The 50,557-nt window shown below is 45.2% G+C and overlaps 2 protein-coding genes across 2 annotated transcripts; both read left to right on the top strand.

Annotated features, from left to right (window-relative positions):
• The first annotated feature begins 4,461 nt into the window (after positions 1 to 4,461).
• Positions 4,462 to 17,144, top strand: LOC120390885 (keratin, type II cytoskeletal 5-like). Its single transcript, XM_039513841.1, has 9 exons — positions 4,462 to 5,034; positions 6,215 to 6,426; positions 7,179 to 7,239; positions 8,436 to 8,531; positions 8,701 to 8,865; positions 12,609 to 12,734; positions 15,538 to 15,758; positions 16,165 to 16,199; positions 16,828 to 17,144. The coding sequence occupies exons 1-9, from the start codon at positions 4,462 to 4,464 to the stop codon at positions 17,142 to 17,144; spliced, it is 1,806 nt and encodes a 601-aa protein (XP_039369775.1).
• Positions 17,145 to 35,002: 17,858 nt separating this feature from the next.
• Positions 35,003 to 43,836, top strand: LOC120390857 (keratin, type II cytoskeletal 4-like). Its single transcript, XM_039513785.1, has 9 exons — positions 35,003 to 35,482; positions 37,163 to 37,377; positions 38,637 to 38,697; positions 39,381 to 39,476; positions 39,982 to 40,146; positions 40,230 to 40,355; positions 42,313 to 42,533; positions 42,828 to 42,856; positions 42,966 to 43,836. The coding sequence occupies exons 1-9, from the start codon at positions 35,003 to 35,005 to the stop codon at positions 43,589 to 43,591; spliced, it is 2,019 nt and encodes a 672-aa protein (XP_039369719.1). The 3' UTR covers positions 43,592 to 43,836.
• Positions 43,837 to 50,557: the final 6,721 nt, after the last annotated feature.

The raw sequence follows: 50,557 nt of genomic DNA, 5'->3' as shown, positions 1-50,557 counted from the left end.
CCCACCAGTGTCCTAGAGGAGGGGAGTGGAGAGGGAGGGACCTGGGTCTGCCCTCTACTCCAGGTCCCAGCCCAGGGGCCCTGAGGATAGTGGTGAACCACTTGAACTGATGGTTCCTTCCCCTGGGCTACTTCCCTCTCCTGCCCTTCAGCTTGTGGGGGGCTTCCTGCCCTCTCTCTGCACAAGCCGGGGGTCTAGGACTTCTTAGCCCACCGCAACACTTCTCCAAACTGTTCTCTGCTCCAACACCAATCCTTTCTGCTCCTACTCCCACACTGCCTGACTGAAGCAGGGGTTTTTATCATGTGACTGACTGCAGGTGCTCTAATTGGCTTCAGGTGCTCTAATTGGCGTCAGGTGCTCTAGTTAATCTATAGCAAACTTTCTTCCCCTTACAGGGAATAAGGCTCCCTTGTAACCCTCTCCTGCTGCCCTCTGGCCATGCTGTATCACAATACATTAATCCCAATGGGCCAAAATTCTGGTGCAGGTCCATTGAAAATGAAGGAATAACTAGGGTTGGGCAAATAATCTATTTTTTGGTTTAGGGGTCATCTCAAAAATTTGGGGAAAAAATGGTTTTGTCTTGAATAAAGTTTAATTTCAATCTGAAACAAAAACATATTCAGTTTTGAGTTGCGTTTTGTTTCGTTTTCATGGGGTTTTCAACATTTTTAAATGTGTTTTTTTTCCAAATTACATTTACGTTAACCACCGAGCAAAACGTCGTTCCGAAACGAAAAGTCGAAACATTTCATTTCAGCAATTCCAATTGTTTTTCTTTCTCAGCTGAAGCTGTTTGCTGAAATTGACCCAAATTCATGAATAGTTTTGATCAACCCAATTTTTCAGCGAAAAAAGGATTCACCTGAAAATTTTCACCCAGCTTTAGGTGTAAGAAAGAGGAGAATTTGGCCCACTCTCTGGCTCAGCAGGGTAACCCCTTGTACTCCTTGGTCTGAGAGAGGTATGAAACATTACCACTAATAAACAAGATGCATTCCTATCTTAGGAACAAATCTTGGGAGTTCCACCTCATCTCTTGGCCTTGATGCCACACAAAAGTTGTACCACTTTAACGTCACTGATATAGTTAGTGGTATAGTGTGGATGCAGTTATACTATTACAAAAAATGGCTTATGCCAATATAGCTTATTCCTGTACTGTCCACATTACGGGTTGTACCAGCATAACTATTTTGGCAAAAACACCCCCCCTAACTGAAATAGTTCTCTTAGTACACAAATCACCTGACACAGTTTTAGCCTCGGACGGCTGGCCGCAGTCATAGTCCCAGTCCCAGGATTTGGATTGTATTAACAGTCATGTCAATGTTAATAGCTTTTAAAAGCCAGAAGGGATCGCTAATAACGTCTAATCTGATCTTGTGTATAACACAAGGCAGAGAATTTCATGCCGCCTTCCTGCCTCCCGTACTAGAAACACTGCTGTACAGAGTTACAACAACCATACACCCATTGTAAGTGGGGCTCTGAAGCAGCTGCACAAGCTCCTGCCAGGTGAACTACAGGGAAAGCAATTCTATTTCTGCCAGCACTGTCCTGGGATTTGAACCCAGGATCTCTAGCAGTCTAAGGAGGGTGGTGAAGCACTGGAATGGGTTCCCTAGGGAGGTGGTGGAAGCTCCTTCCTTAGAGGTTCTTAAGGTCAGGCTTAACAAAGCCCTGGCTGGGATGATTTAGTTGGGGTTGGTCCTGCTTTGAGCAGGGGGTTGGACTAGATACCTCCTGAGGTCCCTTCCAACCCTGAGATTCTATGATTCTATGATTAAACTTTCCCCCTGGGGGCCAGCCTGGCTGAATAAAAATCAGGCTTGTCAATGGGGTGTCTGTAAATTCCACACCGTTATACTCCTGCTGTGGTATGTACTTGGCAACTTGGACTTGATGAGAACCTAATCTGGACAGTTATTCAGGGGTCCATGCTCCATGAACAGGGTGACACATGAATGTCAAGGAACATGCAAGTTGCTACCGGCACCCATCACGCCAGTGCCACACAAGGAATCAAGCAGGCATAAGAAATGCCATGTTGCTGAGCGATATACATAGGGGTACAGTACAGTAGAATGGCAGGTACATTGCCAAGGTTGAGCACGCTGCGAGCATGGAAGATGCTCACACCTGTGGGACAGCTTTCTGAGCCTTGTCGGATAGCCATGCAAAATCTGCTCGTGTCAGTGGCCAGGAGGATGTCCAGCACTAAATGCAACACCTGTTACTGGGTGGCTAGGCTCCAAAAATGCTGTTCTGATGTGTATATAAAATAACCACGTTACCAGTTTTTGCAAACAGCTCGACGCTGCATGTTGCTGGGAAACAGCGTTGTGCAATTCCTATTGCTCTCTTGAGTTTTGAACCAAGCTCTTGCATGAAAGCACAAGTTGGGTCATCCCCCTGCACTCTCCTCGCCATTCCCAGGGTTTGTGCCAAATCCCAACTCTAGTTTAACCACTGGCAAAACTCCCGGTGGTTTCACTCAGGGCTTGGCAGCCAAACATGCATCCATTGGAGTCAGTGGTGAAACTCACGTCAGTTTACACGGGAGTAGAGGCATGCCTTTGGCCTTTTGTAAATGGAAATGTGTGAGCTCTGTAAAGTAACTGTCGGATTCCCCACCACCTTTGCCCCTTGTGCAGTCATTTTCACGTGCACTATATCAAAAAGGGAGCGCTCTGACACGGACTTTACGCTCACTTAGTGTGCACAGGTGAAACTGACGATGCAGAGTGCAAGGCACTGGACAGTTAGGCTTGAATGAATTCACTTGGGTTACTGCAGATTTGCTGTGGGATAATTGAGATCAGAATCAAGCCCTTGTTCCAACCTCACTTTCAAACAGCTCCTCAGCTGGCGTAAATGAGTGTGTCTCCATTTACGTCAGTGAAGCGATGTTGATTTACATCAGTGGGGGCTCTGACCCAGCAAACGCTCGTGCTCTGGGGGAAGAGGGAATGTAATGATGGCTGTGCGATGTATTATAAAGAAACATCAATAACATTCAGCCATACTTAAGAACCTTAATACCCTCTTGCCGTGACATGCTCTCTTGCAAGAAAGAAAATGCTTCATGTAGCTCAACGCTCATCCTTAGTTTCCTAAGTGTAAGACTCCCAGCAAAACACCAGCAGGGGTCCGTCTTTATTTATAGCAGGAAAACGTAATGCTTGTGAAATGTGCCATATTGACTTAGCTGTCCGAAATGCTGATCAGCTGGAGCTCCCGTTGCTTTTGGCTGGAGCTGTGGATGCTCAGTCGTTCTGCAAATTAGACCCCACTCTTTGCAGAAAAAGGCTCAGTGGTTAACCTGTAGCGCAGGCAAAATTACCAGTGAACAGAAATTGGACTTTACCTGTCAGTCAGGAGTGCTGGAATAGGTCCAGAGCTGATAGAACACAGGTCACTAGCAGTGCAGGTTGTTGGCCAGTGTGGTCTTGTTATTTATTTGCATTAGTGTAACACTTACGAGCCCCAGTCATGGGACAGGACCCTACTGTGTTAGGTGCTGTACAAACACTTAACAAAAAGACGGTCCCTGCCCCAAGGAACTTGCAACTGAAGTATAAGACAAGAGACAACAGGTGGATACAGGCAGATGGGGGAGTTTAAAGAAACAGTGAGACAATACTGGTGATAGGGAGCGGTCACAACACAACACCAACTGCTGGTGGGGATGAAATCTCAGTGAAGTGAGAGTGAACCTCAAGGGAGTCATAAAGCCAGATCCAGCAGCTGCACCGATGTCCACTAGCTGAGGGTGACATTTTCAAGAGCACCTATGTGAATTAAGATCCCCTGATTTTCAAAGATACTTAGGCTCCTAAGCACCTATGTCACTTAGAATAGATAGATCGATATACATTACTAATCTTCTTCTTTATATTGTACCCTAAACACCTTTGAGAATCCGGGACTAAGCCCCTTAAAGTTGTAATATAAAACCGACTTCAGTGAGAGCTGAATACGGCCATAAAAACGTCTAGTTGCTAACGGAGAGAAGGAGATGTCCCAACCACGCGGCTTTGAAGTAAGATGTTGCACAGCGTTCACACTCGTAATTAAAACCCTTGTAGATTCCTTTGAATTATTTTGCATTAACGAGTTCTGTGCAGGGAAAAAAAAGACAAAGCGAGGGGGGATGATCATTGAGTAACAGAGATAATTTCCTTCCATGAACGCTGACAAGGGATGTCTGTGTTTTTACCCACTTCAAAGGTGTGTTTAAGGGGGTTGAAAAAGGTGAGTTGCTGCAAGGCAAAACCAAGCCCGTAAACAGTCTTAATGAATTAACTAGCCTCAACCAAGCCCAGCCCTGCAATCGTATATAAGGGGAAGCCACAGCTTCCATCTCAGAGGGGGCTCAGTCTCGTTTCTCTCTCTTTCTCTCTCTTCTCTCATCCTGCATCACACCCTTTGGTTTCTTCTTTCCGACAGGTCACCATGAACAGGAAGTTCAGTTCTAAGTCTGGGAGCGGGGCTAGGGGTTTCAGTGGACGCTCTGCAACCACCACTATCACTTCCAGTGGCAACAGAGCTGGCTTCAGTTCCGCTTCTTTGTCTCGCGTTGGGAGAAGAAGCGGAGGGTACAGTGGTGGTTTTGGCAGCAGGAGCCTCCATAGCCTGGGCGGAAACAAAAGCACTTCCATCCGCATAGGGGGTGGAGGCTTCCGGAGTGTGGGACTTGGATTCGGTGGTGGTGGCAGCTTTGGTGGTGGTGGATTTGGTGGTGCTGGTTATGGTGGTGGTGGTGGATTTGGTGGCAGCAGTGGATTTTCCTCTAGTGGGTATGTCAGTGGAGGATACGGGGTTGGTGGGGGATACGGTGGCGGAGGCTTTGGTGGTGGCAGAGCTGGTCCTGTTTGGTCTCCTGGCGGCATCCAGCAAGTCACCGTGAACCCCAACCTCCTGGCGCCCCTCAACATCGAAATTGACCCGGAGGTCCAGAAAGTGAAAGTGCAGGAAAGGGAGCAGATCAAGACCCTCAACAACAAATTTGCATCGTTCATCGACAAGGTGAGACCAACAATTCAACGTCTCAGGCACGAGGAATCCAACAGCATGGGAGACGTCCATGTTCTGCAGAAGAAGAAGGTGTTAATTAGTCCTTTTGGATGTTGGCCTTGAAGAACACATCTCGAGGCAGCATCCTGGTTAGGAGTTAGTTCCTTATTCCATTTTTACTCATTCCTTACTCATGCAACCTATTACTGATGTCAAGTAAGGACTGACTGAAAAACTAAGTAAGGGTCCTAGGTTTGGGTTGGACATGAATGCATTAAATGATGTGCAATAACTAGGAGTTATTTGCAATGTCTATGCCAAGCACATTTTTTCCCAGATGTTTATAACAGTACAAATAAAACTTAATCTCTTTCTTTCTCTCTCTCTTTTCCATCCCCCCTGCCTCCCATCTGTCTCCCTCTATCTCCATAGTTGTATTTCATACATTTTTGCCTCCACAACACAGCGGCTGGCTTTTATGGATCTGAATCTTAGCTGTAGCGGACTGGATTTGACAAGATACTTAAATGTGGGCGTAATTGCACGATGATGCATCAAGCATGTGAGTCAGCCCGTGGATTTTAATGGGACTTCTCACATGATTAAATTTATATGTGCTCCTAAGTATCTTGCTGAATCAGGTCTAAAGTGACTTCAATGTACTTACTATGTGGTTTAATAAAGTTATCTATCTATCTATCTAATTATTATTATTTTATTTATTATGCAGCTATTTGGGGATAACCAACTTCCTTATTATACTTTATCTTAATTTTTCCTTGAAAATGCCAGAGTGGAATATTCTACCTCTTTGCTTAGCACTTATATAGGGCCAGATCCTTAGCCGTTGTAAATCAGCAGCTATTGTAAACTGACTCCCATTACTAGAGCCAAAGCTTCATCTGGCATTAATTAGTGTATCTCCATGGCCTTCAATGGAGCTAAGTTGATTCACACCAGCTGAGGAGCTGGTCCATCAATGGTCCAATGTGACAGCTTCCCCTCTCTTCTTGATTCCAAAAGAAGAACCAGGAAGGATTTCTGCTTCATCTCTCTTAGTGGGAGTAATTCTATCAACTAACTTCAATGTAGCCGAGCCTGATTTACACCTGTATAACTAACAGCAGAGTCTGGCCCAATGCCATAGGGATATTGTCCAACAATTAACATCCTCTTGCCTGTTGGGTTTCAGGTTCGATTCCTGGAGCAGCAGAATAAGGTGCTGGAGACCAAATGGGACCTCTTGCAGCAGCAGGGCACAGTCACTAAGATCCCCATCGACCCTCTTTTTGATGCATATATCAATAATCTGAGGCGGAAGCTAGATAGCCTAGTGACTGACAGAGGTCAGCTAGATGGAGAGCTGAGGAACATGCAAGATCTCGTGGAAGATTTCAGAAAGAAGTAAGTCAGAAAGACCAGCCTGAGAAATGTAATGGTTTTGTTGCCTTTCCGTGGCATGGATTTCTGGTTGTGGTTCATGCGGGAGCTATTTTCATTCCTACTAAAATACCAAGAGCTTTTAAATCATGTAATTACAGGATAATCAAATCTGCTCTGCTTTCAGGACAATTCTCATGGCTATAATTAACATAATAAGCAATGTTTGCCTTGAACCGTATACAGATTTTATGGTATGCTCATCAACCTTGGAAAAAATTATTTGTATAGCATAGGAAATCTATCTATCCAATGATATATTTATTTTATATCATATTATCTTATCTTACACTTCTAACATGCTCATCACTGTAGTATCTTTTAGTACAATTTGGGTGCCTAACTCCATGTAAACTCTTGGAAATCTCAGTCTTAATCACCAAGATAAACATAATCTTGGCTTGAAGATGATAAAGGGGACACACTCATGATGTAATAGCAAAACTATGGTACTGATCCAAAAAACACAGCAATGCTCCAGGTCCAAACTACTGTTGTATTGAGTTAAGAGTGTAATGTGTTGAATACTATCTCTGGTCCATTGCAACAAAGTATTACATTGGAGGCTTCACAGTTAGCAGTCATCATCCAAATGACGTTGCCAGAGATTAGCATTGTATGTAAGAACCTGGCAGCCACATGCCTTGCACCACGGCTTACGACTTTTTCCTCATAGTTGAGAAGGTAGAATTCAAACATATCTCTTTACCCAACAGATTTGAAGAGGAAGTCCACAGGCGCACATCTGCAGAAAATGAATTTGTGGTGCTCAAAAAGGTGGGCAATGCATCTCTCTCTCTTGCTTTCTGTTATTATTCTATAGCTATCTGAGAATAAGGCAGCAGACTGTTGCAGATGTTTAGAATTGTAGACACTGAACAAGCAATAATGAAAAAGATAATACTGCAAAGAGAAATTCCTCTGTATTATAACTTCTGTTAAAATCCAGGACAAATCCATCCTGTGTCCTGAAGTTGGTAACCACAGTTGTTGCATTAATTTAAGCATCTTATTTATTGCATTGTCATTTCGGGGGCGGGGGGGAAGGGGGAGGGATTGTATTTTTCTTGAAAGAAATGACAAAGAAAAATTGGCCATGCTTAATATTAATGTCTCTTTTAAATATTTATTCGTTAATAATTTTAATAAATAGATTATTGTCGTTTGTTATGGAGTCCAACAGACCAATAGGTTGCTTATAACACCATCAACCAAAGTGCTTATAACCACCAACAATACATGTCTGTAACACACTTATAACATCTGTTAACCATTTATAAACAGAACCTTAGTGGAAAATGCAGCCAAAACATTTAAAAGGCCAAATTCAGCTCTCAGTTACATCAGCGTGAATCTGCAGCAACTGAGACCCCAATCCTCAATGGTCTTTTGGTACCAAACTCAAAGGAAATACAACTCCACTCCTAGGCCTGAGTCATTTGCACAAAGACCCCTTTACACTGCTTTAGCAGGCCAGACTGGTGTAAAACAGCTTTGGGTTGTGCCTTCACTGCAGTGTTAGCTCTAGGTACGACTCGGGTGTTGCCCCAACCCGATTCCTGTCCCCACACACACAAATCTCTAGCTCGAGTTAAGCGGCGTAATGCAGTGGGGACTCAGATACAGGCTACAGCTCTGGGTTGGTTCAGTGTTGCTTCCAGGGTGGCTGCTCTCACTCGAGCTAGTAATTTGAGCAGAGTAACTCGCAGGGCTGCCCAGAGGGGTGGGGCAAGTGGGGCAATTTGCCCTAGGCCCCCACAAGAATATAGTGTTCTATAGTATTGCAACTTTTTTTATAGAAGGGGCCCCCAAAATTGCTTTGCCCCAGGCCCCCTGAATCCTCTGGGTGGCCCTGGTAACTTGAGACAACTTTTGCAGAGAAAACAAACTCCTGAGTGTAAACAGGATCAGACTCATACACAATATCTCTTGCCCTCGGTAGCGTTGTCCCAACATTTAATGCGTTTTTTCAGGAAGTGGATGTTGCCTACATGAAAAAAATGGAACTTCAAGCAAAAGTGGATTCCCTCATCGATGAGATAAACTTCCTGCGAGCTGTCTATGAAGCGGTAAGGCTCCTAATTCAGAGGCTCCTTCCCATATTGCTCTTTTCCCAATGACAATGTTGTAACTGGAAGACCCGTCACATTTTTCTCTGCTTTATGTATGCACGATGCAACTCCTGGAAGGAGTGAGGTCACTAGTGGAATACTATGTCCAGTGCTGTGTTACCTACAGGAACTAGCTCAGATGCAAGGACAGATGAGAGACACCAACGTCATCCTGCAAATGGACAACAGCCGAGATTTGGACCTGAACAGCATCATTGCCGAGGTCAAAGCTCAGTATGAAGACATTGCTAACAGGAGCCGGGCTGAGGCGGAGGCTTGGTACCAAAGTAGGGTGAGTCATCGTGCTGCTATGGAGCATATAAGAGTAGATTGAGAATTCTCCCCATAGGTCGCTGTGACCCAGTGCTTTGAATCCATAGCACGCAAAGCACTTGGCAGAAGAATGTCAGCTTCATTATCGCCATTTCACAGATGGGGAAACTGAGGCAGCAGAGTGGAAAAGTGACCTGCCCAAAGTCAGCCAGGAGATCCGTGTCAGCGCTAGGCATAGAACCCAGTTCTACTGGTTAATTTAACCACAAAATGATCCGTCTTCACCATCGTGAATAATAATAATGCCTAGCGTAGGGAACTGTACCTTTAAGAGTTTAGTCTCCTGAGGGCTGCAGTACCTTGGTCTAATTTCAGTTGTTGGGTTTAATGAATGTTGAGTGTGGCTGGTGGCCTGCGATATATAGGACGTAAGGCTAGATGCTTTTGTGGTCCTTTCTAGTCTTAAACTCTGTGACTCTATAAATCTGAGAGGCTCTGGCAAGACCCAATTGGAACTGGTGTATCACCAGCTAGCTCTTATCCATAGCTTTTCATCCATACATTACATAGGGCTTGATAATAGATGGGGAAACTGAGGCACAGGTAGGTCAAATGCCTTGCCCAAGGTCCCACAGCAAGGCAGTGGCAGAGATGGAAATAGAACCAAGTTCTCAGCCACTCTCTTATGTCCTCAATGACAATAGCTCTGTCAGTCTAGTACACTTAGGGTGACCGGAGAGCAAATGTGAAAAATCAGGATGGGGGTGAGGGGTAATAGGAGCCTATATAAGAAAAAGACCCAAAAATCAGGACTGTCCCTATAAAATCGGGACATCTGGTCACCCTAAGTACACGGTAACTACACGCCAGTTTTTCCAGTGGAGGTTACCCATGGCGCTCCTCAGCATATCAAGCCATCCTAATCCCATCAGCCTCAACTTCCACAGCTGTGCTCTCATTTTCTGGGGTCAAAGTAGGATTCCCTTGGAATGTCCTTACGTGATCCCTGTGGATAAGTGACGGGACCCATATGGATTTTCCATCCCACTTAATTCATATATTAATGTGTCAGTCATAGCACTGCTTAGTAACACCTCAGCTGCAAGCAGAGGACCTCACCCTCCCTGATTGAACTAACCTCGTTATCTCCAGCCAGATTCTTGCCTGCATATTTATACCTGCCTCTGGAAATTTCCATTACATGCTTCTGACGAAGTGGGTATTCACCCACGAAAGCTTATGCTCCAATACATCTGGTAGTCTTAACGGTGCCACAGGACTCTCTGTTGCTTTTTACAGATCCAGACTAACACGGCTCCCCCTCTGATGCTTAGTAACTGTTATTAAAGTATTTGTTCACGTGGGGCCTAAAAGTGTGCTAGATGCATTATGAAACAAACATAAATACTGTTTGGAGAAATTCCAATGGAACCATAGTCCTTTGGACTATTCCATTCAGCCAAAATCAAACCACTTCACAAAATCAGGTCAAGTTCACCCGAATTTCGTTTTGGAAGAAAAGCGAGGGGGGAAAAGTTTGAAGATGGTCAGACTGAAACATTTCAATTATTTTTTCCTGGTGAAAGGGCTTTTCATTTCAATTTTTAAAATGATATGATATATTACAAAAGAAACAGTTGGAAATCAAGATGAAATGTTTGGATTTTTCAGAAACAAATGTTTCAATCATCCCCAAACAATATTTTTTTTGGAATTTGCCTTGATGGAGAATTACAAATTTTGAAACCTCAAATTTTTCATGAAATGGAGCTTCCATCCGCTGCCCAACTGTCATAAAGACAGAGGATACAATTTTCAAAACTTTCAATGATCACTGATAAAGTTTGCGGATGACGCAAACTGGGGGAGTGGTAAATAACGAAGAGGAGAGGTCACTGATTCAGATGGTTGGGTAAACTGAGCGTAAGCAAACAGGTGTTTTAATGTGGCTAAATGTAAATCTATATGTGATGCTGACAGACCTCAGTTGTCAGCGGGCGGGATCGAACCGGGGGTCTCTGGAGTTTAGTGCATGAGCTAAAAGCCATATGGCCAGGGCCGATGCAAGGATGTTTTGCACCCTAGGTGAAACTTCCACCTTGTGCCCTCCCCCCCCATACCCCTGCCCTGAGGCGCCCCCCCCCGCGGCAGCTCTCCACCCCCCTCTGCCCTGAGGCCCCCCCCATCACAGCTCACCCCTGCTCTGTGCACGAGCACCCCGAGCACGCCGTGGCCGCTTCACTTCTCCCGCCTCCCAGGCTTGCGGCACCTAAGCTGATTGGCGCCGCAAGCCTGGGAGGCGGGAGAAGTGAAGCGGCCACGGCGTGCTCGGGGAGGAGTCGGGGCAGGGGTGAGCTGGGGTGGGGAGTTCCCCTGCGTGCCGCCCCCCCCTTACTTGCTGCAGGCAGCCCTCCCTGCGTCCCCCTGCCCCAGCTCCCTCTGCCTAAATGCCAGCAGCGACTGGGGTGGCTGAAGATCCGGCCGCTGCGGTCACTGCTGAAGAAAATGGTGCCCCCCCAAATACTAGCGCCCTAGTCGACCGCCTAGGTCGCCTAAATGGTTGCACCGGCCCTGCATATGGCCCTTAGCTAAGACTGTAGAGGAGACTCATTAACTCTCTCTCTCTCTCTAAGTGGTCTCAATGCCACTAGATGGGACAGAACACCCCACTCAGAAGGTGTGTGGGTTACATATACATCTGGGAATAAAAATGCAGGCCATACTTACAGGCTGGGGGACTCTATCCTGGGAAGCAGTGACTTGGGAAAGGATTTGGGGATTGCGGCGGATAAGCAGCTAAACATGAGCTCCCAGTGCAATGCTGTGGGCAAAAGAGCTAACGTGATCCTGGGATGCATAAAGAAGGGAATCATGAGTAGGAGTAGAGAGTTTATTTTAACTCTGTATTTGGCACTGGCGGGATCACTGCTGGGATACGGTGTCCAGTTCTTGTGCCTGCAATTCAAGAAGGATGCTGATAAATTGGGGAGGGTTCAGAGAAGAGCCACGAGAATGATTGAAGGATTCCATGCCTTATAGGCACTCAATCTATTTAGTTTAACAAAGAGAAGATTACGGGGTGACCTGATCACAGTCGATAAATACCTTCACAGGGAACAAATATTTAACGATGGGCTCTTCAGTCTAGCAGAGGAAGGTATAACATGATCCAATGGCTGGAAGTTGGAGCTAGACAAATTCAGAATAGAAATAAGGCATACATTGTTAACGGTGAGTGTAATTAACTATTAATACAATTTACCAAGGGTGGTGGTGGATTCTCCATCCCTGACAATTTTAAAATCAAGATTGGATGTTTTTTCTGAAAGATCTGCTCTAGGAATTATTTGAGGGGAAGTTCTGTGACCTCTGCTATAGAAGAAGTCAGACTAGATGATCACAGTGGTCCCTACTGGCGGTAGAATCTATGACTCTATGATCTGAACATCTCACACACATTGGTAAACGTTTCCTTTGATATTATGCTGACAGCTGGTTAGAAGAAACTGCATTTTTTTCCCATCTCCCCCTAGTTCCTCTTCCAATTTATTTATTTATTTTAAAGATGAAAAAAATAGAAAAATGTCAAAATTTAGATAATTTTCAACAGCATAAAAAAAATCATCCACTGGTAGAAAAACAGAGGGGAAATTGCATTCAAGTTTTTCCCAATTTGAAATTGGGAAATTGGAAATTTGAAACATGTCTTCAACTCCAGGTATGAAAATCTTTTCTAATGACCTTATGGCTTGTATCTTTCAGTATCAAGAGCTTCAGGTCACGGCCACGACACACGGTGAAGACCTGAAGGTCACCAGGAACGAGATCGCTGAAGTGAGCCGGGTGATCCAGAGGCTGAAAGCTGAAATAGATAGTGTGAAAAAACAGGTGGGAAAGACCTTAATTATGGAATCGACATGATTTGTGGTGTTTATTACATACCATGTTAATGAGCTCTGTAACCTTGTGAGTGATACTTACTCTCTGCGTTGCCAACTCTTGTGACATCTGGTGTTTTTCTTAAAGCCCCGGCTCTCGAAGTCTAGTTATGTCTTGAGAATCTCTACTTCTATTTGTTTATTTACTTATTTTGTTTTTTAACTAAGTTTCTAGCTCTCATGATTGCAGAGTAAAGCTTGGAAATGAGTCTCCATCATGTCATAAAGGTTCAAAAACCTGGACATACAATTTTTTTTTTTGATTTGAAAGCCAGTCTTACGATTTTGGGGGAGCTAACTCTTGATTTTTGAATGCTTGGATTAGAAATACTGGTTTTCTGGTATGTAAAGAACTGCTAAAGTCAAAGGATTCTGTTTAAGCTCTCTGGGCCAAGTCCTCGTCTGATAAAAATTGATGTAGCTAGGTATACTTGGGTCCTGCCTTAGGGCAGAGACCTGGACTAGATGACCTCTTAAGGTTCCTTCCAGCCCTACATTTCTGTGGTTTTTTGACTCATTGAAATCAATCGAGCTGCACTGATTTATACCAGCTGAGGATGTGGCCAATTATATTTAAGTGCAAAACTCTTCTGACATTTCAAGGCATCTTGGAATAGTCACAGGTATCTCAAACAGTGCTGTCTGGCATTCTGGAAGGAATGTGGTATGGAGTAAAATACACTCTCCTCCATGATCCGGATTGGTATATGACACCATTAAAAACCAATAATAAACAGCAGAACTCCTGGAAACTGCATAATTCAGTCAGTTATATATGCAGGATCTGACCCATACAACAGCAAGGAATGTAGGGTAAACCTTTCGAAAGCACCTAAAGGCAAAAATTTCCAAAGTGTCTGAGTAAATTAGAACTTTAAGTCTCATTTTCAAAAGTGGCTTAGGCACTTACAGAGGCATTTTCAAATGAGCCCAGGTGCCTAACCCTTATTGAAATCAATGGAAGTTAGGAGTGTATGTACCTTTTTGGACCTGGGCCTACATCCCTTTTGAAAATGGGACTTAGGTTCCTAAATCAGGTGCTTTTGAGAATTTTATCTATAGTGCTTTCTATCTTAAGGGTATGTCTACACTTACTGTAGATTGGTGCTGTAGCAATCAATCCACTGGGGGTCGATTTAGTGGGTCTAGTGAAGACCCGCTAAATCGACCGCAGATTGCCCTCCCATCAACTCTGGTTCTCCACCAGAAACAGAAAAAAAAAATTGGAGATATACCTATCTCCTAGAACTGGAAGGGACCTTGAAAGGTCATCAAGTCCAGCCCCCTGCCTTCACTAGCAGGACCAAGTATTGATTTTTGCCCCAGATCCCTAAATGGCCCCCTCAAGGATTGAACTCACAACTCTGGATTTAGCAGGCTAATGCTCAAACCACTGAGCTATCCCTTGGCAAGCATAAGGTAAATTGACGGGAGAGTTTCTCCTGTTGACCCAGCACGATGTAGACACTGCAATAAGTCGACCTAAGCTACGTCGACTCCAGCTACATTATTCATCTAGCTGGAGTTTGCATAACTTAGGTTGACTTAACCCCGTAGTGTAGACCTGCCCTAAGAATTTCAATGGAACCACTCCCAGTAGTTAGCCTTCTGTTTGCAGGTGTTTCTCTGTCAGGACTTTGGAGAGGAACAAAAATGGTTAAAGAGTTGGGTGCTCATGTCCGTCCTTCTATACTGTGAAGAGAGAAAGAAATCCAAGGGGCTAGAAATTCACTAACTACATAGCTTGCCCTTTGGGTGACACTGGCTGCTGGACACTCAGGCCTGGTCTACACTAGGATTTTACATCAGTATAACTGCATCTCTCCAGGGTGTGAAAAATCCACCCCCTTGAGAGATGTAGCTATTCTGACCTAACCACCGATGTAGACAGCACTGGATTGATGGAGGAATTCTTTCATCAACCAAGCTACCACCTCTCGGAGAGGTGGATTAACTACCGCGACAGGAGAACCCCTCCCATCGGCACAGGTTGCGTCTACACTGAAGCGCTACAGCGGAACAACTATGCCGCTTTAGGGTTTTAAGTGTAGACATACTCTTAGGTTTATTAATTCAAACCTTTCTTTGACCCAAAAGCATGCCTTATGATTTCAATTATTACTAAAGCAACGAATGACAGATATCCAGAAAAAAGACAATGGCCAGTTGCCTCCTCTTGTGGCGTAGGTGGGTCATGCTGGATTTCTTCTATGTACCTCCGACTACCCCTTACGGTCCACCACATTTTAGACACATCCAAATAACATATCCGTCAGTTCTCTTTCAATCACCATCAAGTACAGTATTACGGGTTTTATGCAACACCTACAATACACCTGCGCAAGCTTCGGTTTGCAGGACGTTTGCTGCCCACGCTGTTTTCATCTGATTATTGCTCTTTTCCAGTTGGTTGGTTACCACTGGTCATGCACACGTGACTACACTCTGATTACACAGGTTACTACACTCTTTACTCGATATCATGGACTTTCTCCTGTTTTCCTCTGACTGCCTCTCGGCAGCAGATATTTTATATCCATGGTGGCCCAATTTAGGCACATCCTATGATCAAAACATCACCTACATAGCAACCTATAAAACATCACTTAAGCAAGGTTATATAATAAACAACTCCAAAGCCAAACAAAGAGTAGGTGAGTCAGCATAAGTATCACCTCCAGACTCATTCCGCAGACACGAATGAGCCTGGTCACAATTCCCAATACTAGACTCTCATGATTTGTCCCTTACAGATTGCTGGGCTGCAAACGGCCATTGCCGATGCTGAGCAACGCGGGGAGCTGGCCCTCAAAGACGCCCGGGGTAAGCTCGCTGATCTTCAGAACGCCCTTCAGACCACCAAGGATGAACTGGCTCGTTTGCTGCGGGAGTACCAGGAGCTGATGAACGTCAAGCTGGCCCTGGATATTGAGATTGCCACCTACAGGAAACTGCTGGAGGGAGAAGAGTGCAGGTAGGTGCAATACACAAATAGTGTATGGTAATTATGGGGCCAGATCCTCAGCTGGAATAAATCAGCAAAGTTTCTGTCTATGAGGCTGAGTTGCTTCCAGATTAACTCCCCACATTCCCTGTTCCACTGGTGTCTTCCCAATGAAAGTCCTGGCAGAGAACATTGGCCCTCTGACTCTAGTTCCAATGATCATGAGCGGCTGGGCTCTTATGAAAATTTTGGGTGTGGAGCCCTTGAAAATCTGCCCCTGAGATCTTTTGCAAATGTTGTCATAATTAGTGTGAATGAGAATCAGACCCCTTGTCCTTTTGGGAAGCATTTAAGCCCTCTACATTTCAAAGTTTAGTAATTGTATTATAGTGATTTATGGGGTGATTTATATGAATTACTTTTCTTTCCCCAACAGGATGTCTGGAGAATATGCTGATCCTGTGAGCATCTGTAAGTATCTCAAGGATTCACCTTCATTTGTCAGAATTAGAGCTGGTCTGAAAATAAAGGGGTGTGCGTATTTTTGATATTTTGGCCAGAATAGCAAAAAACTAAATATTTCAGCCAAAACCTGAAGAAATTCAATTCAGAAATGCCACCATAATGCCTCAGGGGAGTTGTAGTTTGGGTGCCTCAAACATCCATTTTCCTGTATAGGCTGGGTTCCCTGGTTGGACTACATTTCCCATGATGCACCATGGTCTCATCTCTTGGTGAACAGAGGCTGTGCATGAGGAAGTCCTTGGCCATGGTGCATCATGGGAGCTGTAGCCCAGCTATGGAGCTTGGTCCATAGAGGGGAATGGGGATATGAGGCACACGTCCGAATTACAACTCCCATGAGGCATTTCAGCAGCAATTCTGAATTTGAATATTTTGGTTTTCAGGTATATGGTTTTTCAAAGAAAAATGGCAATTTTCCAAGGAGAAAATTTATTTGGTCAAAACCCCAAATTTCCATCAAAAAACAGTGGCAGATAATTTTTAACCAGCTTAACTAGATGTAACACCAGAATTTGTCTCTCTTTGGGAATCACAAGCTGCTCCCTGAATAACCAGAGGGATGTTTTTCTTGCAGCTGTGGTCAGCAGCACCACCAGCGTAGCTGGCAGCGGTGGCGGAGTTGGAAGCGGATATGTCCTTGGTGGAGGAGGTGGAGGTCGTGGAAGTGGCCTCAGTCTTGGTGGCGGTGGAGGTGGTCTCGGGCTTGGAATTGGCAGCGGGAGTGGTTTTGGAATTGGTGGTAAAGGTGGGATCAGTGTCGGTGGAAGTGGGATTGGTTTAGGAGGAAGCAGTTTTGGCTACGGAGGGGGGGTCACCTCTGGAGGGGGAAGCAGCTCTAGCATAAAATATGTCTCGACATCCTCTTCATCAAGCAAAAAATTAATTAGATAAAATGGAAAAACTCAACTCTGAATTAACCCAGGTTTTTGCTGCTTGGTGACGGGAACTCCCACCCCACCTTTCAACATTCACGGGGAAAAATCCCCCTTATCCTGGGACAAAATTTTGCCCTCAGTTGCACTGAAGTCAACAGGTCTGAATGGGAGTAACTGAGAGAGTAGAGTTGGCATCTGACCCATTGTTCATTGGGAAACTGAGATAACTGTAGCAGCGTTGATATATTTTCCCTATAGCTTTGCCTCATTCAGGACTTGGCTCTGTTGTCAACTGCACCAATTTTACTCCAGTGTAATGACTGGGGGCCTGATTCTCCTCTCCCTTATGTTTGTCCTGCACTGGTGTAAATCCATCACGTCCGATTCTCCGTTGCCCTGCCGTGGTGCGATATGTGTGTGAGACTCCCCGTAAATAACTGCGCAGGGTGCAGGATAGCAGAGAATCAGGCCCGTTGACTTCAGTAGACGAACTCCTGAGTTATGCCAGTGTAAGTGAAATCAGAATCAGGCCCTACATTTTCAGCGTTCTGGTTGCTGTGGATGTCCACGGTTATTTCCACACTCATGAAGTAACCGTGGGTTTTTCCACTCCGCCACTGTCTCCTGAATTTCACTGCATCAGCTCACAGATGGTTCAGGGCTTGATCAGGACAAGAAATATGGTTCATTGTACTGGCTTTCTGCAGAGGGCATGAATCCCACCCATTTACCATCATGAACATTAATAGAGGCCATGAGTCAACACATCTCTCCTACTTTTTTTCCCACTCCTGTGTGATGTTCATAAAATGTAACAGCGTTGCCTTGTTCTTCGCTCGTTGTTAAAGGACCTGCGGCTTTTCGCTCTGTGCATCACCAATAAACTGCATTGTGTCATTAACATCATGCGGCTGAGTTTTTAAGCTAGGCCGTTGCCTTAAACTGCTGGTTGGGTTAGTCTTTCGTTGCACGGCGGTAGCTTAGAATTAGGGCATGTCTACACTTACTTCTGGAGCGATCGATCCAGTGAGGGTTGATTTATCGCGTCTAGTGAAGACACAATGAATCGACCGCCGAGCGGTCTCTGTTGCCTCCAGTACTCCATTGGAGTGAGAAGCATAGGGGGAGCGTCAGCAGTCGACCTACTGCAGTGAAGATACCTCCACTGGAGGTAGCATGGGTATTATCTGTCACAATGATAAAAATCAAATTCTGCCAAGCCCACTGATAAACTGTGATCAAGTCACACCTTCACCTTCTCTACATTACCCGCTGGATTGATGGGCAGCGATCGATCCAGCAGGGGTCGATTTATCATGTCTAGTCTAGACGCAATAAATCGGCCGCCCAGCCCTCTCCCGTCGACTCCAGTACTCCACCAGGAGTGCGTCAGCCATTGACTTACTGCAGTGAAGACACTGCAGCAAGTAGATCCAAGTACGTCGGCTTCAGCTACGTTATTCACGTGGCTGGAGTTGCATAACTTAGATCGATTTCCCACCCTCCCCCCCAGTGTAGACCAGGCCCTTGTTAAGCTAAATAAATTTGACTCCCTCTAGTCTATCATGGTAAGGCATGTGTTCCAATTGTTTAATCATTCTCCGAACCCCCTCCAATTTATCACCATCCTCCTTGAACTGTGAGAACCCAGAACTGGACCCAGTAATTTTGCAGTGATCGCAACCAGTGCCAAACAGAGGTAAAACAACCGCTCTACTCCTACTGTGTATGCCCCCTGTTTGTCTTTTTGCTCTGTATTTGTACAGCACCTAGCACAGCGGGGTGTTGCTCTGAGTGGTACCATTCCTGCAATACTGCATCTAATAACGTGCGTAGAAGTGGTGGAGTGAGTCACGGCGCCATCTAGTGGCTCTTCCCACAGAGAGACTAAATGCCAGGCTCAGCTGTTTGAAGCCTGTGCGATGGTTGGATCTGAAGAACAAGTGTCCTATCCCCGGCGTGAAGCCGTCATAGGCCCACTGCAGGCAGGTGGGGTTCACAGCCACTCTGTTCCCTCGGTGTTTCTGGGTCAGAGAGAGCAGCTTTATTATGGAATAGGTACAAAAGGAATGATATTCTCCCTGCATGGCCGCCTACTCCAATACTGCACATCAGCCTCTAAGAGCCGTACTGAAGCTAAACTCTCCTGCTTTTACAGGAAAGACGGATACTCTTTTGGTTACAGCATTAGCCTGTAGCACAGAGGTGGGCAAATTATGGCCCACGGGCCACATCCGGCCCACGGGACTGTCTTGCCTGGCCTCTGAGCCCCCGGCTGGGGAGGCTAGCCCTCGGCCCCTCCCCAGCTGTTCCCCCTCCCCTGAAGCTATGCCGCTGTGTGGGCAGAGCAGCTTGTGCCCGCCCACCTCTCAGGCTTTCCAGTAAGCCTGTCCTGCCACTCTGAGCAGCATAGTAAGAGGGTAGGGGACAGGGAGCAGGGGAGGTTGGATAGGGGGGTGAGGTCCTGGGAAGGGGCGGTCAGGAGACAAGGAGTATGTGTGGGGGAGGGTTGGATTGGGGTTGGGGTCCTGGGGGGTGGGGGATCCTGGGAGGGGGCAGTCAGGGGCCAAGGAGCAGGGGTTGGGTTGGGGTGGGGTCCCGGGAGGCAGGGTGTCATGAGAGGGGCGATCAGGGGCCAAGGAGCAGGGGGTGTTGGATGGGTCGGGGGTTCTGAGGGGGGACAGTCAGGGGGCGGGAAGTGGGAGGGGGCAGAGAGGGGGCAGGGGCCAGGCTGTTTGGGGAGACACAGCCTTCCCTACCCGGCCCTCCATACCATTTCACAACCCCTATGTGGCCTCGGGCCAAAAAGTTTGCCCGCCTCTGCTGTAGCAGAAGAGGCTTTTAGGCGTAGGTGTAGTTTGACTTCCATATTTGGGGAGGGCAGTGGCCCTCCAGCCAGGCCAATGAAGCTGTGCATAGGGGGCAAATTCCGCCTCTCCCCAGAGTGTGCGGGGCTGGGCCTGCCATGGGGTCACCTGCCCCGGTGTGTGTTTGGTCTCACACAGGAACCTGGGGGAGGGAAGGGGGGGCTAATGGAAGCCATGGCTGGAAACCACCCAGCCTCTAGGGCTTTGGGGCAGGGCCGGGCCGCCCCACTCCCGCGTGTGAGTTTCCCATTGACTCAGAGCCAGATCCGCGCTCGGTCACATGGTGCCGCTGGGCCCCCTCCCTGCATGGCATCTGGCGGAGCCGAGCCTGTCAGGTGACCTCCGAGACTGGACGAGCTGCGAGCTGTGCCCAGTGGGGAGAGGCAGGAGCAACAGCTGGGCGGGGAGACTGAGGCTAAGGGGTGGAGCCTGCCAAGGGAGGGGGCTCATGACTCGAGCTGTTCGGTGGGCGGCCAAACCTTTAAATTGTGTCCCCCCCCGCCAACATCCCCCACCTCCGTCCATGCTTTGAAGTACTCCTCGCTCTGCCACAGACTTCCTGTGCAGCCTTGAGCAAGTCACTTAATCTCTCTGGGAGCCAGTTCCCCATCTGTTAACTGGAGATAATGATGCTTCCTTTGGGTGTTGGGATTGTAAACGCTCTGGAGCGGGGATTGTCTCCTACTATATATACATGTAATGACTAGCACAATACAGCTCTCTATAAAATTACGGTCTCTAGGTGTTCATGTCATAGAAATAATAACTAAAGCTACGCTATGTTAATGTGATCCACAGGTGACTGTGGGTTTCGGGGCCTCACCTGTGCTTGGATCCACAGAGGAGATGAGTCTCTTACAGCCCTGTCTAGAAAGCTGTAGCTACTTGTCTTTAGCTCCAGAGGTGTCTGGTTTAATCCTTGGTATGTTGGCAAACGTAGCAGCCGTCATATTAACAAGGCACAACTTTTTCAAAACAATAGGGGACCAAACTGTCTCCTTCAGTGGCAGAACCCTGCAGTGAAGGAGAAGCGGGGAAGGAGGTGCACTGGGTGGACTGCATTACACTTGGAAAGGCCAGGAGAATCACAGTGGCTAGGGATTTCAAAGCTGACAGGGGGATGCAGCCATGCAACTCCCCCTGAAATTTCTTATTCAGCACGGAAAATCTCGGTCAATGTCTCAAGGCAATATGGACGAGCTATTGCTCTCCATTCACCCCCCTGCTGCTAGGCTGGGGAGATCTGGCCCACCAGCTAGTAAGTCGGCATCGCTCCATTGACTTTTAAGGAGCTATGCTGTTCCATACCATCGGAGACTCTGCCACGATTAGTTTAGCCCGGAGAAGATACTGGAGACTGCAAAGATAAGAACGACCATACTGTGTCAGACCAAAGGTTCATTTAGCCCAGTATCCTGTCTTCCAACAGTGGCCAATGCCAGGTGCCCCAGAGGAAATGAACAGATCAGGTAATCATCAAGTGATCCATCCCCTGTCACCCATTCCCAACTTCTGGCAAACAGAGGCTAGGCACGCTATCCCTGCCCATCCTGGCTAATAGCCATTGATGGACCTATCCTCCATGAATTTATCTAGTTCTTTTTTGAACCCTGTTATAGTCTTGGCCTTCACAACATCCTCTGGCAAGGAGTTCCACAGGTTGACTGTCCATTGTGTGAAAAAATACTTCCTTTTGTTTGTTTGTTTTAAACCTGCTGCCTATTAATTTCATTTGGTGCTTCCTAGTTCCTGTGTTAAGAGAAGGAGTAAATAACACTTTCTTATTTATTTTCTCCACACCAGTCATGATTTTATAGACCTCGATCATATCCCTCCTTAGTCGTCTCTTTTCCAAGCTGAAAAGTCCCAGTCTTATTAATCTCTCCTCATATGGCAACCGTTCCATATCGCTAATAATTTTGTTGCCCTTTTCTGAACCTTTTCCAATTCCAATATCTCTTTTTTTGAGATGGGGCGACCAGATCTAGCCAGGGCTGAGGAGCCAAGCACTCCACTGTCGTCTTTGCTTGAGGATTTGTTTTGTTAGCTTCAATGATTCATTTGTTTTGTTCCCATGTTGCTGCTGCCTCTAAATAAACTTCGCCATCTAGCGCTTTGAGCTGGCTCTTGCTGAATGGATTGTGGCTGGTTCACTGGGTTACTTAGAGTTGAGTAAGACACGCCGAGGCGGGGTGTCAGCCCAGGAGCACCCATCCTCACAAGTGCTGGAGGCACCATGCAAGTGCACCACTAGCTGGAGACGACTGGTTTTGTTGCTAGCAAATTGATGACAACACAGACAAAGTGGATTCCCATCCCTCCTAAAAGATTCAGATGTGCATCAGCTGGCACCACCTGGTGGAAAAAAAGGGAACTTGCTCAGTCGTGGCAAAAACGGAACTCTGATCATTACGGCTCTTTGGTCACGAGCGCTCCCAAGATCTGGAGATGCTTGAGTGCTCTCTGCCTTCCAAAGGAACACAGATAAAAATGATTCCTTTGTGCTCCCTCTCCCTTTCTCCTGGGCCTCTTTCCAAAACTCCTGACGGGGAAGAATTCAGCAGAGATTATCTTTGCAGCCAAAACAATAAATAATTTTTAAAAAGGAGCGCTTGCTCAGGCATGTAAACAAAATACTCCATCAACTGAATCCAAATAGATGGAGACGATCTGGTGCATTTTAACACTAGAAAAACTGTCCCCAATATTAAACAACACACGAAAAGAATCTGGACAGCTCTTGGGAGGGGGAAGTCATGCCAAGATGCCATAGCATTTAAAGCCAGAAGGGATCATCCTTAAACCACCTTCACGCTCCCCTAATCTATGGCCTCATCTGTACCAAGCCGGGCACCCACACCTACCGCAGCACAAGTAAGAGCTGCCTGAGGGTTGCATCATCAGCTTGTGGCTCTGAGGAATCATTTGGGCAGCATAGAGATTGCCTGGCCACAACTTTCTTTCATGGCCTCCTCCACCACTGTAACTGAGTGTAATTTTCCCCAGCCATGCCCCCTGATCTGGCTGCCAGGGTGGATGTGAGTTAGGACTTGCTGGGATTGCTCCACACCTGCAGCTGCTTTGCACAAGGATCTGGATCTGCTGGCTTCAGGACAAGGATGTCCTAGTGTAGTTGAGGAACTGGCACCGATTGTTAGCTGAGGCTAAGGAACACTCAGCTCATTTGAGGTGAGGAATAAGCCTTTATTTACCTTCTGGATTGTGAGCGTTTAGGATGTGTGTGAGTCATGTTTTCAAGGTTTCCGCTACAATTACAAAGGCTAGAAATGGACAAAAACAATAGAGAGCAAGCAGAGGTTCTCATATGTTCACATGACTCCAGGAGCTGGGGCTTTAGGAAAAACATCAGCTCTCTCGAGACTCACAATAGAAACCACAAGACTTGGCAAGGCTAAAGCCTACAGAAATCTCTGAAGTTACTCTGGACTGACAAAAACACAAATGAGATCAGAATACAACTCTTTTTCTCATCCCAGTGCACAGCATGTTCAAGCAACTTTGCATTGCAGTATGGTTGTTTTCTACTTTTTGGGCACAGAGCCATGGATTCTTCCCATGCAAGTTTTTAGAGATATCCCCGCAGAATATGTTTTCATATTAACATGATATGTCAAAAATGCCAACCTCTGTGTCTGTTGCATCACTGGAGAGAGAAGAGACGTTTGTTCCTTCTGTCCACACCCATGTTGTTAAGATATATGAGAGAGAAAACATGTAGACCCAGACTGGCTCCAGGTGGATCATCCCCCATCCCAGAATAAAATCCAGTTGTTCAGGTTTGGAACTGCGTTAGTTATGGCTGAGTCCAAGCAGGGCTTTAAAACAGCCAGGAATTCGTTCACTCCTGCTTTTCCATGTGTGGGCGTGACGGGTAGCGCTGTTGCAGTTACGCTAATCCTCGAATTTCCTTCTTCACACTGTAAATTAGTCTTTTGTTGTTTGGGGGAAGCAATGTTCCCGTTGGAGAGGATTGGCTTATTGAGAGGTATTTAGGGGGTTACATATCTTCTGAAATGATTGGCATTGATCGCTATTGGAGACCGGATAGCAGACAAGAGAGATTGTTGCTTTACAGCCCTGTGATTGATATTATCTTTTTCGCTAGAGCAAAAAAAAAAAAATGGGGAAAAATCTCTCCCTTTTCTGAACATTTTAAATGCCAAAATTCTAGAGGCAGAAATTTCACTGACATTTTCCTTGACTTTTTCAAATTTCAGAAATTAGCCAAAAAAATTTTTTTTTCTAAGGGGGCCACCAGAAGTAATCAGCTTGCAGTGGGAATTGGGTGCTTAGTTGCTCTTTGTGCCTTTGAAAATCTGACCCACAGTCAGACAATACACTCTGTGTTTCGTCTCCTTTATTATTGTCTTTTTCTCAGACATAATTTGGACTGAATATATAATAAAATAGTTAATACAGTCCAAATTTAACAATCATATTCGGTCCTTAGTGGTAACATTTTTCTTCTACAGCTCTTGATGGGATTTACAAAGGAAGGGATGCATTATTATCTCAATTTTACAGATGGGGGAACTGAGGCACAGAGCATTGATATGGTCTCACGTAACGCCAGTGGCACAGCTGGGAAATAGAATCCCAGGGTGAAATTGTGCCTCATTGAAGTCAGTTGCAAAACTCCCACCAATTTCCATGGAGCTGGGATTTCACCACAGAAGTCCTGATTTTTAGTCCAGTGTCCTAGTCACTGGTTGTCCAAGACCTTGCGTTTTTACTAGTGTCTGAAAAGAATATAGGGATTAGCCATGTTTGATCCTATGCAGACCTGAGGCCTGATTTTTGCACTAAGCCAGTGATACTCAGACCTCCGTGGTTCAGGAGCCAAATTAGCAATCAACATTACCCAAAAGAACCACAATCGTGTGAATTCATATTTAAACAGTATGACAGGGAAAATGTTTAGATAACTTATTTGCTGTGAGGATATATATATATATAACTTAGTGGAAGTTGATAATTTAATTGGTTAATAACATAATAAAAGCATCCTGATTGGTTAATAATTAAATCCCTGGTTTAATATCATGTGCTGCAGGAGACGCATTAAAGCCACAGTCTTGGTATCACGGCACTGGGCAAGATTTAAAAATAAATAGATGCACTTGACAGAGAGTGACCTGCATTAATGAGATGGAGGCTGCACAGCCCCCAGGTTACTCTCGCATAGTGGCAGGGATGAGCCCAAAGAGGAGAAAACGTAGCCAAGTATCTCATTAGCACAGTGTCTGAACTCTTCAGGCATGTTCATTCTCAGCCCACACCACACACTTACTCTGTGCCCTAGTGAGTCAGAGGGTGGGTGGAGGGTTTGCGATTTATCATAGTCCCTCTTAGGGTATGTCTACACTGCAGCCGGCTGTGTGATTGCAGCATGAGCTGGCAATGGCCCAGGCTAGCAATGCGAGTGCACAGCCAGAGTCTGCAGCTTGTCTGCCCAGCTTGTGCTGTGGTCACACCTCCAAGTGCACTGCAGACATAGCTGTAGGGTACGTCCAGACTACGGCGGGTAGCAATCGATTAATCGGGGATCGATATATCGCGTCTCGTCTAGACATGATATATCAATCCCCAAACGTGTTCCCATCGACTCCGGAACTCCACCAGGGCGAGCGGCGGTAGCAGAGTCGACGGGGGGAGCCGCGGCCATCGATCCCACGCCATGAGGACGGGAGATAAGTCGAAATAAGATACGTATCTTATACCGACCCCCTCCCAGTGTAGACAAGCCCTTAGTGTGAAGACCATCCACCCTTAACATTACTTACACCCATGCCTAGCACTGCCACCACCATTCATGCTCTGGGGCACACGATACAAGAGTTTCCAGGATGAGGACTTCAGACTGTGAAGCTATGGATCAGGGTCTGTGCTGCATGGGTCAAAGCTGCTTCAGTGTGGCCGCATTTGTAAAAATGTGCTGCTAAAAGTCTGTTAGAAGAAAACCGAAAGCAATTTGCGTCTTGCTACGTTGGCCAGTATACTGGGGATTGAACTCGGGACCTCCGGAGCTGAAAGCATGACTGGCTGCAGCTAAAGTAAAAGCACCCGTGCTTGCTGGCTGGGCCTGTCACAGGCTTTTTCTCCTTGGTGAATTAGGCACAGAGCAGGACCTGTACAACACAATCACACGTATGTACGTTACATGTACACATTTGCAGGGGTGTTATCAGAAGTAGAGGCAAAAACCCCAGAGGCAGGGGCTGGAATTTCCCTAAGGGAGTTCGAAGCCCAGTTCCCACTGAAAGTCATTATGAGCTGAGCACCCAAGTCCCTTAAATCCCTTTGAAACTCCCAGGCATGGAGTCCAAATGTGCCACGTGCCGTGCTCATGCGCAAGCTGCCAAAAGAGCAGAGGGCAGGTGTGCTTTAAAAATCACCATGTCACAGTTTGGCCATCCGTGGAACACCATGGATCAGAGAGTGCACAACTCCCAGGCAACCGTAAGTCTGAGCTCACGCACAGCCAGGTTTGGCAAACGCGCATCTTGTTCCTATTTTGCATAGCTAAATTCAGACCACACTTAAGAGCAGAAAAGAGCCCGAGAAGGAGCCAGGAAGAGCCTGCGTTCTAATCCCAGCTCACAAAGCCACAGGCAAATGCATTAAACTTTTCATGCCTTCCTGTCCCCATCAGTAAACCTTATTTACTTCCCTGGAGGAGTGGTGTGAGTTTTAAGCAGACGCTGCTTGCAAAGTGCTATGAGTAGGGTGACCAGATGTCCCGATTTTACAGGGACAGTCCTGATTTTGGGGTCTTTTTCTTATATAGGCTCCTAGTACCCCCCAGCCCCTGTCCCGATTTTTCACACTTGCTGTCTGGTCACCCTAGTTATGAGCATGCAAAGGGCATAAAGATAGCAATGCAAAGTGGAATTAGTGTTAGGTACTGGGGCAGGGGTGGGCAGGGATAGCGGTCTGAGCTAGTCAAGAACCAGGAGTCAGCCACTGAGCAGGGCAGGAACAGGACTGGAAGCAAGGCAGACATAGGGCTTCAGGTGTAAGTGTAACACCGACAGACCCCGCGTTGTTGGCAGGCGGGATCGAACCTGGAACCTCTGGAGCTCAATGCATGAGCCGCTACAGCATGAGCTAAAAGCCAAATGGCTGTTAGCGAAGGCTGTAGCAGACTCCTCAATCTCTAAGTGGTCTCGGTGCCACTAGAGGGGACGGAGCACCACACCCAGGAGGTGCGTGGGCTACATAAGCATTGAACAACCACTGCTAAAGTCCTAGTATGGGGCATAAGAGCAGTTCTGGCAATGCCGCCTAGGTGATCTGGACGATTAGGGGCTCCAGCTGTGATTAGCTAGCTGATCCCAGGCCTAGCTGCAGCCCTCGCTCCTGACAATCAGTCATGTTAATGATTGTGGGTTATGGCAACACCATGCAGCTTGGGAATGCTTTTATCCAAGGCTCCACATGCCAATCCATTGAGTCCAAGCCTATCTGGTGCTCCCAAATAACAAGTGTTGTCTGTGTGGGATATGTGCAAAAGCAGAGCCGCCCGGGGGAGGGGGCGGCAAGTGGGGCAATTTGCCCTGGGCCCTGCAATTTGCCCTGGGCCCCAGAGGCTGTCCGGGTCTTTGGCGGCATTTCGGCACCAAAATTCTTTGCAAGTTTGGGAGAAAAACATTTTCAAAACTGTGAAAAAGCTCCCCTCCCTCAACGCACAAAGTTTGTCTTTTTTTTTTAAGTTCTTTTTTGGTGGGGTGTGAGAAAAAGGGGAGTACCCCCCCTGCCAAAAAATACCCAAACCGAAATGGAAAACCAAAATGTTGCTATTTCCAAAACCAAAACCTAAATGAACATGTTTCATTTGTTTCGAATTGTTGATTCAATAGTCATCTCTGAGTCAAGAGAGGAAGAGCAGGCCCCAATTTGATCTTCTCTCATTATTCTGCAGTAGCTAGATGTAGACCATGTGCCTTTGTTTTTCCAAGGAAGAGAAACGTGTGTTTTCCAAGAACCTTCAAGCCCCATATGGCCCAAGGCAAAGATCCTTTGATATGGGCTTTACTTCCAAGCTCACAGTTTGATCAAAGCAATTAGCAACATGTTTCTAGAGAGACAGCATATCCTGGAGTATGAAAGAAGGACGCTGGAGAGGAAAATACTGGCAGCTGAGTGAGACTTTATATTGCATGTAGGAAATTGCTCAGATGGAAGGAAAGCGCCGCGAGACCGCCCTAGTTGTGAAAATGGACAACCGCTGAGATCTAGACATCAGTGGCATCATCAAGAGTGTTGGATGCTGGTATGAGGAGATTGCTCGAAGGAGCAAAGCAGAAGTCGAGGCTTTGCATTACGCTAGAGTGAGTAATCCCGCAGCTATTGTGTATGGAGCCGTATCTGTAATTCTTGTGCTCTAATACTTGCACAAAAGCAAGAGTACAGAGTACAATGCCTTTTCACTGATATACAGTATAGGATGAAAACAATTTGGGCTTAATTCTGTCCTCTGTTACACTGGTTCCATGGCAATATAACTCCATCAAAGCCAATGGTGCGACACTAGGTTAAAAATAGTGCAATTTAGGAATGGGATTTAGAAGTGTTGGACACTCTCAACCCCAGTTAAAGTCCATACCAGTTGAGCCTGCTTAAGGACTCAGAAAATCAGACTTGGCTAAGATATTCAGAAGAGACTAGTGATTTTGGATGTCTCGCATTTTGAGTGCCCAGTTGGAGACAACTTAGAGGTCCCTGATTTTCAGACAGTTCTGTGCACTCATACTTTGAAAATAAGATCCATTTTAAGCGTCTCATTTTGGGTTTTCCATCGAAACTGGTGCCTAGGTGCTTTTGAAAATCCCACTAGGTGCCTATCTGCATGTTTAGGCACTTAATTAACTACAAATAATATGGCCCTTTGAAAATGAGACTTTGGCTCCTAAATCACTTAGGGACTTTTGAATATCCTACTTGATATTAACTTCTAAAGATTGTCTTTTTTTCTTGCCATCAGTTCCAGGAGCTTCAGGAGGCCAAAAGTAAATACTGTAATGATCTAAAATGCAACCAGCATGAGATGGCAGAGCTGAGATGGCTGATCCAGAAATTGCAGAGTGACTTTGAAAATGTGAAGAAACAGGTACTCGCATCCCCTTAGTCCGGACTGCGTTGCTGTATAGACAAACCCTAAGTGATTTGGGAGGACTTCCTGAATCCTGCGTGCCAAAGGTTGCCGAACCTTGCTCTAAACTTTCTTCTGTACCTTCTGTAAAATGCATGAAGAATGAATGTGTTGTCCCTGAGTTTGTAACATTTCATGTGAGCACAAGAATCTCTCATTCCCAGATTACGTAACCATGCGTGGGTTGTCTACATAGTGTTCAGATCAATCTGCTCATTAGAGGTAATGAAGGAACAGGCCAAGATTTCGATCCTGTTCAGAGAACATGACGTGAGTCAGCTCCTCAGCTCTGGTGCAAATTGGTGTTGCTCTATTGAAGTCAGTTGAGGTACACTGATTCATTCCAGCCAAGGATCTTGCTCGTTGTATTTAATGGAAGTTTTAAGACTTACAAAGAGTCTAGTCTCTTTAGGTTTGTATGCTACATCCATCAGGATGGTAGCAGAGTGCCTGAGGCCCACTGTTGTATGAGTTAAAAGTTGACTGCAACTAGGGTTATTCTGAAAATAAATTGGAAATAGGATCAGTTGTGTCACTTGGAAATCCTGTGCATGATGGTTCAGAATCTCAAGTCAGATCAAAGGGAGAGCTCCAGGGTGTGGGAGTAATTTTATTGTGTGCTTGAATGGATAAAAACAAATTGGCAGCACCACAGAGAGCTGAAGTGGCTTGAGATTAAGTTGATAAGAACTAATGTGAGCAGCAGATAAATAAATCAAATTGTATAGAACCTAGGAGATGGTTTAAGTAGGTGAAGAATATTTTTCAAGCAAGAAGAAGGTATACTTGACTCAGAAGGAAGATCTCCTTAAAGTCTGGAATAGGAAGCAGGTCATTACTGACTCTCTTCTGTACTACATTTACGGCACATAAGAACATATGAACATAATGGCCATACTGGGACAGACCAAAGGTCCACCTAGCCCAGCATCCTGTCTTCCCACAGTGGCGAATGCCAGATGCCCAAGAGGGAATGAACAGAACAGGTAATCATCAAGTGATCCATCCCGTCACCCAGTCCCAGCATCTGGCAAACAGAGGCGAGGGTAGAATCAGTTGTCATCTGTTCTGCTCTTTAGAGGCCTAATTCTTCTACACTTTCTCAGGTTGTATAGCAGCTTACCTCGGTGAGGAGCCCTGTTGATCTCAATGAGAAGACTCATGTAGCAAAGTACTACACAATGGCCAATGTTTTAAAAAATGTTTGGGTGACTTTGGGTCGCCTCCATTATGGGGGACCCAACTGCGAACTTTTGAAAATGTTAGCTATAAAGTCCCTCTTGGTGGCTGTTCTCTGCTTGCTTTACCTGTAAAGGGTTTAAAAAGTCCACAGGTAAAGGAAGGGAGTGGGCAAGTGACCAAAAAAGCCAGTGGAAAGGCTAGAACTTTTTAAAATGGTGAAGAAAGCTTTCCCTTTGTGTGGTGTTGTTCTCCGGGAAAGGGGGGAAGAAGGCAGCAGTTATGCTGTGAGAAGCTGAAGGCCAGATATGAAAATAATCAGATCCTGTCTAGAACTACTTATTTAACAGCCCAGATATGTAAGTAGATCAGGAATGTTTAGAAAGACACGATTAGGTTTATTTCTGTTTATTTCTTATTGGCTTGTGGATTCTGTGCTAACCCCAGATGCTTTTGTTGCTTGTAACCTTGAAGCTGAACCCCCCAGAAAACTATTTTGGGTGCTTAATTTTTGGAATTGCTCTTTTAAAAATCTAGCCTAAGCTTGAGATTTCAGATGTATTTTCTTTCTTTTTGTTTTTAATAAATTTTACCTTTTTTAAGAAGGGGATTGGATTTTTGTGTCTTAAGAGGTTTGTGCACATGTTTTTTAATTAGCTGGTGGTAACAACTGATTTATTTGTTTTCCTTTCTCAGCCCTTCCCCTGTGTGTGTGTGTGTGTGTGTGAGAGAGAGAGAGAGAGAGAGAGAGAGAAAGGGCTTGATGGCACCCCACAGGAAGGAATTCCCAAGTGCGCCTTCCTGGGTTCCAAGGGGTTTTGCATTTGGGTGGTGGCAGCATCTACCCATCCAAGGTCAGAGTGAAGCTGTAACCTTGGGAGTTTAATACAAGCCTGGAGTGCCCAGCATTAATTTTTTTAATCCTTGCAGGCCCTCACCTTCTGCACTTGAAGTGCCAGAGTGGGGAATCAACCTTAACACCCCCTGTGCTGTGTCTCTGGCTCAGGCTGGGGCCGCACTGCCCACCCTCCTGGCACTCCAGAGCTGGGGAGGCTAGTCTGGGGCAAGGGCTGGTGGCTGCGGTGAGCCGGGTCTGGCCTCCGGCAGGGGGTGGGTACATGGAAAGGGCAGAGCCTTGGGCGAAAGGGCCGGGGCTGGGTGCTAGCCTCCTGCAGCCTGTGGTTCACGCGCCACCCTTGACCAGCGTGTTTTGGTAGTTATGCCACTGATGCCAATGGAGTTGGTGTGTTGTAAAACTTGTATAAACGAGATCAGGAAAACCTGGAGATAGTGATCAGGTGAGCAGTGAACTATAGTGCTCAGGTACAGGGATAGAGTGAGAATGGATACCGTTCTGGCAGTATTAGCCATATTTTAGAACTCAGATAGTCCTAAACTGCAAATAGAGGGGGGTAAACAGTAAATCAGGCTGTGATCTATTCATAGTGAATCAATATTGAGATTACAATTTAGCATTCCTCCTATCATGCTGCAGAAATTTAAGAATGCTCTTTGCCTAGAGAATCAGTTCTATTGGGGCACCCGCATTCTCTCTCTCTCTCTCTCTCTCTCTCTTTGGAGATCATGTTTAGAACTATTACTCCAGATTCAGATGGGTGTAACCAAGACCTAGATGTGGTCACTAGTGTTTGTTTTATTCAGGCTTTGATTTATGTGCATTTTTACAGCCACGGGTATCTCGCTTAATCCAGTATTTGGGAGTCCCATTAAGCCACACATTTATTACCACTGTAGTTCTGGAGGGGGAAGGATGGCCTCTTGAGGAAGATCAAAGTATGCTTCTGCTTAGCTACAGCATCACATTTACACATTAATTACTATGCACAGGTACATCGTGTACACATCAGCTACTTTGCTTGTCTAATTGCAGTGTGCGTGTGTGTGTGTGTGTGTGTGTGTGTGTGTGTGTGTGTGCAAGCTTTACACTAGGTATCACAAATTTTGTGCTCAGAAGTTGAGATTCAAGCAGTCTGAAAACTAAGAGCGAACGTAGGACTAGAAGACACCAGATCATTGAATCCAGTCCCCTGTTATAAGCTGAAACAATGAATCCTTTGAGAAATAATGAACAACGAAGAGCTTTGAGAAGTTCTCCTGTTACAGACAACTCCTTCAGAAGACCTATGCATTGGTTAAGACCCACTTAAGCCCACTTTGGAGGATTCAGCACCAAAGGAGTGACTATTTTAAGGAGTGCTCAATGGTTTCACGTTGTCTTTGTGTGTTACATGGGTGTAAGATCCCCAGCATCTCCTGGAAAATGTCTCCACAAAGGTTTAATATTCTGAGCAAGCTTGAAACCTGCCTATTTGAAAGACCACCACTCTCCATATGTCATAATGTCACAGCTGGGATCATAGAATCATAGAATATCAGGGTTGGAAAGGACCTCAGGAGGTCATCTAGTCCAATCCTCTGCTCAAAGCAGGACCAATCCCCAACTAACCATCCCAGCCAGGGCTTTGTCAAGCCAGGCCTTAAAAACCTCTAAGGAAGGAGATTCCGCCACCTCCCTAGGGAACCCATTCCAGTGCTTCACCACCCTTCTAGTGAGAGAGTTTTTCCTAATATCCAACCTAGACCTCCCCCACTGCACCTTGAGACCATTGCTCCTTGTTCTGTCATCTGGTACCACTGAGAACAGTCTAGATCCATCCTCTTTAGAACCCCCTTTCAGGTAGTTGAAAGCAGCTATCAATTCCCCCTTCATTCTTCTCTTCTGCAGACTAAACAATCCCAGTTCTCTCAGCCTGTCCTCCTAAGTCATGTGCTCCAGCCCCCTAATCATTTTTGTTGCCCTCTGCTGGACTCTTTCCAATTTTTCCACATCCTTCTTGTAGTGTGGGGCCCAAAACTGGACACAGTACTCCAGGATAAGCCGAGTTCCCCTGGAGCATGTCCCCCTTTGTTATAAAGGGGTGAAAGCAGCTGGAAAGGTGTTCCACGAAGCAGCTCTTTCCTTTTGGAATGCCTGCTGTGGTCTGAAATAGCCGCGTTTGTTTGACCTTCTGTCTATACTTGAAAGCCCATCAGTCTGAGCAGGCACAGAGAAAGGCCCAAGGCAGTGGAGAAAGTGCAGAGGTGGTTTAAGTTGCATTGGCAGCACAGGTCCTTGCCAAGATAAATTGGGAGAATGATGGCCCGAAGGGAACTTCGCTGTTCACCATTGAGATGACAAGATGATACAGAGCTTGTTAAAATTGCAAGCCAGATGACGCTTCTTCAAAAACAAGGGAGGCACCCTGTCCACGTCCTGCTCCCAGTCTAGTTTCAATGACAACACCCAAAAGTCTTCTGCAATGAGTTCCCAAAAGCCAAGCAGAAAATGAAATTGTCTGAATTTTCTCCTTTTAGGGTATTGGTGACTTGTTCACCTGTTAAGGATTGGCTGGGACTGCACAACCAAACAACCTTTTTGAAGAGAATTTACTCATTAATTAACTTCATCGCAAGAGCTAAGAGATAGGAATGCTCTCTTCATTAGCTGGATGAGACGTAGAAATGCAGTGAACATCATGGTTTTACTGAGATTCTGCTGTGGTCTGTTTTCATTACTTGTACATATTCCCAACCAAACATAAAGAAATTATGATGTTATTTGAGTGGGTATAAAAACTCTTATATAATGGGTGTCAAAGGTGCAGGCATATTAAGTGGACCCAACTGAGGATCTGTTGGATAAGCTTAGTAGGGTCTACCGATTGCAAGACATTTTTTGGTTCAGTGACCAAACCAAAAAAATCTATTAAAAATTGTTTAGTTTTGAAACGGAGGGTTTTTTTTTTGTTCCCCTCTCCCACAAAACAAAGCAAATAAACAAAAAATTGTTTCAGGTAGAATGAAATATTTTGTTCGAACTGAAGCTAAATTTTGTTTGTTTTTTCAATTCAGTTTCATTACGTTGGATGTTTTTTTTACTCTTTACGATGACTTTTAAAACCAAATCTAGCTAATGTTTTGAAATGAAAAATCAAAACAATTTATTTAGAAAGTATCAAACGGAATCATTTTGACTTTTTTTTTCAATTTTTTTCCCCAGGCAAAGCTCTTTGCTGAATTTAACGTGATTTTGTAAATAGCTTTGGTGACCCTGAAAATGCATTTTTCTGGCAAATTTACGATTTGACTGAAACATTTCACCAAAGATGAGCCCAACACACTGGTGGGAGGAAAAAGGACAGCTCTTGAAACTATATCTTTAAAATGCAAATCTGCAGAATGTACTGTCACATTATAAAACCCAAGGGACAGAAGAATAAAAACCACAATTGCAAACAAACTATGAAGACTCTTATGAATACATCCGCTAAGCTATAATTAGTATAAAATGAGAATACTTTAAACAAGAATATCTTCTGAGCAAAGCTTGCAAACAAAGCATTTTAAATGCGTTATTTCATAAGTGGTTAATGTTTACTATGAAGCATTGCATGTTGCAAAGCATTTACTGCTGCTAGGCAAACCAAACCCTTGAAAACTTGAAATTAATTTTCTGATCCAACCAAGCCCAGCTTCACTATCATATATAAGGGGTAGTGTCAAGGTGTCACATCAGAGGAGTCCTTTCTCCTTCACTTTTTGCTGCTGTCACACACCGCAGCTCCTGATACTTATTCCCGCTTCAAATACGCCGCCATGAACAGACAGACGTTTTTTGCAAGCTCCACCGTTGGACGAAAGGGCTTCAGTTCAGCTTCTGATGCCTGTGGCCTAAGCAGACACAGAACCTGTGTGGCCTCTGTAGGCCCGCCGGTCGACAGATGTCAAGTTGGTGGCTACAGCAGCAGGAGTGTCTGCCACCTGGGTGGAAGCACAAGAATTGCCGATGCTGGATGCTACGGAGGTTATGGCTATGGTGGCACAGCTTGGGGCAGTGTAGGTTATGGCAGCTCTGGAGGTTTTAGCGGCAGGGTAGGTCCTTGTGGACCCAGAGGCTATGGAACTTTTGGAGGTTATGCCGATTGCAGGAGTGATGGTATCCGAGGGGTCAGCATCGATGAGTCCCTCCTGAAGCCGCTCTGCGTGGGAGTTGACCCACAAGAACATGAGGCACGAGAACACGAGAGGGAGCAGATGAAGACCCTGAACAACCAATTTGCCTGCTTCATTGACAAGGTGAGAGCATCGATGTTTTCTATCTTTCTTTTAATAAAACAAAGAGAATGGCCCATGGTGCAGATTTCTAATCCGGATCTGCATCCAGATCCAAATTTCCCCATGTTCAGACTGTGACCTTTGGAACAAGAGCATCAGATTGTCCTTGGATTGGGGCCAAGTCAAATCCCTACTGAAATCAGTGGAAAGACACCCGAATTCACTTAACTGGAGTTGGCTCATGCCCCGAGACAGAGCCACTGTGGTACTTAACTCTTTGGAAAGTCTCTGTCACTTGAAGGCTTTAAATCAAGGCCAGATGACTTTCTAAAAGATCTACTCTGTCTCAACCAGAAGTTATGAGGGGGGTTCCGAAGAAGGATGGAGCTTGGCTGTTCTCAGTGGCAGCAGATGACAGAACAAGCAGCAATGGTCTCAAGTTGCAGTGGGGGAGGTCTAGGTTGGATATTAGGAAACACTATTTCACTAGGAGGGTGGTGAAGCACTGGAATGTGTTACCTAGGGAGATGGTGGAATCTCCATCCTTAGAGGTTTTCAAGGCCCAGCTTGACAAAGACCTGGCTGGGATGATTTAGTTGGGGTTGGTCCTGCTTTGAGCAGGGGGTTGGACTAGATGACCTCCTGAGGTCTCTTCCAACCCTAATATTCTATGATGCAGGAACTGTTGGGTAAAATTCTATGGCCTGTGTTATGTCAGGTCAGACTAGATGACTGAAGTGGTTCCTCTTGCCTTAACATCTACGAAGCTATTAAATAAACAATATAAAAAACCAAACATGCCTGGGTGATGGTTGTCTGCAGTCACCCTTCAAGTCCGTTGTTTCCACATTCTCCAATGAGGTCTGCGTTAAAGTTCTATGGCCATTGAGAATGTTTTGTGCTAAGTGGAACAAAAACAATGGCACTATTGTTTTCATCCAAGGATGGGAAACTGAGCAGATTTTTTTCCGAGTCATTATTTAGTTTATTGAAAGGAATGCAACATCTGGCCTTGATTCCATTCACAAGAATTACTGTAGTGAAGTCAATGGACTGGTATGGTTATGAAAAGACCCTCACCTTCCTTGATTTGCAATTTGCTGGGCACTACCTGGGTAATCACCACTCAACGACACCAAACAAGTTTGCGATCCTCTTACATTCAGCATTACTCTCCTTCGAAGTACCTGGATGAGGAGACACAGATAGAGCTTTAGACTTAAATTTATTTTCTTGGCCTTTTGATGTTTATATTTGACACACAAAGTTATATTAATATCATTCTTGGGCATTAATTTAGTTGGTGCTGGTCCTGCTTTGAGCAGGGGATTGGACTAGATGACCTCCTGAGGTCTCTTCCAACCCTAATATTCTATGAATCTATGATTTCAATACCATGAGGATACGTGTAATATGAAGGTGAATGGAATACAGTATTTGTTAGCTTAAAATGTATTCAACTTTGATATATATTTGTGATTACTCAGAGGAGAGGGGAGTTACTATTAAGTATCATTTCCCAAAGATCTGCTTCCTTTGGTCCTCTAGTTGCCAAATACTCTGTTCCTGCCTCTGGAATACCAGTAACAGTTCCTGAATCAAAAAGGACAGTTTAACTTAGGGTCCCGATTTCTTTCTTTCTTTCAGTTCTTTGGTGGCAGCTTTTGGAGATTTAAAAAATTGCTGAATTTTGGTTTACAGGTTCGACACCTGGAGCAGCAGAACAAGGTGCTGGAGACCAAATGGAACCTCTTGCAGCAGTGTGTTCCACCAGCCCCACGGCAAAATCTCGAGCAATGCTTTGAGAATTATATCTGCAGCCTGAGGAAGCAGCTTGAGGGTTTGTTAAGTGCCAAGGAACAACTGACCTGTGAAGAATCTGCATCAAGGAAGCTTGTGGATGAATTCAAATGCAAGTAAGAGAGTATCCATCATTTGCTTTCTTCTCACTTTGCTCTATTTCTTGTGATCTGCTGTGGGAAATGAAAAAAATTGTGGTCTGATTCACCACTGAATTATTCCAGTCTTTAGCTGGTATAACTATTGTAGTAGGAAGAGACCCTGAGACATAAGCCCTTGTATTAGAGGCCTGGTATGAGGCCTGAGGCCTGAACTAAAGTAGTGGTCAAAACTTTGCCAATATGAAGCAAAGTCAGGTTGTGAGCAAGAGACAGACCATGCTCACAGAATTTGGCAAGCACAGGGCTGATATTGCAAAAACACATATTCCAGAAGGGTGGTACCAGAACACCTCAATACTGCCACGTTTCCCAGAGATAACAGGAACACACTGACCCATCCTGAAGATAAGGTCAGGATAACAGCATAATTAATAAAAATGTTTTAATCAAACCAACATGTACAAGGCAATGAGTAGCACCCAAATATGTCAACGGGTGGCACCCTGATTTGTAATTTGTTTGTATTTGTGTATAAAAACCTATCTCAAAAGGAGTGTCTTTGGCAAGCCTACGGAGCCCTGGAAAGTCCCATCAGTGACTGAGCTGCGTCCATTGTAACAAGCACACATGTCTTAGGGTAGGTCTACACTTACCGCGCTGGTCAACGCGGAGAGTTCGACTTCTCGGAGTTCGAACTATCGCGTCTAATCTAGATGCGATAGTTCGAACTCCCCGCGCGCTCCGGTCGACTCCGGAACTTCACCATTGCAAAAGGCAGTGGCAGAGTCGACCTTGGAGCCGTGGACTTCGATCCTGTGGCGTCTGGACGGGGGAGTAGTTTGAACTAGGGTACTTTGAATTCAGCTACGCTATTCACATAGCTGAATTTGCGTACCCTAGTTCAACCCCCCTTCTTAGTGTAGACCAGGCCTCAGTATCTTCGTAGAGTCTACCAGGTGCCATTACTGTACGTTGTTGAAAATAAACCTGGCCAGGCACCTTTGCTACTAAAACAAGTCTTGTGGTCTTATTGAGCAGTTCACACAAAGCCTGCTGTACGTACTACCTGGCCAGAGCCAGTGCAGCACTCAGAGAGAACACACGCACGCCGCCAAATATCTAACAACAACGATATCAATTGAAATGGCATTTGCGATTGGTGAAACAGACCCAACGTTGATTTCAAGTTGAAAGAGAAATATGTTGCCCATGTGTGTTATGGCAGTTGGCAAAACAAGCACTGACCCACCGCTGTCTCTTCTCTTTTCCCACAGGTACGAAGAGGAAATCAGCAGGCGCACAGCGGCAGAGACCGAGTTTGTGGTGCTCAAGAAGGTGAGAAATTCAGGTGGCTAAAAGAGGAAGCATGGATCTGTAAATATAGCTATAACCATTTTGCATGGATGCCGCAGCAGTAGAAGATACCTGATGATGGTAGCATGAGGAAAAGGCACATCTTTGCACACATACTGGACAGTGTGGAAAAAGGATATAGATGGGAATGGGAGAAGAAGTTGAACAGCATTAAAGCTAACATGGTTGCAAATCACAAGGAAAGATAACACACTCAAGTTGCTTTTCTTGTCATTATTTATAAGTTGGGCCTGGTAGACAGATCAAAAAAGGTTGTAGCTGGACAGAAACGGAATAGTAAAGGCCCACTAATGACTGATACTTTAATCATCTAAAGAGGGGCATCTTAATTTTTCTTCCTCGCTAGATCCATTGTAGGTTGATCTCAGACAACGAGACAAAAACACTGAATATTTAGAGTTCATATTTAAACTTTCATTAGTCAATACTGGGTTTTCCACCAAGTCCTAAGTAACGAAGAGGACTTTTCCTCCCCATTGACTTTGAGGTGGGTTGATTTTCCTCTAGGAGGCCCGGGAGCCCCTTGAGGAAGCCTGGCAAATGGAGACATTCTGTTCCACAAGCCTGATGGAAACAGACAACAGGCTTTGCCTCTGATACTGTTTCCCCAGTGTTTTGGAATAGCTGTGGCCTTTTTTCCTCAGGAGGCGGACTCTACCTTGCTGCACAAGGAAGAGCTAGAGGTGAACACAACCTTGTCGAAGCAGAAGCTGGAATTTCTGAGATGTGTGTTTGATGAGGTAAGGATTCTTCTCATGCCACCTGCCATGGAAATTCAGTACCATGTTTCTCCTTGAAATCACCATCATGTTGCATAGGGTCCAGATTACTAGAGGCAGCAAGGACTCCATAGCTAGAAACTCCACCTGGATGATTGCCTCTAGGAAACATTTACTAATCCACCCCTAAATATGGAATTATGAAGCCTATATAACGTTACGCCATAATGTATGAATCTTCACCCTGGATCTATCTGGTGACAATGCCTGGGAACAATGAGACCTGTCTTTTCCTCCCCAAATCCAGCAGAAATTGGACACGTCCTACCTACCTGGTTGGCCTGCCCCTACTCCTAAGAGAAAAGACTTCTGTATTTCTCATAGGCAAAGCCCTTTACATTGGTCTTTAGTTGCAGGATCGGAACTAGCCCAGTGAAGAGAGACCCTTTGTCTTTGAGTGAACATCTTGGAAGTATGGATAACGGAGGGGGCTTTAAATGATACCTAAGATTTTATGCAATTGCAGGAGAGAGCTCAGATGGGTGGCCGGTTCTGCGACACCGCAGTTGTTGTGAAAATGGACAACAGCAGAGACCTGGACACGGACTGCATAATCAAGAACGTCGAAGGCTGGTATAAAGAGATTGCTCAGAGGAGCAAAGAAGAAGTTGATGTTTTGTACCAAACCAGGGTGAGTTGCAAACGAGCCAGGTACGATACAGGCTATTGTATGACGCAAGTTCAATTAACAATCAGTTTGTTTCTGGATACCAGTTCGAGGAGCTTCAGGACAAAAGGGGCAGATTCTGTGAGGATCTAGAGAGAAACAAGCATGAGATTGCAGAGCTAACCCGTCTGATCCAGAAGCTGCAGGGTGAGACTGACCATGTCAAGAAACAGGTAGGAGTGATGTAGATGTTTTGATTTTCCGATGAATGTGCCAGATTTGGTGCATTAGGATGGATGATATATTGGAATACAGTATGGCTGGGAATTATGCTCTGGTTCTGAATGATGCCGTTGCGTCTCTGGCATGAACCAAGACTGATCTGAGATGGTTGCTAGGTTGGAATGAATGAGGCCAAGTGCTTAAAGAAAACCAACACCACAATTTGAAGTATTATAGAAGATAGGGTCCAACCCTCCAGGATTGTACTGGAGAATCCAGGAATGAAAGATTAATCTTTAATTAAAGATGATGCCATGTGATGAAACCTAAGAATAAGTCCAACCAAAATTGGCAACCCTAATAGAAGATGGCTACAACAACTCTGCAAACAGGATCCACACTGAAGCATCCAGCCCTTAAGACGTAATTTCACTTCTTCAACTTATTGAGTAGACTTTCTGTCTAGCCAAATTCAAGGATTTTGAGAATTGTCATCACCTCTCACTTGTCAAGGACAGTAGTGGTGATGGGAAAAGGGAAATTACATGGAATAAAAGGGAAAGTGATTTGCGGCTTGACTTTCAATCACATTCAGGCCCCTTTCACCACTCTGCCAGTGGCCATATAGTGGGTATAAATTGCATTTACTTTGTTTTGACGGTCCCTTTACACTGCCAGAGCTGGGGCCTGAGTGTAAATGAAAATCAGGTTCTCTCCCTTCTTATTCAACCAGGTTACCACGCTTTTGAACAGGTAGGAGGATAACTCTAAGGGTGAGCATTAGTGAGAGCAGTAGTATTATCACAAGCAAGCCTTTTCTTTCTCATGTCCGATCTCTTTAAAGACGGCGTTTTCTCCCTTGTCTTCGGTTTCCCTTTCAGTTCCATCCTCTGCCACAATTTAGCACCTGCTAGCTGCAGTGAGAGGAACTGCAAGGCAGACCTTGTTGTTCTCTTGAAAAAATAAAGACCTTCAGCCAATCAGAGCCCAGCAGGCTCAGATAAAAGTTGCTACAGGGCCTGAGCAGGTCAGTTCCAGGCTGGGACCAGACGAGTGAAGAAAGGGGCTGCTCCCTAGCCAAGGGAACTAGGCAATTAGTCAGAGGTTATCTCTGGCTGAACTTATGTAGCTGCGATTGCAGAGGGAGAAGAACCTGAGGGCATTGGCGCTGAGATAAGGCTGGAGATAAAAGTACTGGTAGAAAGAGACTCAGGGAAAGGGAAGGATTGTGGTAAGCAGTACATGGCTGCTGTGTATAAAGTCCCTGGGTAGGACCCCAGAGTAGTGGGCTGGCCCAGGTTCCCCTACTGGCCACAGGTAACGTGGCATCAACCCCACAAAGGAGACAGGACTGAGTTGGGAGCCCAAACAAAGGGCTGTCTTTAAAGGGGCCCAGAGCCAGGACTGAGGGCCCTACTGAGGGCAAATAAATCGTGTAATACCCACCCCGGAAGGGGGTCGTTTGGACTTGGTGACTTGGCCAGAGGGCCAAGCTGCTGAAGTCCCACCAAGGTTGGCTGGCAGCCTGAAGGGGACACCCGGGGGTGAGAAAAGGTCTGTGGTACCACACCCAGCCACTAAGAGGCGCTCAAGAGGTGAGTGCCCCCATTACAGAGACCTATGGGAATACCATCGAATAGCGGATACACCACCAAACCCAGCACCTAGCCTTTGATAGTGGCCAATACTTCACGCCTTTGAGGGAGATGCCAAAATTGTGCCATACTACTAAGCAACGTCATCTGTCCTGTAACAGGTAGGCCTTATTATGGACACTTGGAGTACCTTGAAAGAAGGCCATGAAACGAGGTATACAGCTTCCAAGATGTTAGGCTTTCCTCAGCCATGTATCCATTCTTCTGAACTTGGAACTGAAACCTGGGAAGCGAATCCAGAGGCTGATGGCTCCGAACTCTGGTAGAGACACAGAAACACAACAGTAATGTCTTCCGTTTTCTCCCTTGGCAGATTGCCTGTCTGCAAACAGCCATTTGTGATGCTGAGCAGCGCGGCGATTGTGCTCTTAAAGATGCTCGAGGTAAACACATGGAACTGCAGAACGCTCTCCAGAAGGCCAAAGATGAGCTGACATGCATGCTGCGTGATTACCAGGCACTCCTGAATGTCAAGCTGGCCCTGGATATCGAGATCACTACATACAAGAAACTGCTGGAAGGAGAAGAAAGCAGGTGGGTGCAAAATACCATAAAGCTCGACAATGGAACGATCTCTAAGTGACTTTCCAATGGTGAAGATGAGGATTACCTAGCAAATCCAAACAGCTACCAGGGCTCCATTGCACAAGTATTGACAAGAGAGAGCCTCTGCCCTGGACATGACGCAATGCAGGGGATGAAAGAGACACATAGGGATGGAGTGGGTAGGTTGGTAGGCTGAAGTGCCAATAAAATGAACATCAAGTTCCTAGAAGTAGAGCTAATTGATGGGATGAAGCACTCATCTTTCTTTTCTTTCCCCAACAGGATATGTTTGGGGACGCCTGTGAGTGTATGTAAGTAAGCCGAGGATTTACAATTGGGATATTCCAAGTTTGGGTTTTTTTTTCCCTGTGAGAGTGCCAGCTTTCTGCTCAACTTACTGCACCTGTGTTTTTCTTGCAGCTGTGGTCACCAACTCCTCTAACATAGCTGGAGACAGTGGTACCGCGGTTGGAGTTGGAAGCGGATGCGGTTACGGCTCTTTAAGTAGAGGCTACAGCTCTGGGCATGGAAGATGCGGCTCCCTAGGTGGGGGTTTCAGCTCCAAAAGTGTAGGAGTCTGCCCCAGAAATGTACTCAGTGTTGCAGGTAGCCAAAACATCCCTGGTGCAGACTGCTGTCCACCTGGAGGGTTCAGCTCCAGAAGTGGCAGTTGCATATCGAGAGGTGTGGTCAGCTCTGTGTGTAGCCACCACCTCCCGGGAGGTGTGCAATGGTGTCCGCCTGGAGGAGTCATCTCCGGAGGTGAGGGTTACAGTTCTAAAGTCGTAACCGGCTCTGGAGGCACAGGACAAGTCTCTGGAGGTGTCGCCTGCTGCCCAGATGGAGGAGGGTACATCACCAGTAGTGGATATCCTGGAAATGGAGTTTGCACTGTTGAAACCGGAGGGTTTATCATCCAATATTTAGGTAGCTCTCCAGCTGGAGGACCCAGCACTGGAGTTGTACATAACTCTGGAGCTGGGCCATGCCACGCTGGAGTTCCGGGAAGTTGTGAAGTGGTGAGAGAAACCAGCGTAGCTCCGTAGGGTGATGTAACTCTGGATTTGTAGGCAGCACAGCCAGGAATACCACAATGCAAAGCTTAAGCACAAAGTCACCCTTTCCAAAATGATATGAAATGAATTCTCAGCCAGCGGACAGCAACACAAATTGCAAAATCCCTGACCGACTATAAGCATTCATTAGGATAAGAGAGATGTGTCAGGGAGGTTCTATTTTCAGTAGCCTCCTCATTCTGAATGTCCATTCCTTAGCCTTGCTAGCAGGTGTTCACAGCAGTATTACTTCCTTAAGCTCACAGTGTCTTTGTATTTCAGTGAGTCGCTGCCTTTAGGCATTTTCTATGCTGCAAAACCGCCCTCCCATGGGCCAATCAATTGCGTTGCCCTCTCTCCGGATTTTCTTGCAACCTGCAGCTTTATGAATCATGCAATTTGTACATGGAAACATACTCTTCCTACAGCACCTTCCAAAGTGATTCAGAAAGAACAGTGATTTGACGTTCCCAGATGGTACTGAGAAGAGAATTTTTCTCTCTCTGTAAAACGGGGAACTTAGTTTCTAGAGCTGTTAATGATGTGTTTTCCGAAAAGGAAATGTCAAATTTTAATCAAAGAAATCTCAATGTCCAAAGCACATTTTTGTTTGCAGTTAAACAACGGGTGTTTAATTTAGCTTGCTTGCCGCTAAATACGTGTCATCCTTAGTTAATTGTGCACTGAACTGTGCTTTTCCTGGGCTTGATTTTCAGAAGCCTTCTGCGCTAGAACGGGGTTGAATAATTGATTTTTTTAGTGTGGTGGCTGAAACGAATAATCAGAAAAAAATTGTTTCCTTTTGAACTGAGACTGAATTTGCTTCGTTTTGTTTTTTCTCACCAAAATGAAAAACTGAAAGCATTTCATTCAGGTCGAAACTAAATGTTTTGAACGTCGAATCAAAATGATGATTTCTAGACAAAACGTTGAATCGAACTGATGTTTTCTAAACAGAATGTGGAATTGAAAAGACACTTTCCAATCGGTTCGTTTTGATTTTTTCACTCTTTTGGAAATTTTAACTTGAAGTTTTTGTTTTTTTTCAGCTGAGACTATTTGCCAAATTCAACCTAAATTCATGTATAGTTTTCATGTCCTAAAAAAATGCATTTTTCTTCCAATTTTCTCTTCAACCATTTTTCTCCCCCAAGGTCTACTCAGCACCTCCAAATGAAGTTGCTAGGAGCTCTTGGTACATAGTATCTCTAAGTACAATGCCTGGTTGTATTTGTATAAAGCAGTAGTGGTGCTACCTTAGCCTTTGCTGATTGTCAAAAGTTCTCCATTTCCCACTGTGCCTTCAATAAACTACACTGGCAATCCATGTTTTGTCACTTAGTTTTTAATCAGCAACATTTCATGAAATTACAAGGTAGACCAGTAATATCTCATTCCCATATTGTATATCAATGAATGGGCATTTTACGTGGGATATCTTCTCAGTAGAATTCATAATGAAGGAACAGGCTGAGGTTTCAATCTGCTTTAGATAACCTGCTGTGTAAAGGAAGTCTTAAACTCAAACAGAATCTAAGCTATTCTACTGTATTTAGATTTTTATATTGCTCCCACCTCCAAGGTATCACAGTGCCTGAGACACACTTTACCAGAGTTAAATACTTATTGCTAATAGAGTTTGTGTGACAATAAATCAGCATATGCTTATTTCGGTGATATCTCCATGATTTCGGAATATGTAGTGAATGGCATTTCAGAATTTCAACCCAGGTCAAAGGGAGAAATACACAGATTAGGAGAAAATTAATTGCATGTCTCAATGGGTTAAAAACAACAACCTCAAAACAAAAAACCACCCCCCAAAACCCAGCAAATTGCAAATTAAACCACAAAGACATGATGTGACTTCAGATTCGGTCCATTAAGAACCCGTGATTAAGGGTAAAGAGACAGAAATGGGAGGAAAAGGAAGAAAGGAAATTTGGAAGGGCACAATATGAAGCAGATTGACCACCCTCTGAAATTCATTTGGCATATGGTTTGAGTCTTAAATATGGATGAGGTTTGATTTTGCTCCTTTGAATTTTCTGGAAAGGTTCCACAGTAATCGTATGTTCAAGGAAAGCACGTGAAGAATGAAGTTCTGATCCAAGAATGGACTCTCAGTACCTCCTGGTCATTCATATTATATAAACAGTCCATATCCGAGAACACATGACTACAGTAATAAAACTGGATGAGCGTGCGCAAGGCTGGTTAGCCAAGAGATCACTTCCAGAAGAATGGAACGTTGATATTGACCTTAATGGACTCTCTTCTCTTTAATTTAAACCCACTTAAAAGTCAAATCACTTTTGGAAACCCCCATCCATGCACCATCCATAGGCTATGGATTAAAAAGTCACATGGTTACTTGGTACACCTGTACCAAAGAACTTGAACAAAAGCAAATTGTCAACGTTGTCATTGTCTTGGCCGAATGGGCTGAAGCTCCCATGAATTCATGCTCTTATTTACCAGATTATAGCTGTAGATAGTATAAACCAAAACTTGGTTTAAAAGGGAATAAAGTTGGGAAAGTGTGAGGAAACACCCTCCGTCCCACCCATGGGATGGTATGACATGACATGACACGTCAGGATTGCCTATGGCAGCAGGTGCTTGGACTTGATGGCCTGGAAGGTTTCTTCCAATCCTATATCCCTATGTCCCTAACTCAAACCATAAAAAGCTAGGAAATAAATTATAGGACCCCATACATTAGGACCCATACTATATGTTGCCCATGACCGTGACAAGATTCTGTATCGTCCCGAAGAACTTCCTTCTGCCTCCAACAGATGAGGATGCAAAAGCTTAGGCCTGGTCTACACTGTGGAGTTAGGTCCACATAAGGCACCTTACGTCGACCTAACGCTGTAAGTGTCTACACTACAATGTTATTCCCGCCAATGTAAGTCGCTCACTAGACTGACTTAACTCCACCTCTACGAGAGGTGTGATGTCGTGACATCAACAGAGTGTCAGGGTAGACACTGCATTGCTTACAGCAGAATATTCTGGCTGTTAGGCTTTGGCAGCTGACAGCTGGAGCCTGGCCACCCAGGGCTGACAGCCAGAGTCAGGTGGTGGGGCTCCAGGTAACACCTGGCAAGGCTCCGGCTGCCAGCCACACACAGCAGGGCTCCGGCTGTCAGTGCCCCGCAGTGCCTGCGCCGACAGTTAAATCGGTGCAGGTGCACCTGGTGTGGACGCACGCTGCCGACAGGAGCTAGTGTAGACATGCAAAACTGATTTAATTACTGCAGTGGCTGTACGTCGATGTAACTTAAGTTGCTTGTGTAGGCTTACCCTGAATTGCAGCCTCGATGTTAGCATCTATTCAGGGTTGTACCAGTTAAGTGTGTGCTGTGGTACATGTTTAATACTATCAAACTCTAATATAGTGCTTTTTTTTACTAGTGGAGCTCAAAGCACTCCCTGATCTTTAATAAATATATAGAGAGAGATATGCCTATCTCATAGAACTGGAAGGGACCCTGAAAGGTCATCAAATCCAGCCCCCTGCCTTCACTAGCAGGACCAAGTACTGATTTTGCCCCAGATCCCTAAGTGACCCCCTCAAGGACTAAACTCACAACACCCTGGGTTTAGCAGGCCAATGCTATTGCTTACAACCCCCATGTGAAGTAGACGAGTGCTATTATCTCCATTGTACAGATGGGGAAACTGAGGCACAGAGCTCACGCAGGAAGTGGGTGGCAGAATAGGGATTTGAGCCTTGATCTCTGAAGTCCTACACTACTTCCCTAACCACAGAGCTATCCTTTACACAGGAAGTAATCCTTGCCTTAAAGGAATAAATGAATCCGACCTGAATACAAAGTCACTACTGTATATACTTAAATATATGTTGAGTGGTTAGAATGCACTTGAGCAGTCCGGGGACCCAGGTTAAATTCCCTACTCTTCCACTGACTTCTTGTGTAACCTTAGGCAACTCAGTTAAGCACCGAAATAAATCCCCCCTTTAGTGTCTCTGTCCCTCAACTCCCCAGCTGTAAAAAGGGAACAATCTCACAGATGTTTTGTGAGCATAAACACATTAAAGGTTGAGGTGCTGAGATACTATAGTAGTCAGGGCCATGTAAGTATCTTAGATAGAGAGATAAATTAGCCCATATTAGTCTCCAAAGGCAAATGAAATGCGGTTTGCTATTGCCACATACCCCCTCTGGGCCAGTCATGACATTTCAAGTGTGCAGGGCCTCAGTTTCCCCCCTCGTTAGTCTGTCCCACCTCCCAGACATGGGACAGACACCACATCTCGAGTCCTGCTGGATGCTTTTCCTCAGGCAGCCACTGTATTGCCCAATGGCAAAACAAAGCAACCTTGAATAGGCCTTTACCACCCCAAAGTTCTCTTTTCACTCAGGCCTTGTGCTATAATTGATCTGCTAGGACCCGCTTTCTTCCCATATCTTTTGGAAAAGGCCTATCAAAATGTTTACTGTGTTCAAGTGTGGCTTAAGACCACCATTGGAGCGGGTGCCGTTCCACTCTTTAACTGATCGACTGCCCTGTCTACTTCTACTCTGGTGATAGTTCCTAGATCAATGCTCAGATCTTCTCCCTCCTATGTGTCTGGGGGGCGGTTAGCCATTGGCTTGCCACTCAGTAGTTGACTAAAGTACTGCCTCTCTATATTAAATTGTTCTGATTCGGATGCTGCACCCCATATTCTTCATAAACATATTGTTATGATATGACATAACTAAGATAAGTTTTATGCAAGATGGGTCATGTGTGGTATCATTGGAAAGGTTATGCAATGATCCATTTGTATGCATGTTTAATTTCTGTATCTGAATTTAGGAATGTGGACTATGTAACAATTACAGCTGTGTGCGTACTTGGGTAATGCCCACCAGCCAGTGTGCAATCAGCCTGGATGGCCCATTAAGCAAGACAATGGATCTTTGAAGATGCTGATCTCCCGTCTTCCTGGAGTTCCTTCCAGTGGATGTTACAAATAAGCCTTGTCTCATGGTTTGTTTTAACACCGCAAAGTCATGTGGTGATGTCACCCGGTACGAAATACCACCTTGGACACTGCTGGAACTTTTCCACTGAAGAAGGGTGGGGAATGAAACAGGGAAACAAAAGATTCCCACCATATGTAAATTCTATTTAAAGCTGGAGACTGAGTTAATCCAGGTAACTGGTTCTTCACTGAATTCCCACCCAGGATGACTGCTGTAAACACCTAAGACTGATCTGGGGAGAAAGGACTGGGACTCAGGCTGAGACAGGGGTCAAGGCCGTCAAGAGAAACACCTGAACTCTAAGCTGCAGAAACTCTGCAACCTGCCTAAAACAACATTTAGGGTAGAAATTACTATTTGTGATCAGATTGCTTCAGTGAATTAAGTTTAGGTTTGTTTACTTTGTTTGTTTACTTTGCTCAGTAATTTGCTTTGTTCTGTCTGCTATCCCTTATAATCACTTAAAATTCATCCTTTGTAGTTAATAAACTCAAGTAGTTTCTAAAACCCAGTTTGTGCAATTCATTACTTGGTGGGCAAAGAACGGTGCATATCTTCCTCCACCTTGAGGGAGGGGGTGATTTTCATGAGCTTACACTATATAGATCTCTATACAGTGCAAGACAATATAATTTTGGGGTTACACTCCAGAGGGTGTGTGTACGGGAGTGCTGGGCAATCCCCTAGCTGAGTTCTCCCACAGAGAGCTGATCCTAGACTCTGTGCGATTCTACAGCCGGGTGTGTCCCTACCCGTGTGTGTGCGGGAAGAGGGCTTGAGAACCTGTCATGGCAGCACCGAGTGAGGGGAACGCAGTCTGGTAGGACAGGCAGGCTCAGTGGCATCCCAGCACATCTGGTGGCACCCCAAAAGGGGGCGGTCCAACCTGTCACACTGATGTCTTAATTGTCCTCATCATCTTGTTGGTGTTTGTTTTGCTTCCTGATAACAGTCTAGTGAAGTTGTACAGTGATAGGCCTCTTACAAATGATATGGGAAGATGAAAAATTACCAGATGAGAGGGAAAATGGTCATATAGTGAAGCTACCAAAGAAAGGAGACCTCAGTCAATGCAAAAACTGAAGGGGTATTCAACTGCTGTCGAACCCAAGGAAAGTTCTTACGTTATCCTAGGCAGAATAAAGAAAACAGTAGATTCAAAGCTATGACAAGAATGGGCATGGATCAGACAGCAGAAATCATACATGGATCTAATAATAACCTTACATATCATCACAGATCTGTCTATTGAATGGCAGTCACTGATGTACATGAATTTCATAGATTTCCAAAAAGCCATTGACACAGTGGATAGAGGCTATACCACCATGGAATCCCACAGAAATATGCAAACATCATTCAGAGCTCCTATAAAAATATGACCTGCCACGTAATATGTAACAGCAAACTGACTAACCCATTCAAGATTACTATAAGCATCAGACAAGGATGTTTTATGTCATCCATGATCTTTCTAATGGTAGTGGACTGGGCAAAGAAAAAGACCACAGACCAGACAAGGGGTATACAGGGAGCTCTCACACAGAAGTTAGAGGACCTTGGCTTTTCAGATGACATCAACCTGCTGTCCCAGGCCCACAGAGACATGCGAGCCAAAACAAATAATTTCCAGACCTATGTTGAAAATCAGCACTGAGAAAACTAAAACCATGAGAATTCACACACATGAAGAAACACCAATAACACTTTCTGGAACTGTTATAGAAGAGGTCCAACATTTCACATACCTTGGCAGCATCGTAAGCAAAACAGGTGGAACAGATGAAGACATTAAAGCCAGAATAGCAAAGCCAGACAGGCCTTCATAACCCTAAAGCTGGTCTGGAGAAATAGAAACCTTGACCTGCCCTCCAAACTAAACTTTGCATATTTAACACCATTGTAAAGTCTGTCTAACTATATGGTGCTGAAACTTAGAGTCTTATCAAGA

The sequence above is a fragment of the Mauremys reevesii genome, linkage group 25 (assembly GCF_016161935.1).
Source record: "Mauremys reevesii isolate NIE-2019 linkage group 25, ASM1616193v1, whole genome shotgun sequence".
NCBI lineage: Eukaryota > Metazoa > Chordata > Testudines > Geoemydidae > Mauremys > Mauremys reevesii.
Note: the sequence above shows the minus strand (reverse complement) of the source record. Positions and strands in the feature narration are given on the sequence as shown.

Coding starts and splice junctions, on each gene's coding strand:
- LOC120390857 (XM_039513785.1), top strand. CDS start 35,003: ATGAACAGACAGACGTTTTTTGCAAGCTCCACCGTTGGACGAAAGGGC. Junction 39,477..39,981: donor TGAGATGTGTGTTTGATGAG/GTAAGGATTCTT, acceptor ATGCAATTGCAG/GAGAGAGCTCAGATGGGTGG. Junction 42,857..42,965: donor GGGGACGCCTGTGAGTGTAT/GTAAGTAAGCCG, acceptor TTTTTCTTGCAG/CTGTGGTCACCAACTCCTCT.
- LOC120390885 (XM_039513841.1), top strand. CDS start 4,462: ATGAACAGGAAGTTCAGTTCTAAGTCTGGGAGCGGGGCTAGGGGTTTC. Junction 8,532..8,700: donor TGCGAGCTGTCTATGAAGCG/GTAAGGCTCCTA, acceptor TGTTACCTACAG/GAACTAGCTCAGATGCAAGG. Junction 8,866..12,608: donor AGGCTTGGTACCAAAGTAGG/GTGAGTCATCGT, acceptor TGTATCTTTCAG/TATCAAGAGCTTCAGGTCAC.